Source organism: Vombatus ursinus, unplaced genomic scaffold (genome assembly GCF_900497805.2).
Source record: "Vombatus ursinus unplaced genomic scaffold, bare-nosed wombat genome assembly UNPS02011572.1, whole genome shotgun sequence".
Taxonomy (NCBI): Eukaryota; Metazoa; Chordata; class Mammalia; order Diprotodontia; family Vombatidae; genus Vombatus; species Vombatus ursinus.
In genome coordinates, this window is record NW_020951350.1 from 1,408,748 (window position 1) to 1,480,836 (window position 72,089).

Sequence of the window (72,089 nt, forward strand, 5' to 3'; positions counted from 1 at the left end):
ATTTACCATGTTTATTCAAGTCCTTGATTGTGGGATTTGAGATTGAAAGACAGGAAGTAATCTGAAAAGGGAAAAAAATGCCTCAGATCATTCTGAGTAAAGGTGGAATCAGTGAGAAAGCATGCCTTAAATTTTCATAATATCTAGCTCCTACCTTAGACTTTTCTTTTCCATCTGAGAAACAGAGAGAGAGAGAGAGAGAGAAAGAAAGAGAGAGAGAGAGAAAGAAAGAGAGAGAGAGAGAGAGAGAGAGAGATTGAGATTGAGATTTAGCAAGAAAATAAGCTCATACAAGGTGTTGAAGGGAGGGAATGAGTGCACATGCTCTTACTGTGGTCTAGCTGTGACTGTCCAACTATCCATGTCTGGTAATAGAAGATTCTTGGCACAACTCAGCCACCCCACCCCAAACTGGCTACTTAATATATAAAGGAATTTATTTATGATTTTATTTTTTTATTTCTTGTTTTTCATTTTCATTTAATTTTTAATTTTTAATTTTATTTTTATTGATGGCTATTACGTTTATAATATTTTTAAAATAAATTTTTATTGATATTTTCTGTTTCTTACATCACCATAGTATCTCATGTGTGCCTCCCTCTCTTCTTTCCAGAGAATCATCCCCTATGACAAAGAACATTTTTTGGAGAGGAGAAAATAATCATCAAAATGATTGATATATTGAAAAGATCTGAAAAATGTTTATAATACGTTGTACTGGCCGCGCCGACCTTCTGCCGGCCGCACGCCGTACCCTCTCCTCCTATAAGTAGCAGGCTACCAGAGTCGTACTCATTTCCGAGTCTTCGGTCCTCAACCGGATAAACACACAGAGATGAGCCATCGGGAGGCACCAACACCAGAGCTTTATTCAGAGGCCATCACAGCAAGCCCAAGCAGCAAGGCCAGAGCAACAGAACAGGAGCCAGGAGAGAGAGCGCGTGATCTGACCACGCTCGTTCCTAAATACCTACTTAGCCCCTCCTCCCCAGCCCGCTACTAGCCAATGATTGTAGGGTCAGATACCGGAAGGGGCTGTCTGAGTTTAGCACACCAAGGGGGAGGAAGTGACGTAGGAGGCTAAGACCGGATACAGGGAGGAGGCATCTGGGATTAGTGTATAGACAGAGTATGTGACCTAGGAAGTCAGACTCAGATACTGGGAGGAGGGGTCTGGGGTCAATGCTACGCAAAGGGACCCAGGAAGTCAGGAAGGTCACAAGAAGCATCTGGGGATGACGTTGCATATAGGGAGGGGACTAAGCAAAGGGAACTCAGTTCTCTGCAGTCCCACTCCCACATGGCACCGCCCCTTGCCTCAGGAGCACAAGCTCCACTACTTCCTTGTACCCAGCTTATCTCACATAGCACTGCCCACTGCCTCAGGGCTTCTCCGTATCCAGCCCATCCCAGTTCACCATGACTCTGCCTACCACATCCCCTGCCTCGACTTCCAAAATACCCAGATCTTACCCTACTCTTGCCACAGCACCCAACCTAGTAGCTGCCAACATCAGACAGTCCCTCACAATACATAACACCTATAAACCTCTTGTCTCCACAAAAGGGCAGGTTGGGGCTGTCTTCTTCTATTTCTTTATTTGAGACCCACTTGATCTTAATAATTTTGTTATATTTACTTTTGATTTTTGATGTGTTGTTGTTTTTTCCATTTACATTGTTGTAGTTACTGTATATATTGTATTCTTGGCTCTGCTTACTTCATTCTGCATCATTTCATAATATTCTTTTATATTCGTGTTCCACAGTTTGGTTAGCCATTCTCCAGTTGATGGGCATCTACTTTGTTTCCCATTCTTAGCTATCATAAAAAGTGCTGCTATAAATATTGTGGTGTATATGGGGACTATTTTTTATTAATGACTTCCTTGGGGAATAAGCTCAGTAATAGAGTCACTGATTGAAAGGGTATGGACAGTTTGTCACTTTATTTGCAGAATTCCAAACTGCTTTCCAAAACAATTGCACCATTTCACAACTCAACTAACAATCTATTAATGTATCTATCTTTCTACAACCCCTCCAACATTGACTGTTTCCAAATTTTTTTTGGTCATTTTTGTCAATTTGCAGGGTGTGAGGTAAAACCCCAGGACTATTCTAATTTGCATTCCTTTTATTATTAGTGATTTGGACCATTTTTTCATGTGGTTGTGAGTACTTTGCAATTTTTCTTTTGATAACTGTTCATATCTTTTGACCATTTATTTATTGGGGAATGGCTATCAGTTGTATGTATACACACACAGAATAAAGACAGAGTATGAAACTGAAAAGTTTCTGCATAGACAATATTAATTCATCTAAGATAAGAAGGGAAGTGGTTGAATAAAATATAGTTTATATATTTTGAATACTAAACTCTTTGAGAAATTTAACACAAAGATTTTTTTATTTCAGCTGTCAGAGAGGACAATTTCTTTTGGTAAAGCCTTTCCTCCATCACATATTCCTGATTATGTACCCTGTCACTTTTATATACCCTCTCTTGTTGAGTTTTTTTTTCTACATTTGCCTGGAAATCACCTTCCTATTTCCATGCTTTCCCACTCCTGCAGGTACTAGTTGCCCCCAGGGATTCCAACTTTCCCCCTCCCAGGACCAGTATACTTTTCAAGCACCAAATCTCCCAGACCTCACTCAGTAAAAGGTTCTCATCTCCCTTCACCATCTATCTTCACCCATAGGAGCATTTATCAGTGAAAAACCATCCCACCTCCAATGTAAGGTCTCTCATTTCTCCTCCTTTTCGATCTTTTTCCCCTACTTATCCACTCCCCTGTAGGCTCGTCTATTTCTGAGACTATGGGGGTCATCTTCTCCTAATTGCTAGCTCTTGATTTGACCTTGGCACATCACTCACTCCTCTTTATCTCTCTGCTCGCCTTCCTCCTTTTTATGTGCCTTTCCGTGTTGTAATGTAGTCCCACAAAAGAAGCATTCACCTGTAGGTAGGGTGTCACTTTGTCTGTCTTTTCACTGTCGTCTCTACCAGATTTCTACTTTCACCTCTCTCCTTGAGCATATTTAGAAGGAAACCTCTTCCTGGTCTCTTGGTTGTCGTTCTGTTGCTGTTACTGCCCTTACCACTCCTTCTACATTTTTATTGTTTGGGGTACTCAAGAGGCAAATATTTCTTCAATTCTGGGTTTTTTTCTAAAAATGTTTCAAACTCTTCTTTATTATTAACCATTCATCTTTTATCCTCTATAGTTAAGCTTAGATGTGCAAGATGGATCACTCTGGGTAGCATCCTGAGCTCCATTACTATTTGGAACACATTATTCTATTCCCTCCTCATTTTCTGGTGGATGTGGAATAGTCTTACATTATTTGAATGCCCCTTCCTTAGTATTTGAAGATCTTTCTCCAAATGATTTGCAAAATTTTTTTTCATTCAAATGTTAAATTTAACTACCATGTGCCTTGGGGTAAATAGCCTAGTTTGACATTGATATGGTAGTTTTAAAATCTCAACTATGATTTATGGTGTAAATTTTAAGGTATTTTAGACCCTAAATTAAATTAGACCCTATTTATTAAATAGGTCTTAATTAAATTATTAAATTAGGCACTCCTTATTAAATTGGCCCTATTTATTTGAGACTTGAAGATTAATAGTGTGTCTACATTGACAATGGTGGAAAAATTCTAAGAACTATAATCTCATAGAATAATAGACTCTTTGAATTGAAAGGGATTTCAGAGTTCACTTAGGCCTTCCCCAATAATAAATCCCTTCTATAGCATCACTGTCCACTGGTCATCCCGTATTCACTCAAACCCTGACATTTATAAGGAAGTCACAGTCCTTTGAGACAATGTTACATTTTAAAAAATAATTAATACTTTTTATTTTGACAGAACTCTTGCAGCTTCCCCCCCCCTTTTAACATGTTTTATTGATGCCTTTTGTCTTCAAATCACAATTTTTTTTGGACATCTGGCAAAGATGGTAACATGAAACGTCATACCTACTTCTCAGATGAACTCTAGCTAATATATGAAAAGGACCAAATAGACCAATGATAAAAACCAAAGAGAAACAGAAGTAAATTTTTCCATCTAGTGCAAAACTGCTCCCCCCAAAATAATTGCAAGTTGATCTAGATTGGCAGACGGTTCATACAAGGGAATTCTGCATGAACTCTAGAAAAGAAGGAAGAAGGCAAAGTCTGGGAAATGAGCCATTGTAGGGAAACAAAGTGAGGCTCTTTCCAACAAACCTGAAGTCAGTTGGTTCTTTGTACAGGATGGTAACAAGGCAGTCTGAGCCCCAGCAATGGGAAGCCTGGAGTCAGATCCTCCTCAAACCTAATAAAATAGAAGCAGGGAACAGACTTAGCCTTCATACATCACTGTGGTGCAGGGAGATAGGAGCTGGCCATGCACCTCTAAGAGCAATAGGAGCTTGGTTGTTGTCCTTTGTTCTCAAAGAGGACCAAAATGACATCACTATGTTGGGATCAAGGGACAGTGTGCCTGACTGTGACTGATCAGACCAATACTAGATGCGAAGGCTTAACCACAGGTCAGCCACAAATAGTCCATATGAACATTTAGAGTGGAGATGTCTCTAAATTTGTACATCTCACATTTCTTTTGAGCTACTACAATTCTGCTTCATTCATAGAGCAGTGTCTTCTTTGATGTGGGCACACCATGCTGGACAGTCCTTTGCCAGTGTCTCCCATGTCTCACAAATAATTCCCTTCATGTGAGTGCTTGCTTTGTGTGAGTTCTCCCTAAAATAGTCTTTTAGGCAAATGTACTTTTGGCATTCGAACGTGGCCAGTCCATCAGAATTATACTCTCCGTAGTACAGTTTGAATGCTTGGCAGTTCAGATTTAGAAAGGACCTCAATGTCTGTTACCTTTTCTTGCCAGAGGACCTTCAGAATCTTCCTAGGACAATTCAAATGTAATCAATTCAGTTTCCTGGCATGGTGGTGGTATACTGTCCAGGTTTCACAGGCATACAACAATGAGGTCAGCATAATGATTCTCTAGACCTTCAGTCGGCTAGGCAGTCTAATAAGTTGAACTAGTACTGGCAATGTGTGTGTCAACCTTATCATCTATATGTATGTCTGTAGAAAGTGTACTGCCAAGGTAAGTGAACTTATCCACAGCATTCAAAATTTCTCCATTTGCTATACCAAATGGTTCCATGTATGCTTAGTGTATGTGGAGGAGGGCTGTGCAGGAGATCTGACAATCTTGGAAACAATTTTTACAGTCAGTGTCTCCAATAAAGGCCTCATTTCTAAAATACGTAGAGAACTGAGTCAAATTTATAAGAATACAAGTCATTCCCCAATTGATCAAAGGATGTGAACAAGCAGTTTTCAGATGAAGAAATTAAAGCTATATATAGTCATATGAAAAAATGCTCTAAATCACTATTGATTAGAGAAATGCAAAGTAAAAAAACTCTGAGGTAATACATCATTTCTATCAGATTGGTTACCATGACAAAACAGGAAAATGATAAATGTTGGAGAAGATGTGGGAAAATTGGAATACTAATGCATTGTTGGTGGAGTTGTGAAATGATCTAACCATTTTGAAGAGCAATTTGGAACTATGCCCAAAGGGCTATAAAAATGTGCATACCCTTTGACCCAGCAATAGCATTTCTAGGGCTGTATCCCAAAGAGATCATAAAAATGGGAAAAGGACCCATATGTACAAAAATATTTATAGCAGCTCTTTTAGCAGTGGCAAAGAGTTGGAATTGAGGGGATGCCCATCAATTGGGGAATGGCTGAACAAGTTGTGGCATATGAATGTAATGAAATACTGTTGTTCAATAAGAAATGATGAGCAGGTGGACTTCAGAAAAACCTGGAAAGACTTATATGAACTGATGCTGAGTGAAGTGAGCAGAACCAGGAGAACATTGTACACAGTAACAGCAACATTGTGTGATAACTAACTTTGATAGACTTAGCTTTTCTCAGCAAAGCAAGGATCTAAGACATCTCCAAAAGACTCATGATGGAAAATGCTATACGAATCCAGAAAAAGAACTATGGAGTCTCAAAGCAGATTGAAGCATACTATTTGCTCTCTCTCTCTCTCTCTCTCTCTCTCTCTTTGTCTCTCTCTCTCTCTAGTTTCCTCTTTCTTGTGGTTCCTCCCATTGATTCTAATTCTTCTTTACAACATGACTAATGTGAAAATGTTTAATATGAATGTATATGTAGAGCCTATATTAGACTGCACACTATCTTGGGGAGGGGGGAGGGGATGGAGGGGGAGAAAGTTTAAAACTCAAAATCTTATGGAAGTGAATGTTGAAAACTAAACAATAATTAATTAAAAATAAAAATAAAATAATTCCCTTTTAACATAAAAAATAATTGGAAATTGAGGAGATGCCTGTCAATTGGGGAATGACTGAACAAGTTGTGGTATATGAAGGTAATGAAATACTATTGTGCTATAAGAAATGATGAGCAGGTGGACTTCAGAAAAACCTGGAAAGACTTATATAAACTGATACTGAGTGAAGTGAGCAGAACCAGGAGAACATTGTACACAGCAACATTGTATGATCACCAACTTGGATAGACTTAACTCTTCTGTGCAATGCAATGATCTAAGACAATTCCAATGGAGAATGCTATACATATCCATAGAAATAACTATGGAGTCTGAATGCAGATTGAAGCATACTATTCTCTCTCTCTCCAGACCTCATGGTTTTCTTGGGTAAAACTTATCTAAAACAGTGGCACTAGGGAAAAAGAGGATTGGTCGTAAGGAGGATGTCCATTAGACGCAGTTAGGCTAGGGCAGTTTTGTTCCCAATGTTATCTCAGGGCGATGAACATCCAACCCTAAAAGAGGGACAGAGAAGGAGTTGACTAAGGGAAAGTTGTGCCCAGGGGTACTGCTTAAGGGAGAAATTGGGAAAAAATAGTGGTAGTGGCTATCAGGGACACTAGTTTTTCTGCTAGCCTACACCTTCAACTCCAGACCAAAAACATCAACCAATACATAGTGGAGATTGGTTTCCTAAGCAGCCTTCTTTTTCTGTTGTTTTTTTTTTTGTAATGGAAAATGTTCATATTTGCTGATATGTCAAGTTTATAATAATAAAAAGTATGTTTTTTATAAATCACAATCCCCTTCTTCATATTGGAATTTTCCTTATGATAAAGACAATTAAATGAAGACTTCTAATATAATGACTACATCTTATAAAATATATACAATATCCTATACCAGTAATCCTTTGCCTCTATCATGAGAAGGGGAATACATATTTCTTTTATCAGTTTTCTGAGACCTGCATTGGTTTTTCAAATACTATTTTTCAAATATTAGAGTTCAACTTCATTTTAGTTTTTTTTTTCATTTTTATTGTCGTAGTCACAGTCTATATTGTTCTCTTGGTTTTGTTTATTTTACCCTATGTCAGTCCAAACAAATGACCATATCAGTATATCAGCCAGTTAGTTGAATATTTATTAAACGCCTGCTATATGCCAGGCTCTGTGAGAAATTCTTCAAATTACATGTAATAATAACTATTTCCCCATCTGGGTTCTAGGGGTACCTCTGAGAGAGTGAGGTATCTCTTCTCTAATTCTATTGGCTCAAGTCCCCATTTCAGGAGTGTTTTCCTTGCTGTTACATACCAGTGACTAATAACCTAGTTCCATTTAACCAATTAACAACAATTAGCTTTCATAAAGGGATATTTACTTTATTGATAGAGAAAGAACAGAAGTATATACATTCCCCCCCAAAAAACCTAGGGGACCCACTTTTCCTGATACCACCTCAGTCTGAGGAGAGTTCATTCAGACTTAATACAGTTTCCACATTGCATTGGTTTCACCAAGTTCATATCCAAAGGTGGTGTTGCTGCTACATGAGTCTTTTCAAATACTAGTGTGAGTCCTCCAAATCACTCCATGATCCTCAGCACATTGATGCTGAGCTGGTGGTAACAACAGCAACAACAAGAAGAAGAACAACAAAAAGGATTCCTCTCCCAGGTTCTTGGATTCTCAGACTCCTAGATTCCCTAGACTCCCGGACTCCTGATGACTCACTCTGCTGACCTTTCAAAACTCACAAGCTCATAATCTCCAATCCCTTCACCCCCAAAAAAGGATAAACACAAGGAAATAAATAATGACTACTCAGGGGGCTACTTGTTGGTTGTTGATAGGGAGAAGTGCCAAAGGCTTCTCCCTTTAGGGCATTGTTTCTCTGCACAATTGCAGCCCTCTCCTAATTGTATTCTCAGCCTCTAGTCTCCCTCTCCCTGAGAAAGTAAGCAATCATCTACAGGTTATACATGTGTAATTATGTAAAACATTTTCATATTAGTCATTTTGTACAAAACAGCTCGAATAAAAGGAAAAAATGAAAGAAAAAAGTGAAAAATAGCATGCTTTGGTCAGTATTCAATCAAATCAGTTCTTTCTCTGGTGGTGGATAGTACACTTCATCAATAATCCTTTGGGATTGTCTTGGATCATTACATTGCTGAGAATAGCTAAGTCATTCACAGCTTTTCATTGGACAATATTGCTGTTACTGTGTACAATGTTCTCCTGGTTCTGTTCACATCACAGTGTATCAGTTCATGTAAATCTTCCCAGGTTTTTTTCTGAAATCATCCTGCTTATCATTTCTTATAGCACAATAACATTCCATTACAATCATATACTACAGCTTGTTTAGCCATTCCTCAATTGATGGGCATCCCTTTGATTTCTAATTCTTAGCCACCACAAAAAGAGCTGCTATAAATATTTTTGTTCAAATAGGTCCTTTTCCTCTTTTTTGGATATCTTTGGCATGTAGACCTACCAGTGGTATTGCTGGATCAAATGGTATGCACAGTTTTATAGCCCTTTGGGCATAGTTCCAAATTGCTCTCCAGAATGATTGGATCAGTTCACAACTCTACCAATAATGCTTTAGCATCTCCATTTTCCAATATCCTCTCCAATATCCAATATTTTCCTTTTTTTGTCATTATGGCCACTCTGATAGGGGTAGGGTGGTACCTCAGAGTTGTTCTAATTTGCATTTCTCTGATTAATAGTGATTTAGAGAATTTTTATATGACTATAGATAGCTTTGATTTTTTTGTCTGAAAACCGTGTGCTCATAGCCTTTGACTTTTTATCAATTGGGGAATGACTCGTATTTTTATAAATTTGACTCACTTCTCTATATATTTGAGAAATCAGGCCTTTATCAGAGATACTTGTTGCAAAAATTTCCCCCAGTTTTCTACTTATAACTTTAGTTGCATTGGTTTTACTTGTGCAAAACCCTTTTAATTCTATATAATCAAAATTTTCTATTTTACATTTTGTAATGCTTTCTATATTTTTTTGGTCCTAAACTCTTCCCCCACCCATAAATCTGACAGATAAACTATTCTATGCTTTCTTAATTTGCTTGTGGTATCATCCTTTGTGTGTCAATCATGCACCCATTTTGACTTTATCTTGATACACAGTGTGAGATGTTGGTCTATATCTAGTTTCCGCCATATCATTTTCCAGTTTTCCCAGCAGTTTTTGTCAAATGATGAGTTTTTATTGGATCTTTGAGTTTATCAAATACATGATTGCTATGAGCATTTACTGTAATGTGATTTGTACCTAATCTATTCCACTGATTCACTGCTCTACTTCTTAGCCAGTACTAGATTGTTTTGATCGTTACAGCTTTATAATACAGTTTGAGATCTGGTATGACTAGACCACCTTCTTTCACATATTTTTCATTGATTCCTTTAATATCCTTAATCTTTTGTTTTTCCAGATGAATTTTATTTTTAGTTTTTCTAGCTCTATAAAATAATTTGGTATGGCACTGAATAAATAGATTAGGTAGAATTGTCATTTTTATTATATTGGCTCAGCATATCCATGAACAATTAATATTTTTCCAATAGTTTAGATCTGACTTTATTTGCGAGAAAAGCATTTTTGTAGTTGTGTTCAAATAGATTTATCTTGGCAGGTAGACACCAAGTATTTTATACTGTCTATTGATATTTTAAATGGAATTTCTCTCTTTTGCTGTTTAACTTTGTTGGTAATATGTAGAAATGCTGATGATTTATGTAGGTTTATTTTATATCCTACTATTTTGCTAAAGCTGTTAATAATTTTCACTCCTATCCTTCACCTTCCAAAATATTTTCCCTCTGTTAATCAACTTCTCTGCTTTGGTATTTAAAATCCTTCTAAGTCTAGCATCAGTCTACCTTTCTAGGATTATTGTACCTTATTCCCCTTCATTCTGGCTGAACTCTCCTATTTGTTCCCTGAACTGGTTATTCTACCTCTTGACTTTGCACAGGCTATCTTATTATGGCTAGAATGCTTTTTCCTCTTACCTTTTAATTCTTAAAATCCTTATTTTCCTTAAAGTCTCAGCTCATGTGCTGTCTCCTATAGTCATTCCTGATACCCTTAGTTGTAAATGCTTACTTAACAACTGAAATACCTACTCCTCAAATGGCTATATATATATATATATATATATATTTACACATTGCATCACTGCAATAGAAGATAAGCTTTTTGAGAATAGGGATAATTTTCAGTTTGTTTTTATATCTCTCTAGTGCCTAGCAGAGTGCCTTGAACATTGTAGATGCTTATTGGATCAGATTGGACTGCTTTGTGGATCTCTCAATTATTTTTCCAATTACACTATTTTTATATTATACTCTGAAACTTTTTCCATCTCTATATTTTATAATTCTTTTTTGGCTGTTTTTTTTTTTCAGAATGTTTATTACTTTATTAAGTGTAGTGCATGTTGTGGTACTACTCTTATAACCTCTAGTGGAATTGGCAGCTTGGGTCCCCAGAGGTCAGTTACTATATCCCATCAGGTCTCTAGGGTTAACCACGAAGGAATTGAGAGGTGTATTCCTAAAGCTAAAGCTTATGAGCCCCAGTATGTTTCCTCTAATGAATATCAGTTGATATTAGTCACCCCAAATTAGTGAGCCTTTTTCAAAGCCTTCCACACACTCTTCCTATACAGAGTTCATGAAAAAGTAGGCTTATGCTTAGAGTCTTATGTGACAAAATGGGATAACTCACAGATTCTGTAAATCCTTGAATCTCCAAATCCAACTAGCTCAATTTTTATTTTAAAATATGAGACCCAGAGAGTGTGACTGAGTCTCTCAGTCAATTTTGCATTCTTCTTATTGTACCTTGGGAGGTTCCCAGGACCAATTAACACCTAGTGAACAATCAAGATATGTTCCTCACCTGATAAATTTGTCAGAGCTAAGTAGGTAGGGTATTTACAACCTCACCCTTTATAATGTGCCCTGTCATCACTTTGAAATAGCTGATTCTCTTATTTGTCTTTCCCTAAAGGCTGATGGTGATCCATTAGTCAACATTTTTTGAAGGCAGTCAGTAAACAAATCCCAAAGCTACCAGACTGTATTACCATCCAGTCCAGATCTCTGTCAACTTGTCCATAACGATATTTTGAGAGCACTTGGCAGATAACTTGCTGAAATTCATATGTATTGCTGTGTTTCATCTGAACTATTAGCCTAGTAACTATTGGCAAAGGAAGTCAGTTTGGTCTGACATCACCTATTCTTAATGAACTCAAGTTGATTCATAGAGATTACTTCCTTAGTTTCTTAGGGCTCACAAACTATCCTGGAATAATCTACTCCAAGGGAGGGGAACATGCGGCCTCAAGGCCTTTGACTGAATCCAAACTTCATAGAACAAATCGAATTCAGTCAAAGGGCCTCACGTCAGGACGTAGAGGGTCACATGTGGCCTCAAGGCCACAGCTTCTCCACCATTGACTAAAATGTTATAAGAAATCAACACCTAAATTATTGACCTCTAGATTAAAGTATTCGCTTTCTGTCCCTTTTTGAAAGGGATAGTTGTCTGCTTCTAATCCCAAGGAATCACTCATATTTTCATTATTTTCCAAAAATCACTTATAACAGTTTATCAAGCTCATTTTCCATTTTTTTTTCAGTAGTTTACCTTCAGCTGGTGACTTGAATTCCTTTGTAGACAGTTAGGTACTTTTTAATCTTTTCATTAGTTATTTTGACTATTAACTCCATGTTAATCTTGATTTTAAAATTCTCCAAATTTTGAAATAATTTGGGATTTTAAAAATTGGGTATTCTTACTCTCAAGGTATACCCTTTTTAGACATGGCAATTTTACTGATTGAAAGCGGGCCAAGGCAAAGACAAAAGTGAGATCTGCATATGAAAAACAATAAGAAAGCAGCTCTCAGAGATTGTGAACTCATACAGAGTCAATACTACTTTCAATGCTGCTTGTTTATATATGACCAATAAGAGAACTTTGAAGTAAAAAATCAGGGAACCCAGAAACTCAGAATGATTTTCCGATTATTGGACAAATGTACATTGCCTGGTATATCTTAGCATGAAGTGATGAGGATTTCCTGAACTAGAAAGTGTTGATCTAAATATTTTTTTCTTAGAGGTATAGGGAAAAGAAGCAATACTTTGCACTGCAGTTTCTCGGACCAGCAGTACTGCCTGGAAAAGCTGGTTGCTTAAAAAGAGTCAATATCTCTCTGCCCTGCTATAAGTTGTCTGGGGAATAGAAATCCATCATCCAGTTGAATAAGCTGAACTGGAGAAACTTCTACAAATCTTAGACAAATAAGTATTTGCCTTTTCTGAAAGATCACAATGCTACCAAGGCAGGAAATATGTCTGGTCTGGCATAGGAGCAGCTTAGCCCATGAAAGGAGTAGATTGGCCTTGCAGTAGAGAGCAACCTGGCCCAGCAGCAGGGTGGGTAGGTTGTAAGGTCCTTGAAGGCAGTGACTGTCCTCAGTGCTTAGCTTAGTGCCTGACACATAGTAAGCACTTAAGTATCTCTTGATTGACTAAGCAGTCTGGAAGAATAGTGAAGCAGCCAGTCAAAAAGAAGATATGCCTAAACTAGCAGTAGAGCATCAACAGAGGAAACTTTCAATGGAACAATCCAGCACAGCTGAAGTGCAGCCCAGCTTAGCAATAGAGACACCTATCTAAGATGGATATCATGCACATCAGTGAAAATTGCCAAAGACAGTCCCCAAGAAAGAGAATGAACATTAAAATCTGCATTCTAGATTTGTTAGTTGCCCTGGCCATGTGTGATCACTACATGTATGGATCACTACCTTGTATTTTAAGTTTGTGCCCACTCTCCCTCTGGACACTTTGTATATTGGTGAGAGAGTATATCCCAGGTTTATGAATAGAATGTTGTATAATTATTATTCTTGCTTTACCTTTTGAATAGATGTTTTTGTTAAGAATTAATCAAATCAGTTGGCTGATTTGGCAATGGGAAGCACCCCACTGGAGGCTGAGAAGCAGTAATAGGAGTAGAACCCTTTTCTCCATGTTGTTTCCATTAGAACCTTGACAGAGGTCTTGTAGTGAGCACTTGTCTAAGACCCTACCCTGCTATCATGAATGCAGATGGATAGGAGAAGCAAGCCACAGAGATCCTTGAGATGAAGGATAATCATCAACACTACACCTCCAACAATACTGTTAGCAACCCACTGATACCTAACCCTCCTTCTTAAATTGAAGGTCATTCTCCTTCATGGATAAAGCAGAGCAAAGTAGGATTTGTGTAGCTGTCTCTCCTCCTCACAGTTGGGTTCCACCTTCTCATTTATACCAAGTAAAGGTCTAGATGCATGGAAATGTAGTTCTTTCCAAATTTAATCCTGCATAGAAGGACCCAGTTAATCAATTTTATTAAAAATTACAAATTTCAGCTGTACAAAACATGCACCCTCTATTGTATCAAAGGATACCAAAAGTGTGCCATCTTGGAATCTTAGAATATTGTGTTCAAAACTTTATAAAGGAGTTAATATTTCATAGAATCATAAAATATAAGCTGAATATGAACTTGCAAATAATCTAAACCAATATCTTCATTTAACAGAGGAAACTAAGACCCGAAGAGGTTAATTGACTTACCTAAAGCAACCATACCCTGGCAAAGCTGGGACCAGAATCTGTGACTGCTGAATCCCCAGATATTCCCATTCTATGAACCACAATTCTTCTGGCTCTTTATCCATATGTGTATGTGGATGTCTTTGTTATCTAACCTGTCTGTAATTCCATTCTTTTCCTCTAATGAGAACTAGGAATGTTTGACATGTATAAAGAAAGAAATAAGATAGAGAAGTATCCAGGATAACTCCTTGCGTATAGAGGCCTTGAGTACTTTTTTTAATGCCACAACACAGGCCTGAGGCTGTGGCCAACATACTGTGGATAAAACTATGTATACATATTCTTTCCAAATGCAGCTACACTTCCCCCATACACATACACACTTCTCCCAAGGGATCCTTAAGGGCAGCTCATGCCCCTACCTAAATTGAGCTGCATTTTAAACAAAGTATCAAACTTCTTCCCTGATGGCTAACTTGGGGAAAGAAGGGTTAGTCAGAAATCTCTTTTCCTAAAAAAAAAAACCTCTTTATTCTCCCTTTCACACATTGTCCCCTTTTCTTTCTTATTTTTATTTCTTCTTAAAATTCTCTATCATGCTCATGCTCCATGTAGTTTAAAAGTTAGATGACTGATTTTTCAGATAACAGACCAGATCTTATACTTCCAAATAAGTGTCTAGTGATAGGATCACTAGAGTGAGAAAGCCAGAGTTCCAGTCCTGCTGCTGACTCTCTCCAGCTGTGTAAGTCTAGAAAAATAATTTAGTGTCTTTGAACTTCTACTTTTTCATTTGTAAAAAGAAAGAAAGCTATCTACTTTACTGGGTTGTTCTGAAGAAAACACTTTTTAAATTGTAAAACACTTTGGAAATGAAAGCTGCCATGAGGATCAGATGAGATAATGTCTTTAAAGTGATTTACAAACCTTAAATCACCCATGAGATCAGTATTTTGTCGTGGATAGAAAACGGGCCTAGGAGTAAGGGAGGAACCTAGATTTAAGTCTGGATTATGACACATAAATGCTGTGTGACCCACAAAGCCACTTATAAGGCCGCTTAGTGTTTCAGACAGCTTTCTGTATTTCACAACAGTGAACGGTCAGCAATGGTAGAGGGAGTTAAGAGGCCGCTCTTTCTTGGCCCATTGGATTCAGAGTCATAGGACCTTGGTTTGAATCCCAGTCTGATACTTGCTACCATTAGGCAAGTCATTTCACCTGTTTGTGCCTCTGTTTCCCCATTTGTGAAACAAGTGAGTTGGACCAAATGTCCTCCAAGTTCCCTCAGGGTTCTGAAGCTATGTTTTTGTGCTTATAACCTGGGAGTTCTTTATAGCAATGAAATCACAGGGCCAGATCCTCTACAATCCCCTTCCCCTAGCCATTCACTATATAAATACCAATTGTTATTATTAATTATTATTATTTCTAACAGTAACAACCTTGGAAGGCCAGCAAGTCTGCCACTGATCACAGCGTTTCTGGGTTCCTTTCAGAGACTGGCCCTCAGGTCCAGCAGCACATCCCAGTGTTCTCAGTGATGAGAAACTTTCATTCTTTAAGGCTTGACTTGATTATTGGAAACCACTGAAAATCTTTCAGAGCCAAATCTAGTGAATGAGATAGAGGAACTTACCAGTGAAGCTATGGGAGTGTAGTTTTTAATTAAAAATGAGGAGTGATATATTGTGATATAAGAAATGATGAGGAGGATAGTTTCAGAAAAACCTGGGAAGACCTATGTGAACTGATGCAGAATGAAGGGAGCAGCACCAGATCATTGTACGTAGCAACAACAATGTTGTAATTGTGACCAACTGTGAAAGATTTAGCTACATTGATCAATACAATGATTCAACACAATTTGGAAGGACTCATGATGAAAATCACTATCCACCTCCAGAGAGAGAACTGATGAACTCTAAATGCAAATTGAAGTATAATTTTCTTGTTTTCTTTATTTTTCTTGCATTTTTGGGTGACAAGATATGCTTTTCATCATTTCACATGTGTAATGAGTATCATTGTTTGCCTTCTGGATGGATGGGGCTGGAGGGAGGAAAAGAATTTGGAACTCAAAATTTAAATTAAAAAAACTTACAAAATTCTTACAAAATTAAAATTTAAAAAGTATTAAAAATCAGTGTTTAAAAATCAACATTTTTAAATGTTAAAAATAAATAATATATATTTTAAATAAGGAGCGATAATAATGCAAATGCATTATTTCTTGTTGGGCTCTTAAACTGACAAACCTCAAAGAGCACATTTCAGACACATTTGAAGCAGGGGCAACATTGATGGAATAAGTGTGTTGGCTCTCAAAGAACTCATTGGAGTGACAACATTCTTTAGGATCTGTAAGTTCTGGGTTGTTCAACAGAGATCCTATCTTATTATTCTATAACATATTATATATCTTTCCTCTTCTAAAATTTCTGTATGACCCTCAATTGAATTCCATTTCATTCCATTCAACAAGCATTTATTTTGTTCTATTTTTCAATTTTGGGCATCAAATGTCATTGCAAAATTTTTTTCTGACATCTTTTGGTTTGGCATTATTTACATTTTCAAATATATCCATTCCCTTCCTCCTATCTGGCAAGGCTTTGCTTGTTACAAAAAAAAAATTTTTCGAAAAAAGCAGAAAGCAGGTCAGCAAATCCAACCAAATCATCACTTCACAAGAATTTATCCAGAACTCATTCTGTGCATGGATGACATTGTGCTCAGCCTTAGGGATAAATGATAAAAGGCTCCTTTGTACTCAGAGAGCTTGCAGGCTAATGTAGGAGATAAGATGTATAGAAATAACTACAAGGTAGAAGGTTATCCTCTTCTTTTTCTGGCCATGTTTCTCTAGCCATTTTTCACTTTCTTTTCCCTCCATTGTAGAAATCCCATGAGTTTTCCTTCTATAAATTGTTCTCTTTATCTTTCCTCTACAGTGTTCAATCTTCACTCACTTAGGGTTCCTTGAGTACATAAGATGTATCTGGCCATGTGAAGATCTAGCTAAATCAGTCAAAAGATATAACCATACCTCTCCAGGAGCTCACAACTCATTCTTTTTATTTTTTCCCTCCCTTCTCAATAGGTCATCTATTGGAGTCCGTAGCTGAAACTTTTAAAGGAGCTCTGCAGAAGAACCAGATGGATCAGTCAATGCTGAAAACAACAGCCTTTTTCATGTGGTACATTTAGAAGAAAGCCAAGTGGCTTCAGTTGAGACAAAGGAATGATGATGGGTAGGTGGGGAGAATGGGAAGGAACTAATACTTGCAAAGGTGGACATGGAAAGGCAGGAAAGAAATACGACCTGTGAGGTCCCCAGACAGCCCGAGTTCTTCAGTCTACGGCCTCATAACAGAATCCTTGTGATCTAGCAATGGAGAAAATGCTGAACCTGGAATCAAGAAGAACTGAATTCCATTGCCACCTCAAGTACTTATTAGCTATGTGACCCTAGCCAAGTCATGTTACCTCCATTTCCCTCAGTTTCCTCAACTGTAAAATGAAGATAATAACAGCACCTACTTCCTTGAATAGTCATATGGATCAAGTGAGATACTATTTGTAAAGTGCTTAAAATAGTGCGTGGAACATAGTAGGTGCTATATAAGTGCCTATTCTCTCCCTCCCTCTTATGAGAGGCTTGTCTCGAGAATTAGTAGAGGCGTACCTCAGAGATATTGTGGGTTCAATTTCAGACCACTGTAATAAAGAGAATATCACAATAAAGTGAGTCACACAAATGTTTTAGTTATATAAAAGTTATGTTTAATGGGGCAGCTGGGTGGTGCAGTAGATAGAACACAGGCCCTGAAGTCAGGAGGACCTAAGTTCAAATCCGACCTCAGACACTGGACACTAGCCATGTGACCCTAGGCAAGTCACTTAACCCCAATTGCCTAAAAAACAAACAAACAAACAAAAAGTTTACACTACACTGTAGGCTATTAAGTATACAATAGTATTATGTCTGAAAAAAATAGATACCTTAATTAAAATATTTTATTGCTAAAAAGTGCTAACCATCATCTGAGCCTTCAGCTAATCATAATTATTTTGCTGGTGAAGGGTCTTGCCTTGATGTTGTGGCCACCGACTGATCAGGGTGGTGATTTTTGAGGGTTGGAGTGGCTGTGGCAATTTCTTAAAATAAGGCAACAATGAAATTTGCCCCATCAGTTGACTCTTCCTTTCACTTGAACACTTAGATGCCATTGTAAGGTTATTAATGGCCCTAATTTCAATGTTGTCAAATTGAGAGGCCTGAGGAGAAAGAGAAAGAGACAAGAATGACTGGTGGGTATATCAGTCAACACATACATTTATTGATTAAGGTCATCATTTATATGGGTGTGGTTTGTGGTACCCTATAACAATTATAAGAGTAACATCAAATATCACTGATCACAAATAATCATAACAGATATAATAATAATAAAAAAGTTTGAAATATCCCAAGAATTACCAAAATGTGACACAGAGACATGATGTGAGCACATGCTATTGAAAAAATGGCATCAATAGACTTACTCAATGCAGGTATGCCACAAAACCTCCGTATCTGCGAAGCACAATAAAGTAAGATTTGCTTGTATGTCTCTTCAATAAGCTCTCACCAATTCCTTGAGTTTTTCTTCAAGTTGCATCTTCACTCAGTGCATCAAGGAAGTGTAGGGAAACTGAAGAGGCTTTGTTTATATTATAGAGAAGAGCCCAGACTTGCTCAGCCTATCTGATTTGTTTCTCCTATCTGGTGTCATAGACAGAGGTGGAGGGGTGCCAATGAGCTAGGAAGATAAGAAGCTACTAGGTTGGAAGGTTGCAGGGACAGAAAATTCCAGAAAGGGGGGAAGGTGGGAGAGAGTGCATACCAGGCAGGGAGAAAGGGGGTACCTGGGACTGAAAGAGGCAAGAAAAAGATTAGGCTTATGAAACCAAAGGTTTTTCTGTACTAGTACAACCTAATTATTTCTTTTTAAAGCTTTCTAATTGGTGCTCCTCTCTCCAGGCTATTTTCCCTACTTTAACTGTCCATACATTTCTTTTCACCTTGGATCATTGCACTTTTCTACTCAAAAGCTTTCTGTAGCTACCTATTGATTTTGTAGGATTTGGGCTGAAAGAGACCTTATAGTTTATCTAATCACAGATTTTGAGAATTTCAAATTGGGGAAGAACCTCAAAGGGCATTTAATCCAACTCGTTTCTGATCAGGAACCTTCCCCACAGTCTCTTCATTTTACTGATGAGGAAATTGGGGACTTAACTTTAACCACTTGCCCAAGATCATGTAGGGTCTTCTAAGCTTAGATCCAAAACTATTCCCATTTACACCACACTGGTAAAGGTAAGGTAAAAAGGTAAAGGTAAGAAAAAAGAGGGAGAGAAGGTAAAGGTAAAGAGAAGTTAAAGCACTCCTTATCTTCAAATTCAAGATTCTTCAAAATCTAACCCCAGTCTACATATCCCACTACATGTGCCCATTTCCATGTCTTTACCTGTGCTGTCTCCATGTTTGGAATGGGGTCTACCCCAATTTCTACCTGTTGAAGTCTCTCTCTTCTTTCAATGTTCAATTTAGATGCTACCTTCATGTTCTCTCCATCCGTCACTGCAATCTTTACTTCCTCTAATTTCTCATGGAGCAATATATGGACCTTTCCTTAGCACTTATTATATTTTTTTCTATCATGATTACTTTGGCATTTGTATCTCCCTCCCATTAAATTGTAAACTACTTGAGAGCAGGTTACATGTTATAGGACCTAGCACAGGGCTTTATACATACTTTTAATGGATGACAGATATGCGATCTCACTGGTGAAGGCATAGATGATACTTGTTTGATACGTGTTCCTTGGATTGAATTGAACAAGGCTTGTATTTCTTTTTCCTCTGTAGACCATATAGAAAGTTTATGTCCTGAATCAGAGGAAACTGGAAAGCTTAATATAAGTATTCTTATTGTTTTTTTGAGAACTTTTGTTTTCTTCAGTATATTTTTTGATTAGCACCTAGTTTGGCGGTATTTTGCTTCTTAAAAAGAGTCTAACTGTTCTTTCTTCTGTTTGTTCTGTGTTGCCAATTTGCGGCCATTATGGGAATGCAGAATCTGGGTGACTTTTTTGACTTTCCGGATTATATAGAAGGGCATTTGTAAGTCACAGCTGTTGACCATATGATGAGTCTTTGTTTGGAGAAACCATATTTAGTTTCACTGTATAATGTGCACTCAACCAAACCCTGCCCACATGTTGTTATGGATTCTTATAAAAATGAGGGGGTTGTTTTCAAGCATAGGTGAGGACAAGGGAAAAGGAAAAAAAATCAGAGACTAAAATGAAGCCTTTTAAGGAAAGCCCAGCCTTCCTTTTGATACAAATCTCAGGGAGATTTTAATAAGTCCTTTAGATTTTATTAAATCTAAGGGATTTAATGAAATGGGAAGATAATATAAGAATTAAATAAGACTGAGCTGGCAGTTTGAACTCTTGAAGATTTCATGCACATTGACTTTCTCTTTGCCTAGTTCCCTCTAAACCACTATGACCAAGTTGGAGTTTTAAATGAAACTTGAAGAAGTTTAGTTTGGCTCTATTCTTCTTCCTGGAGGGGGATGAAGGCTTCCCAGGGCTCTATGTAAACACTGAATCCCAGACCTCCAGGAGGTTTTCAGATGCCACAACTTCTTAGACCATGAAGACAGAAGGCTTGTCACACTGGTGGCACAATGCTTTCAACTACATTCCTTAGATCTGAATCTACCATCATCATACCCATCTCCCTCCATAAGTTTGTGAAGCCCACCCTAAGGATAAGGAATTGATATCAAAGATGAAAAATTCTAAAGAAGTAAAATCATAGGGGTGATATTGTGAAGACTCTTAAGGAATGTCTCCCAGCAACCTGAATTTGAAGGAGCTTGTGAACATGGGAGGAGGTTAGCACGTCAGTGGAAAAACCTCTTAGGGGAGATACTGAGAAAGTTGGTACCCATCAATTGGGGAATGGCTGAACAAATTATGGTATATTAATGTGCAACAGACATCACTCAGTTGGACTCATTCTGACTTCTTTTATTTCTTCATCATGCCTCCAGCAAACTCACCTTGGGAAATCTCATCATCTTACAAGATCTCATTATCCTTATTAATCACACATCATCAATACCCCTTGCCCCTTTGACGTCAGAGCCATAAAGTCATCCATTTAAGGAGAGGAACGGGCTGATATCTCAGATAACTCCTAATTCCCTCCCCTCCCCTGCCAGTCACCTGAAGTTGTACTCATTTTTGCTTTTTTTAAACTTCTCTGCCATGCTGCTCCCCCCCCCCCATGTGGGATGCTTCACATCCCTTCCCACTACTTTTTAGCTTTCTTTTGTATGTTTTCTTCCTCCATTAGATTGTAAGCTCCTTCTGAGTAGGGTTTGTCTATCTTTTACACATTTGTATCCCCAGTACTTAGCACAGAGCCTGGTACATAGTAGGTGCTTAATAAATATTTATTCAACATTATTGATTATTATTGACACTGGGTTATCATTCTCTTCACTCCTAGCCATTGTTCTCTTCCTATAGGATCCTAAGGAATCTGTTTGAAGAGAATAATGCAGGCCATTATTCTTGGAATGAGGATCTTCAGGGATTTAACTAAAATACTATTTCCTTTAATAATACATTTTTGATTCATATATAAAAATGATGACAGTAGACTAGATACCCTTCCCATTATAAATCTATGAAGCTAAAAATACTTTTTCTCAAAGAAGTCTTCCAAATTGAGAATCTCTCTCCAAATCCTAGATCTTCTAGACAAAGTTCTTTGCAGAACACCCTGAAGAGGAATTTACTTTTAGAGACAAAATTAACCTCTCAGACCTGTCCCTGAAATTATCTTACAAGGTTTCTGAGATCTTATTATTAATAATGATGATAGTGATTATTCTTTCATTCGTGGAGGTTCCATACTCAGATGCCATCTTCAACCTTTTACTCTCTCTCACACCATATATATCCAATCATTTGGTAAGTCTTGCTTCTAACTTTACAATTTCTCTCCTTTCCATCCCTTTCTTCTACTCACATGGTCACTGTCTGAGTTAATTCTATTCAATAAACATTTATTAAGTGCTTACTATATTCCAGACACTGTGCTAAGCACTGGGGATACAAAAAGAGGCAAAAGACAGTCCTTGCCCTCATGGAGCTTACAATCTAATGGTAAAGTTTCTCATCACCATATGCCTCAACTATTTCAATAGCTGCCTAATTGGTTTTACAGCCTCAAACCTTTCCCTTCCTCTCTCTAATTCATCCTCTGCCCCGCTGCTGAAGTGATTTTTGTTATGTGCATATTTGACCAAGTTATTTCTCTACTCAAGATACTCCAATGACTCCACATTATATTTGTGATCAAATACAACTTTCTCTTTTTGTCATTTAAAGCCCTTCAGAGCCTGACTCCAACCTACATTTAAACTTTATTACTCATTATTTCTTTACATAAAGTCGATGATTCAGCTTAATTGACCTCCTTACTGCTCCTCACAAATGACACTCCATCTCTCATTTTTGAATTTTTTCATTGGTTGCTCCCCATAACTGAAATACACTTCTTCACCTCTGTATCTTAGAATTTCTAGTTTTCTTCAAAACTAGGCTAAACTATCATCACCTTTTGTTCAAGTTATATATATATATATATATATATATATACATACATACATATAAAAAACCTCCTATTGAAGAAGTATAGAGGTTTTGGGGTGCTCCTAGATGCACAGAGGCACCCCAAGATCGTGGTACTGAGCCCTGCCTGAAAGAATTCAACTCAAATCTTCTTCCAGTCAGAGAAAAAGTTTATTAGAGATAAAGCATACAGGCCAGACTCCCAAGGAACCCAAACATCAGTAACGCCCTTAGGGTCGAGTGGGCATGAGACAGTCTCAACCTTTTGAGCATGAGAAAAGCTCAGTGTCTAAATGGGGGTTAGAGTGGATCTTTTATACATTTAAAGTAACTTTGAGTGGCCAGAGGAAGGGGGGGATGGTTGAAAAAAGGGTCTAGGTGGGAATTCCGTTTGGAAGGTCTGAGAGATTGAACAGATGATGGGAATAGATAAAGAAGGGAACTGGAAGGAGGAAGTTTGCTTTCAAAGGGAGATAAAGAGAGTAGATAAGAAACCTAAAAGTTTAAGGGTTTTCTGGGACCTATAGACAGAGTTCTTTTTAGGGCTAGGGGCAGAGGTGCATCTGAACAAGATCAAAAGGCGAGGCTAAGGCTTTGGAAGGGAGATAAGGGGAATGTATAAGGAATCTAAAAGTTTAAGGGTTTTCAGCAAATGGTAGCCAAATTCCTTTTGGAGAAAAGGGGCAAAGGTCTCGGCTTCTGAAACTGAATGATGGGTGCATAACCCTGTCACTATGGCACCTTCTTCCCACATGTCTCTTTTCCCCAGAAAAGCTACTCAGCTTTAAGGAACTCTGTGAGTCCACATCCACTCAAAATAATAGCTCACAAACCGCTACTGATTTTTCCAATTTTTTTTCTAGTCAGCCAAAGGACACAATTAATTTGAAGCAAAAGCATTTAACAAAATGGCATGGTAAGAAAATTTATAATAGAATATTCCTCCCAGAAATCTAGGGCACACTCCTCCTCTCCCAATTCCTCCAGCTACTAGTGCCCTCTTACTCTAACTATTCAGTTCAATAAACATTTATTAAGCACCTTCTATGTATCTAGGTACTGTGCTCAGTGCTGGGGATACAAAAAGACACACAAAAAATAGTTCCTGCCCTCAAGGAGCTTACAATCTAATGAGGGGGACAGTATGTAAACAAATATATACAAAGCAATATATATACAAGATAGATAGGAAATAGTTAAGAGAAGGAAAGCATGGAATTGAGGGGTTAAAAAAGGCTTCTGGTAGGAAGGTGGGATTTTAGTTGGAACTTAAAGGAAGCCAAAGAGGTCAGTAGTCCAAGAAGAAGAGGGAGAGCATTCCAGGCATAGGGGACAGCCTCTTTATATTTCTTCTGCATATTCTCACATAGGTACTTGCCATGTCTTGTATTAAAACATGAGCTAATGGTTTCATTCTTTATACTTGTTATCTCTAATGTGTAGCATGCTACCTTGCATGGAATAATCATTTAATAAATGTTTCTTAAATTAAATTCTTATCCTGTGCTCTTCAGGTCCTACCATTTGGCCACCAGTGATCCCCAAAAGGTCTATTGGAAAATATTTTAAGATGAGCTCCTCACCTGAAGCAGGTGAATTCTCAATAGGGAGATTGTTAATCTGGGAAATCCTTAATTAAGAGATGCAAACATTTTAGTCCTTATTTTACAGATAAGATTGATGCTCAGAAAAGTGAAATATTTTATCTAAGTTCACACAGCTGGTAGGTATTAGAGCTGGGAGGTGAACCTAGTCTTCTGCCTCTAATTCCAAGGCTATTTCTCCTATGGCACCTCTCTATGGACGAATTAGGTTGCTCTGTAAGGTTGTGAGTTCCTTGTCCTTTAAGATGTTCAAGATGAACTTGTGTTAGTGATGTACATGTAATCATCAGGTGTCACTGTGGAGCAAAGTTAAGACAGGCCTTTGGCTTTTCTTTTTTTACTTCCCTTTCCAATGTGGAAAGGGGAGGAGCAGATTTTTCTCAGAAGCTCCTTTCACATCTGACTAGGTGACCCAGAGATATGGCCTCATTTTTTGTCCTTGCTTCTACCCTATCCCTGATTAGAGATGGGAGATTTTCCTGAGGCACCTGAAGTCAAAGACACCTGGTTCATTATGCAATGACTCATTCTTTAGTCTAGCAGTGAAGTGTTCCAAGTCTGTCTGTCTATCTGTCTTTCTTGCTTTCTCTGGAGCTTATAACAGTTGTTAATAAGAATCATAAACTAAAGTGGATAGAGCAGTGGATAGAGCACCGGCCCTGGAGTCAGGATGACCTGAGTTCAAATCCAGTCTCAGACCAAACACTTGTCACTTACTAGCTGTGTGACCCTGGGCAAGTCACTTAACCCAGATTGCCTAAAAAACAAAAAAATAAAGAATCATAAACTAAGACTTTCACCTATATCTAGTACTAGGAAAATACAACCTAATATTTTGGATATAGATTTAAATCTCTGACCTGGCTAAATATTATGTATTTCTAGCTAGCTACTGACATCATCCATTTGCCCTTCTCTGGCACAAAAGAAATGTACAGAAATGTAACACAAAACAGTTATGATTAATAAGAAGCATTTTTAAAAAATGAAACAAAAGCAGAAAACAAATTAAATAGCAAAAAAGTCATATAAACACCTTTATATTTCTCTGAGGATAGCCTTGGAGAGAGTTATATTTCTATAGTCATGTTTTTCTCATTAGGAAAGATGAGTTTTTTCTTCTTTCTATAGGTAATTTTCTGATCTGTATTTCTTTTTTCCTCTATTTTTTTTTAAGGAAAAGCAAGATGAACTACATCATGGGATTCTGCAACAAGATCCAAATGCTATAAAGGGTAATAGGTATATAAGAATTACAACCTGACTAGAGGTACTATGAGATCACCTGCTCATCTCTTGAAGAGCAAAAAGATAAATGTGAATGAAATCAATAAATTCATAAATGTCATGGATGATGATAATAATGGGGTATGGGCCCACACTGAGACCTTTGCCCCTTATTCTAAAAAGAATTTGGGTCCCATTTGTCTACAGGCCCCAGAAAACCTTTGAATGCTATTTAAACCTTTACCTGGTCAAGGAAGTCTAGTAGTCCCCTGAAGTTATTCTTATTTTTATTCCAAATCACTGGTTCTTCCTTATGGCCAACCCCTATCTCCCAGTTCTTTGATACCCTAATTAAGCCTAATCTTCTATTGTCTATTAAAGGCCTAATAGTCCTGGGTTCCCAACCTTGATCTTATCCAGACCCCTTTCATCTTCCTTATCTTCTAGGCCCTATCTTCCAGTTCTTTGTTACCCTAATAAAGATTAGCCCTCCATTGGGATGGCCCCATTCACCCTCCCAGACACTTCCATCAGGATTCTCCCAGAATCCTTCCCCTCCCCCCCCATCACCTCAGCTTCAAGATCTTCCTCCCAGCCCCTCCTCCAGTCACCCCAAACTACTTGGCTGCATATAAGATCCATCCTGGCCACCACTTAGGTGCTGAGACTTCCTCATACCTGCTCATCCTTCCGAGCGAGAGTCACAGATGGTCAGATTCCTTAAGAGTCTGTCCTCTCTGACTTATCTTTAATAAACTTTGTCTTTGGCTGAAAGAAGACTTGGGTCGAATTCTTTTGGGCAGGACCCAGGTGTTGTGATTTCCCAGTACCCCTAGCATCTACACCTCAATAGATAAGAAGATTGGTTAACCAAAACCTGAAATTCTAGGATAATGAAACTTGAATAGAGCAAAAAATACTATTCATATTTATATAGCACTTTAAAGTTCATAAAGCACTTTTCATACAATTACTCTATGAGGTGGACAATCAATCAACAAACATTTAAAATTATCTATGATGTGCCAGGTACTTAGTGTTAGCATTGCAGATATAAAGAAGCCAGCCCTCAAGGAGTTTGCATGCTATAGTGAGAGACAACTTGCAGAGATTGGTCAGGTCAGGAGATGTCTATCAATTAAGTCCCCCAACCCACTCAATGAAATTACGGTATGCAAAATACAGGTATCAGAGACCAGGAGATGTAAAAGTTCATTCATTTTAGACATTGAAGTGGCCCATTTGTACAGTGGAAAGGATGTACCCCTTCTGAATTTTGATTGGCCAATGTAAAGGAAGCATAAGGAAGTATTTACACTTCTTTCCTCTTTAGGAGGTATGAAGAAGTTCCTCAAACAGTCCACTGGAATTGTAGTCAGGACATAAGGTTGATGGCTTTAAAAAGCAAGAGCAAGCTCCGAGGAGTTATTCATCTCTGGTAGCTGAGAGGAGAGATGACTCTAGAAAGACAATCACCTCCATTAAATTGTGAGCTTCTTGAAAGCTGGAACTGGTGGGTTTTTTTTTTCTTCTTTGTATCCTCAGTGTATAGCACACTATATTTAGCATAAAGTAAGTTTTTAATAAATGTTTGCTAATTTGACTTTCCCTTGCACCTCTTCCATTGAGCAGCATGGTTAGGAGGGAATTTCTCTCTCTTCCCTCCAGAAACAAAAAAAATCAAAACCCCAAATGAAAAAACAACAACCTAATGACATCTTGTGACAGAGTGACTTGTCTAATGAAGAGCAGACTCAGAAAGTCTAACTACAGAGCTGAATTGAGGTGTGAAGAAGGGTAGCATGAGCGAGGTTCCTTATTAACCAGGGACGGGGCAGAGGTCTTAGGTCAGTACAAAAGCACAGAGTCATGCTGCAGGCTGGATCTCAAATGAGTCAGAGGCTGAAACGGTAGAGACCTCAGGTGAGCATCTGGAGTGATATGCACAAGAATGTTGCTTTCAGAATGTAACATGAGGGATTCCCCATGAAGAGTAAGAGAATAGACTCAAGGTTAACTTGGAGGAATGTTTATTGGGATTTTTCACAGAAGTCTTCATGCTTCTGCAAGTTCGTGCTACCCTGGGCTTTTCACACTGGAAATGACTCACGCTCAAGTCAAGATATCACCTGTGATGTAACATGTGAAAATGAAGGACAAACAACAACATGGGAATATACTCTGCCCCTGTGGTTCCTGCCTCTCATTGTCTGGTTCTTTGCAGATCCTCCATCCTAAGGAAAACACCGGGATCAGCCATGTTTTCATTCCTCTCCTGGATCCAGACTTTCTCTGCCATGTCATCCCCTTTACCCTTGTACTTTTACATATTGTACTCCCCTGTTAGAATTTAAGCTTCTTGAGGGCAGGGGCTGCCTCTCTCTTCTGCTTGTATTTATATTCCTAGTGGTTATCATAGTACCTGGCACGTAGTAAGTGCTTTGTGAATGCTTGTTGACTTGACCTCATGTTAGGCCTTGCCATTTTGTCTTTGCTTTGAGTTCATTGTGTCCCTCGGTGGAGTCTGTAGGGCCTTGTGAACTATAGTTCTAGGAGCAAAGGCCCAAGGAATACCAGATCTCATTACCCTGGGAGACCCAACTTGTGAATGTGAGTTGCGGAAATTGACCCGAGAGGGGCATGTGTTATTGTTCAATTATTTCAGTCATATCTTCATAACCCCATTTGGGGTTTTCTTGGCAAAGATAACGAAGTGATTTGCCATTTCCTTCTCTAGCTCATTTTACAGATGAGAAACTGAAGCAAACAGGGTTAAGTGACTTGCCCATAGTCATACAGCTAGTAAGTGTCTGAGGCCAGATTTGAACTCTGGAAGACGAGTCTTCCTGACTCCAGGCCTGGTGCTCTATCCACTGCAAGAGGAACATGACACAAGCAAATGCTAGGGAGATCAGAAGAGATTTCATGTAGGAAGCTGCACCAAAGCTGTGCTTTTGGGGAAACTAGAGATTATAAGAGGCAGAGGAGCAGAGGGAGCATGGGAGACAGTTTATGAAAAGGGACTTGGTGGTAGAGGGAACGTCACAAGTGAGGAGCAGCAAGCAGGACAGTGTGGCAAAACATGAAGAGGAGTTACCTTTAATAAGAATGGAAAGGTAGACTGGGGCTAGTGTGTGAAGTGCACGCAGTAATCATGAGGTGAGTGTTTTGTAAGCCCTAAATCCCTTCTGAAATAGGAATTCTACTAAAAAAAAGAAGCCAGACTGAGTTACTATAATGACAAATCTTGGTGCTAGAGAACAGATAATGAAACATCCCTTCCTCTTTTCTTGTCATGGAGGTGGGGGGACTATCAGATGAGGTCATTGATGTTAGTTGTTTTCTTAACTGTTTTTCTGTGTTACAAGGGAAGATTCATCGCAGTTGGGAATGGAGTGAGGCAAGGGTTAATATTGGGAAGGTCTCATATAAAATCAAAAGTCATTTAGTAAAACTTATTTTAAAAAAAAGTTTCAGGTGGTTGTCATCCCATTGGTGTGGTTCATCCATTTATCCAACACACAGCTACTGAACACCTACTGTGTGCAAAATTCCATGATGTTGTAGGGGATTCAAAAATGAATAAAATGTGATGCCTGCCCTTAATAAACTTATAGTCTAGCAGGTAGCATGGTCAATAGAATGTCTGACTTCAAATCTGGCCTCTCGCTTACTAGCTGTGTGACCCTGGGCAAGTCACTTAACCACTGTTTGTCTTAGCCACTTTATCAATCAGATGAGTATAAGAATAGCACCTACCTCTGAGGATTGTTGTGAGGATCAAAGGAAATAATAACTATAAAGTGTTTAGCATAGTGCCTGGCACATAGTAAGTGCTATATAAATGCTACCTATTATTATCATTACATTATGAAAGTAATTGGAGTGCAAAAATAGAATATGACAATTGGACAAGAAGTATGACAAGGTGCACTGAGAAGGAGAGAGAGATCATTTCAAACTGGGGAGATGAGGAAAGGCTTTGTAAAGATAGCATTTAAACTGAATTGTGAAGGATGTATGAGATTTCAATTATCTGGGAGAAGACAGAATTCCAGTCATAGAGATAGAAGCTGGAAAGCATAGGCAGTATATGGGGTATGATGACTAGTATAGTTTATCTTCCTACAATACATGAAAAGGAGTAAAGGAAGATAAAGCTGGAAAGGAATATTGGAGGCAGGACTGTCAAAATAAAAAAAGCATTTATTAAGCAATTACTGTATGCCAGGCATTGTGCTAAGTTCTGGGGATACAAATAGTAGCAAAAAAATAGTCACTAACCTTAAAAAACTTACATACTAATGGGAAAGAGAGCATATACAAAGGAGCTGAAAAGGGAGCAGGTCAGAGGGAAAAGCTACCCTAGAAGGGTCATGGAGGCAGGGCCTGGAGAATGAAGTATGGTTGATCTGGGCCCTTCCACAAAATGGAGATTCCAGCAGGGAGAAGGAAGAAGGCCACGGGGACTGATGGGGAAGGCAACTGGTGTGGTGGCCAAGTCCAAGAGTAAAACATGGCAAGTCCAGGCCTTTCCTCAAATGGCACCATGTGATTAAAAAAAAAATAAAGATGCAAAAAAATAATATAAGTAAAGGTCATATCTAATTGATTCATTTGAGATCGCTTAAAGGGGAAGCAGAATAGAATTATGAAAAGCCTCAGTTAACAGTCTTAGAAAACTTCGTTATTTTTTAGCAACATTGTGCCATGACCTACTTTATAAGACTTAGCTCTTCTGAGCAATGGACGATTTAAGACAATTCTAAAAGACACATGATGGAAAATGCTAGCCACATCCAGAGAAAGAACTATGGAGTCTGAATGCAGATCGAAGCATACTATTTTCTCTTTCTTTTGTTGTTTTTTTGTTTTTTCTTTCTTTCCCTTTTGTTCTGATTCTTCTTTCACAACATGACTAATGTAGAAATATGTTTACTATTGTACCGGCCGTGCCGACCTTCTGCCAGCCGCACGCCGTACCCTCTCCTCCTATAAGGAGCAGGCTACCAGAGTCATACTCATTTCCGAGTCTTCGGTCCTCAGCCGGATAAACACACAGAGACGAGCCATCGGGAGGTGCCAACACCAGAGCTTTATTCAGAGGCCATCACAGCAAGCCATCATAGCAAGCCCAAGCGGCAAGGCCAGAGCAACAGAGCAGGAGCCAGGAGAGAGAGCGCGTGATCTGACCACTCTCGTTCCTAAATACCTACTTAGCCCCTCCTCCCCAGCCCGCTACTAGCCAATGATTGTAGGGTCAGATACCGGAAGGGGCTGTCTGAGTTTAGCACACCAAGGGGGAGGGAGTGACGTAGGAGGCTAAGACCGGATACAGGGAGGAGGCATCTGGGATTAGTGTATAGACAGAGTATGTGACCTAGGAAGTCAGACTCAGATACTGGGAGGAGGGGTCTGGGGTCAATGCTACGCAAAGGGACCCAGGAAGTCAGGAAGGTCACAAGAAGCATCTGGGGATGACGTTGCATATAGGGAGGGGACTAAGCAAAGGGAACTCAGTTCTCTGCAGTCCCACTCCCACGTGGCACCGCCCCTTGCCTCAGGAGCACAAGCTCCACTACTTCCTTGTACCCAGCTTATCTCACATAGCACTGCCCACTGCCTCAGGACTTCTCCGTACCCAGCCCATCCCAGTTCACCACGACTCCGCCTACCACAGCCCCTGCCTCGACTTCCAAAATACCCAGATTCTACCCTACTCTTGCCACAGTGCCCAACTGGCAACTGCCAACATCAGACAGTCCCTCACAACTATGATCACACATGTATAGCCTATAGCAGATTGCATGCCGTCTTGGGGAGAAGAGAGTGGAGGGAAGAGGTGAAAATTTAGAACTCAAAATCTTATGAAAGCGAATGTTGAAAACTAAAAATAAATACAATTTTAAAAAAAGAAAAGAAAGCTTTATTACTTTTTACTAACTCATTGACTAAAACATTGGCAAATAGGACTTGGTTTTAATTAAATTCTATAGAAAAACAGGGTTTCATCCAAAGACTCCTGGATTTGAAATCAGAGAACCTGGGTACTGATTCTGCTATTTACTACCTGTGTGAATTTGGGCAAATCACTCCATTATTCCGTATTCCTTCATCTGTGAAATGAAGGAGTTAGATTTTTAAAATCCCTTCCAGGTCTAAATCTATGATCCTGTAAAGAAGCATATTATTAAATGTCTACTATATGACAGACCCTTCAGGCCCTGACCTGAAAGAACTTACACTCTATTGGTGGGAAATGTGTACACAGATAAATAAATACAGAATAATGTTATGGGGTTAGGAGAGCACTAATAACTTGGGGGGTGGGGCTGGAGGGTTGGATCAGGAAAGCTCTTGTAGAAGGTTTTACATAAGTTGAGTTTTGTAGGGACTTTATTGACTAAATATGCATAATTTGTAATGAGATGGATGATCTCATATAAATAATAGTTGTTAATTGTAGTTGTTAATAATAGTTGTTCTATTAATGTTTTCATGGTGCTCAAGAACCCATGAAAATAATTTGTATGTTCCCTCTAAAAATATTCATTCATTCATTTATTCATTCAATAAACATTTATTAGGCACCTACTATGTGCTAGGCATTATTCTAAACACTATGGATACAAAAAGAGGCATCAAACAGTCCCTTCTCTCAAGAAGAAATATTGTATGTTCTCTTTTCAAGGAGTGGTTCACTAAACAGACAGGAAACTACAGTTTAGCCTTGAGGCTGTGCGGTTTGTCACTAATTGAGAATTAATGACATTTTTAATCCACACAAAACTGACAATTAAAAATCAGCTCATCTTGAATCTCAATTATATGTGAGTTGTTCAAACATAAATGAACTTAGATAGATACATATAGTGTTACAGTAGTTTAAGAAAAAAGTCCTAGTATAAGAGTCAAGAGGATTGATTTCTAGCTCTGGTTCTGTCCCCATTCATGTGATCTTGGCTAAGTCATTTTATTTTATTGGGTTTCATTTTCTTCATCTGTGAAATGAAGGGAAATTTGCCTAAATGTTCTCTATGGTCCCTTCTAGCCATGACTTTCCCCAATTCTAGCATCTTATGGTCAGACATTCTATGATTCTAAGATACCTAATATTTTATTTTCTAGGTTCACAAGTTCTATATTTTAAGACCGTTCAAGTTTTAACATTCCATGATCTTTCATCGATAAAATACTCCAATTATACTTTTCCTACCTAACTCTTGGGGCTCTTTAGAGAATCAACCGAGATAATGGGTGTGAATATGCTTTGTAATGTGCACATATTGAAATCAATCAACAACATTTATTAAGCATTTACTTTGTACCAGACACTAAGTACTAAGTGCTGGGGACACAAAAGGCAAAAACAATATCTGTCCTCAAGGAGCCTCTAGATTATTGAGAGAGGCCCCAGCAGAAAAATTAAAATGCAGGGTAATTTGTAAGAGAGGCACTAACACCTAGGGTCAGGAAGAATTAGGAAAAAAAAGTTATTTCAAGCAAATTGGGAATTGTAAGAGGTAGAAGTAAGGAGGGAGAGAATGAATTAAAAAGCATTTATTAAAAACTTGCTGTGTACTAAGCTCTGGGGTTGTGAATACAAAAGCAAGATTATCCTTTCTCTCAAGGAACTCCTGTTCTAATAAGGGGAGATTTCATATAAAGGAGATTTCAGCTGCAAGTCAGATGGAAAGGCCCCACAGTCTTTAGGATACAGCACAAAAGTAGCTGGTAATGCATCTTCCTTACTGTCATTTTCACTGATAAAACCATAGCCAATTCTGATGTTGAAACATTTGACAGGGCAAAGGATTCTGGTGATGAGAACTTTCTTTCCTGGGGCCTTCAGTAGCTGTGAGGGTTGAAGAGGCAGGGGAAAGAGCACCTGCAGAAGCAGTTATCAGGTCTCATTTCCTCAAGGGCTGCTTGCCTGGATGATAGCTGCATTCCAGGATTGGGGGAGAGAGCACGCAAAGGCAGAGACACCGGAGATAGAGTGCTGTGTAGGAGGAATAGCAAGACAGCCAGTTTGACTGGACAGCAAAGTTAGTGCAGGGGGAAAAATGAGCACAAATAGACACACATGTATAACTGTACACACACATATACGTACATGTGTGTATAATGCATATTATGTGCAGACTTGTATACATATATGATGTAAATATATATTTATTTCAGGATATAAGTTATAAGCTATAGATATCTGTAAGTATGTATGTGTGTGTATGTGTGTATATGTGTGCGAACTGAGTTCACATTCCTAGAGCTTAGTATACGCTAGGTGTTTAATAAATGCCATTTGAAAGCTCTGGGAATAAAAATAGCAAAGTAAGACTGAGGGGAGTGAGGAGAGAAGGTTTGTGCTTTATTACTATGGTAAGTGCTTAAGAATTGTTTGTCAAATGAATGAATGAATGAATGAACAAGTAACTATGCATGAAGAAAGCAGCATTCCATTATAAAGGAGAACTAGAAAAATATTGTGGAGTGGATAGGAAGCAAATGAGTCCAGGCCCTTCCCATGGGCCCAAACAAACAGATCTGTTAATGAGAGGGTTTGTGCCAACAGCCCAGAGTTTCACTGTTACCCGGAGAAGGCCCAACTCTAAGGGAAATACGTGGAAAGAACATCAGATACAAAACCCTGAGAAGTCTGAGGTTTGACGCAAGGCGGAATTGTCAAGGAATGACAGAGGTGGATATCACATTTAAAAATCAAAGGGCAGGCAGGCAGATCAGGGCTCAATTACATCTGGGCTGATTGTGGTTTAGTAATCTTGAATTGGTCCAATGACTGAGCTCTGGTCACGGCTGACTTGACCATAGCTCAGAGTATTTGATAGGGTTTGCATATCTCTCTCTTTCTCTTGAATCATGACAAAAGGAAAGTATTTATTACGAGGCAGACTGAGCCCCCAGGCTAGAACCAGTCATCTTTGATTTGCCTGTTAACTAAAGTTGTTGAATTAAATTCAGTTTTGTTTTTATCTATTTGCATGGAAGGTTTCCAGATAAAACAACAGTTTTACTGACCTGGGCACTTTGTATTATGTTAATTAGGTTTGAAAACGCATATATTGTTTTCATAAGGCTATTGCATTTTCTGTAATTAAATTAAGTAAAAAATAAGGATGCATGGCAATCATATTTATTATTAATACCAGACTCTAAGGGTTTGCAAAAAGTTACACTGAAGGTAAGAGCCTTGAAGACAGACTGAACTTCAGAACAATGCAGCCAATTCCACACTTCCAGTTAAGGGACAAGCTGCAGAGAAGTGCCATTACTGACCATGTTTTAGGAAGAATATATAAAGTGTAAAATGGAATCATTGAAACAAGCAGGCTTGTCTTCTCTTAGTCTGAGCAATTTTTTTTTAAGGCAATTTAAGTGATTTGCCCAGAGTCACACAGTTAGTGGCAAGTGTTTGGTCTGAGGCTGGATTTGAACTCAGGTCCTTCTGACTTCAGGGCCAGTGCTCTATCCACTGTGCCACCTAGCTGCCCCTGAGCAATTTTTAATAATATTTTAATAGATGAATTCATTACTTGTGTATGAGAGAGGCATGATACTAGTCAGATTTATCTGTTTTGTATTTACTTCTCAGCCTACGTGCTATTTCCTATCAATAGAATGTAAGCTCCTTGAGGGCAAGGGCTATTTGATTTTTGTCTTTGTATATACCTTGTGCTTAGTATGGTACCTAATAAATGCATATCATAATCTTTAAATCTGGAAGGAGTTTTAGAGACCATCCAGCCCAATCATCTCATTTTAGAGATGAGGAAACTTCTGTATTTCTTTGGGGAGGCAGTACATAGAGCCCTCCCAGTCACCCAGATTTACAGCCTCAGTGTCATCTTCATCTCTCTCCTTTTCCATATACCTTATCAGTGGACAAATCTTGGCATTTCTACTTCCACAACATCTCTGACATGTCACTTTTCTACTCACACTACCACCATTCTAGGTCCTGAACTAACCTCTTCCCTAACCTATTACAAGAGTTTGCTAATTGGCATCCCTGCCTCAGAACTCTCCCTACTCCAATCTATCATGCACATAGCCACTGAAATGATTTTCCTACAGTGCACGACTAACCTCTTATTCAATAAACCCCCTCACTGTTAGCCACCAACAATTAACTAACTCCCCAGTGCCATTTAATTAATTAACATCAATCAGGGAAGTTAGGTGGCACAGTGAATATAGGTTGGCTGTGGAATCAGGACGATATGAGTTCAAATCTGTCCGCAGACACTGACTAGTTGTGTGACCTTGGGCAAGTCACAACCCTCTTTGCCTCAGTTTCCTCATCTGTAAAATGAGCTGGAGAAGAAAATGACAAACTACTCCAGTATCTTTGCAAATAAAACCCCAAATGGTATCACAAAGAGTCAGACATGACTGAAAATAATTCAACAACAAAGATTTTTCCCAAAGGGATATTTGCTGCTCTCCACCCCAACCGCACCCCCACATTTAATAAACTCAACGGCTCCCTATTTCCTCCAGGATCATACATAAACTCCTTTGTTAGGCATCTAAATCCCTTCATGGGATGGCTTCAACCTACCTTTCTGGCTTTACCTGCACATTTCTCTCCTCCATGCACACTGCAGTTCAGACAAACTGGCTCCCTTGCTTTTCCTCATACACATCACTTCATCTTCTAACCTTTTTGTTGACTGTCTCTCATGATCAGAATGCAATCCTTTGTCACCTCCATCTATCAGAAACTTTGGCTTCCTTCAAGGCTCAGAGGTTCAAGTGCCATCTTGTAAATGAAGACTTTTCTTGATGTCCTTAGCTGCTCATGTCTTCTCCTTAAAGTCATAATGTATCTATTTGGTATCTATATTTTTTACATCTTTATGTCTATGTAGGGCAGTTGGGTGGCACAGGTGGATAGAGTGCTGGCCCTGGAGTCAGGAGGATCTGAGTTCAAATCCAGCCTCAGATACTTAGTAGCTATGTGACCCTGGGCAAGTCACTTAACCCTATTTTCCTCAGTTTCTTCATCTGTAAAATGAGCTGGAGAAGGAAATGGCAAACCACCCCAGTATCTTTGCCAGGAAAATCCCAAATGAGTCATGAAGAGTCAAATGTGACTGAAATGACTGAACAAAAACAAATATTTATATGCACATGCTTTCTTTCCCAACTATAATATAAGCTCTTTGAGAGCAGGGCTTGCTTTTGCTTCTGTATTTGTACCCTCAGCACCTAACACAAGGGCATGTTGCAGTTGCCTAATATGTATTTGTTGATGGAAAATTGGAATGGAAACCACATAACTTGACAAAACATATACAGTCAGTATGAGGCAGGATTTGAACCCAAGTTCTTTGATTTGAAAACTAGTGCTATTTCTGCTATACTACTGTCCTTTCCTCTCATTCCTCTCCAGACCGCACCCCGGATTTCCTCTTCCATGCCGTACCTCTCCATCTTGAAGCCCCACTCCAATCCTAGCATTCATATTGGAAGTACCTTCCACCCCTGCAATTTCTCCCTCTGATTAGATGGCTCCTTCCAAAACCTCTATTTAAAGAGAGTGCCCAAACCACTCATGTCTCATTTCTCTCAAAGCTGCACTTCAAACTACCTCTGCCATGCCCCCAAAATGGGTACTTTTATTTCTCCCACACACATCTTTTCAGCTTCCTTTTATGCATTATCTTCCTCCATTAGAAAGTAAGCTGTTTGAGGGCAGGGACTGACTTTCTTTCTACTTGTATTTGTACACCCAGGACCTGGCACAGTGCCTCACATATAATATGAAATTAATAAATTGCTGTTGACTGACTGACTTTCCCAATTTTTACTGAATTGAATTGAAAAACCAAGCCTAGGTTAATTGAATTGAAAAACCAAGTAGGAATAGGTAGATGGGAGGTTGGGGAGATATTTTTAAATATGACTCTTTGTCAATAGACATATGACAGAAAAGCCAACTCCTTAAGACATGTAGGTATTTATTTTGTGATAATTCTAGTCCTATGTATTATAATGCAGGATGGTTATGCAGTAGAAGGAATCAGAAAAAATTGGGTGTCAATCTGGCCTCTACCTCTTCCTATTTCTGTGACCATTACAAGGTATTTCATTTCTCTGGGCCTCAGTTTATTCACTTGCAAAATGAGAACTATCTAATGTATATATCAGCTCTAAATCTTGCTTTTATAAAAAGCAGTTTAGCTTCACTCTCCAAGAGAAACTAAGTTAAAACATGCAAGCAAAAACTCTCTTAAAATCAAAATGCTACACAAGTCAGAATTTGTAAAAGTCTTCTAAGCAATTCTATTTGCTCTGTTTTAATTTTGCAATGGTCCAACATTTTATTTTAACTGCTTTTCTATCTTCTTAAGATATTTGGAAGTTTTATTGTCTCCCACTTCGAAAGCATAGTAACAAATTCCTGTTGCTTGCTAAGCTACACTATGACTTTATTCTTCTATTCTGAAAAACCTTGATTTGTTTGAGCCTATAAAACATATGTAAAGGGAGTCTTAATGGGTTTGTTTTCATAACTTCATATTTTTTGTATTTGCTCTTGTATAATTGTTTTTAACTGAAAGCATTACAGAAATGGGGGTGGAATATTTAGAACCAAAGTTATACTTAATTGAAATCTACTATATGTTTGAATTATATATAAATAAAAAGAAACTGTGTATGTCTCCCAGCTTTCAAAGAATATTCCTGAGAAAGTAGAGTATCTCTTCTCAAATTCCATTGGCTTGAGCGCCCATTCCAGGTATGTTTTACCCACTGTTAGCCAATAACTAACTTCCTAGTTCAATTTGACATCAGTTAGATTTTTCAAAGAGATATATATTTTGAAACTATACCAAAAAGAGAAATATAATCCTCTCCCCCTTCCCCTAACACTTAGGACATATACTCTTCCTTATGCCACCTTGTTCTCTGGAGAGATTTGACTCAGACTTAACACATTTTCTACATACCACTAATTTTATATCCACATCCAAACGCTGTGTTGATGCCGGATGAGTCCTCATCTTAATTGCTGTTGGGCCGGGTTCCAAAGGTCACTTTTTTCTCCCCTACATCTCAAAGCTGAACTGACTGACTCAAAACGCAGCATGGATTTTGCTCCCAGACCTTTTAAGCGGCTCACTCTTTGACTTCTTGAAACTCACAATTTCTGAACTCTATTTCCTGCATACAAAATGAAAGAACAAACACTGAGGTAAGGAAGTGAAGTTTATATTCATAGGATACAAGTCAGCTTCAGTGGGGAGGGCCTGACACTTCTCCACTGTATAGCCTTGTCTCTCTCCTCTCACTGGATACCATTAGATATGAAGAAGTTCCCTGAAGAGAAGGAATAAGACTCTGGCTGACCAGTGTCTTTTGAATGTACCCTCAGTTTTGGCTATATAACCATAGCCAATCAGAAGCACTCCTACTTATCATGTGTTTAAAAGACTGGAACCCATTACAGAATGTCGGCACATACTCCAAATCACAAGACATTTCCATTAATGAATGAATGAATGAATGAACGAGCAGCATTCCCCCTAGGGAGAAAAATTAAGTTCATACTAAGATACAAAGTTTTCATGGGCTGTCTATTCAGTCCAATTGTGAATGAATTCCTTTGAGAGGACCCTACTATAGTCCTTTCAGCCAAATCATATCCTCTAGGTCAGGGAAAGAAAGTTCGTGGATTATTGGAACTAAAAGGACCTTAGAGACCATTGAGTCTGATTTTAAGAAAGAGGGGGAGGGGATCTTTATCCTCTCCCTCCACTCCATGAGAATAATAATAATGACATGAACAAGGCAGTAAGTAAATGGACTTACCCTGATGAGTCAGAGACTGAATCTCAAGTCCCTGGCTGGCTTTTCTGCTTTGTATTTCTTTCCTTGAGTATAGATGACTGAACATCAGTCTTGAGATAGGTACTTCTGGCCTTGGAAGCTACCTTGTGAATTCAAGAGGTCAGGAGGGGGCAGCTAGATGGCAAAGTGAATAGAGCACCGGCTCTGAAGTCAGGAGGACCTGAGCTCAAATCCGGCCTGCAACCAAACACTTGACACTTACTAGCTGTGTGGCCCTGGGCAAGTCACTTAACCTTAATTGCCTAAAAAGAAAAAAAAAAAAAAGAAGTCAGGACGTCCTATCATTGGGAGGTGCTTTCTGTAGTTGTATTCTTTCCAGAGGAGAGCTTGACTATTTCTAGGAAGAAGAGCCATGCTTTCATGGATGAACAGAGGATACAGACCTAGAGTGAGTTATTTGGATTGTCCACATCAGAAGTGAAAAGTGTGGGAAAAAATGCTGACATAATCCCAGGAAGTGTTTCATGTTTTAAGTATCAACCTCTTGGGAGTTCTGGGTTATTCTGTAATGTTTCAAATATTTGTCAGTGTATGTTTATGGGTCTTTTGAATTTCAAGCATTTCTTGTGGTAGAATAAACAAATAGTTGCCCCATTCCTGTTTTGTTTTGTATGCTGTTATTGTTCGTCCTTCATTCTTTTTTTCTTTTTAAGGCAATTGGGGTTAAGTGACTTGCCCGGGGTCACAAAGCTAGTAAGTGTCAAGTGTTTGATCTGAGGCCGGATTCGAACTCAGGTCCTCCTGACTTCAGGGCCACCTAGCTGCCCTCATGCTTCAATCTTGAAGAGGGCCAATGACATCAGGAGGGTGATGTCTCGACTTGTAAGTGAATTGAATTTAAGCGAGGCAGGGCTGTGCAAAGTCATGAGCCTCACTCTCTCCTCCAGAATCATTTGGAGTCCAGTGGCAAGGCAAAGGTCAAGATGATTAGAAAAGGCCCTGGGTGCAGTGGATAACCTTGACATGTTTAAGCTAAGGTCTTTCCCAGATCTCGTTTTGTCTGAGGCAACACCCATTCAGTGATTTAAAGTTAGGTAAGAAATGAGGCAAAAGATGGCCTAGTTTGTCTTCTCAGAAAAACCTAGAAGAGATCCTGTTAAACCATTTTGGGGAAACCATAGCCATTAGTCAAACCTAAGCCCTGAGAAGTGTAACAAGACAGTGTGAAAAGAGGCTGATTCCCTTTCTTAACTCTCAGGTTCCTCTAGGAGATAGACTCAGTCCCCATGAGGTAAGAGTTAAGAACCCTTGATAGGAAGAGGAAATTCTCACCTGGGCCACAGGGTTTTTACATATATAAAATGAGAGGTTTGAGTTACCCAATTTTGAAAGGCTCTTCTAGATCTAACATTCCAATCCTATGATAAGTTTTTCAGTTACATAAGAGTCAACTGGAAATACGGTGAAAATACATATGCAGATATTAATGAGTTCAAACCACATAGAAAATAAAATAGAATGTGATACCAAATGTCACCTTCCACAACAAACAGGGGCAGGATCTAATATGACTGCCCCTGGGTAGTTGAGGTTGTGTTTACCTCTGTGGCACATCTATTCAATAACTGTCCAACTTGGTTGACATAATTAATCAAATATTCAATGAGTAGGTTAACTAGGTGGCTCAGAGGATAGAGCACTAGACCTGGAGTCAGGAAGATCTGAGTTCAAATCCAGTCTCAAATACTTGCTAGCTGTGTGATTTTGGGCAAGTCACTTAACCTCTGTTTGCCTTAATCCACTGGGGAAAGAAATAGCAAACCACTCCAGTATCTTTGCCAAGAAAACCCCAAAAGGGGTCATGAAGATATGACTGAAAATGACTGAACAACAATTCGATGAGCACTTACTTGATGTACCTAACATTGTGCTAGGTGTTTGAGATTAAGTGTGGATGGAAAGCAAAGTGTAAGACACTATTATTACTACCACGGAACTAATCCAGAGATTACTACCATGAAATAATAAGAAATAACAGAAGATGGCCTAAATACGTTAAATGTTGAGATGCAAACTACAAGATCATGAAAGAAGAAGACCACTCAGGGAAAGTTTCATGAAGAAGAAAGAATTCAATTTTTGCCTGAAAGAATGAGCATTATTTGAATAGATGGAGAAGAGGAGGGAGAGTATTCTAGAAGAGGGAAACCAGTTGATTAAAGGTGGAAATAACTAGGTTGGTGTGTAGTGTTATGTTCTACATCACCTGGGCTGGAGTGAGGGAGAATCAAATCTTCCTTTCTTTACACTAACACTCTTAGGTTCCTTCCACCTCCAACATTCTATAAGCTAATTATTTCCTGACTGGGAATAGCATTTGAAACAGCATCTATGATCACTGATTAGTCAATTCCTTGGATGAAGAAACTCCTACTAATGTATGCCAGCCCCTTATCTGTAATTTAGTCATAGAGAGTCATCTGGGGTCACTAAAAAGTCCAGTGACTTTGCCAGGAGTATGTGTCAGATTTGAACAAAAGTTTTCCTGATTCTGTGGCAAACTCTCTATCCACTACATTAGGTTGTGTTCCATGACTTTAACTGCCTAATAACTAATAAAAGAATATTTACATGTAACAGAGACCAACTTAAATAAATTCTGAAGAATACTTAAAGCAGAGAATCCTTTCATAATGTTGATTCCATTGATTTCTTCCAAATGCATTTTTCCCACCAACCTGGTAGCACTAAGTAAGTTTTGGCCTCATTCATAGATAATAACAATAATCTAACATTTAGATAGTACTTACTATGTAGTGGGCACTGTGCCTAAGTGCTTTATGATTATTGTATCATTTTATCCTTACAACAACCTTGGGAAGCAGGTGCTATTATTATCCCCATTTTATAGATGAGCAGACTGAGGCAAACAGAGATTAAGTGACTTGCCCAGGGTCACAGAGCTACTAAGAGTCTGAGGTGGGATTTGGGAATGGAAAATGTGATCCAGCTGGGCACATATCAACAGTAATCCCAATGATCAAAAGAGCACTAGACTTGGAGCAAGGACATCTAGGGTGAAGTCTCGGTTCTGATCCCTCCTGGCTATGTGAGAGACAGCCCTAGTACTGCATAGAGAGCTGGCCATGGAGCCAGAGACACCTGCTTCTGACTCATAATGGCTGTGTGCTCTGGGAACATCTTTTAACCTCTCAGTGCTCTGGTAGCACACAAGCTGTTTCAGAGATGGAGCTGATCTGCATTGATAGAGCGAGTTTTCTCATCCAGAAGGGTCATTGTTCCCTATATTAACGAAATCACAGGAGGTCTGGTATCCATTCCTATCCATACTACCAATGTGATCCTGGACAAGTCGCTAAACCTCCAAGACTCAGTTTCCTCAGATGCGGATAACAATGTTGGTATTATCTACCTCATGGGTTTGATGTGAGGACACTTAATACATTCTTAAGCTCCATAGGAATGTGAGCTACAAATGTTAGCTTCCTTTAAATATTACTTGCACAGTAGGCAAGGGAATTTGCTAGTTTAAATTACTAAAACTTTCTGAGGTTAAAAATATAAACTTACTTTTTTGTTTTCTCACTAAAATAAAATTCACTGAATAATTTTGGTGGATTGAGCACCACTATAATATGAAAAAGGTTGTCTGGGTTTCCAAAGAGAATATTCTGAACAAATCTTACATAAACCCACCCATCCATCAATCAGTCAGAATTAATCTCATGGTAAACATATACTGTAAAAGGAAAGTCACCACCAAGATCCTCTTAACTTTAATTAGAAACCTATGATAGATTTTTAAACATTAAATAAGACTCATCATATGATGTATTTCATATCTGAAACCATATTGTTCATATTTCTGGTTTGCTGCAGGCCCTTTATGATGATGCCACGTATGGATGCGGGGCAAAGCATTTGTGTAAGTCTTTGCAATTCTCTTCCAAGGTTTTTCTGTGAAGTTCATTTAAGGGACAGGTTTTTATTTTAGTAGAGCTCCTAAAAAGAGCTTCTAAAAAGAAGTCACTAGCTTTCTATGGATATTTTGAAAGTAAATTTTCAGCTAGATATTCCTTACCTACAAAATGAAGACAATGGATTAGATCATCTCTAAGGTCCCTTCCAGCTATGGTTATGTGATTCTGAGGTCTCCTCAAGCTCTGCCCCACTAGGAGGCAATGATTATTTAAATCCAATTCTGATTACAGAACACCTGTAATCACAGTTAGCGTTGTGTTGTTGTTGTTCAGTTGTTTCAGTTGTGTCTGACTCTTTGTGACCCCATTTGGAGTTTTCTTGGTAAAGAGTAGTTTGCCATTTCCTTCTCCAGCTCATTTTACCAATGAGGGTTAAGTGACTTGCTCAGAGTCATACAGGTAGAGTTTGAGGCCAAATTTGAACTAAGAAAAAATGAGTCTTCCTGACTCCAGGCCAGGCACCCTATCTACTGCACCACCTGGCTGCCCAGTTAGACTTGTACCATCATATAAATTTGATTTACATTTATTTTCATACACACTGGAAAGATCTGCCTTTTCCCCTTGCCAAGGTGCTGTTGATGCTACAATAATGTAAAAAGAAGGGGGGAAAAACTCCTAAAACAAAATTCTGTGAAATCATAATAAGCAAAACTGGCTTAAGAACTGAGTTAAAAAAAAATGTGCCTTTCTCTCCTCTTTACAGATGTGTGTGTGAGGATGTCGGGGTGGGGTTCTAGGTATGGAATATTGCATGTAGTGTCAGCCACAGTTGGTATATTGGTTGTCTTTGAACTACATTTTTTTCTTTCTTTAAAAAAAATTTGCTCAGAAGTCACGGATTGCTGGAGGCAGAACATTTTCAAGATATGAAAGTGATATAAAAATGAGGCATCAATAGAAATAAGAATAAAAAGGAGAAAAAAAGAAACAAAGGTTGCCACTGATGCTTGTGTGGCTTATTCTCATTGAAATTTTGTGTATATGGGAAAATAGAAACATTGGTTCTTGTCTATCAATGATCTTTGTCCATCTTCATAATCAGTTTAGAGATAATTTCAAAGATTTGGCATCTTTCTCTACTTTAGATACCATGAGGATAGATCCCTTAATGAGCATGGAACTTTTGTATAAATATTTAGTCTTTTCCAACTATTTTAAGCCACCTTAATTTCATTCAGATTCAATCCCATCTATTTTAGAAGTATAATCTAGACTGTGATATTAGAATCAAAGTATGATGGCTCCATTGTCCTTTATAATGAAGAAATTACTACAAAAATCTTTGCATATCTTTTCTTTCTTTCATCTGTTGTTCTCTTAGTTTCATCCATTAAATGCCTATAGAGCTAATCTACCAGTACAGCTGTGTACTTCATTTACACACTTAACCATCTACCCACTGACCCGTCATCCATCTCTCTCTCTCTCCCTCTCTCTTCCTTTCCTCTTTCCTTCCTTTCTTCCTCCCTCTCTCCTTCCCTCCTTTTTATCTTTCCTTCCTTCCTTCCTTTTTTTCTTTCTTTCTTTTTTCTCATATATTACAAATAGACAATGAGTGGACCCAGAATTGAATAGAAGAAGAGTGGACTGTATTTCCTTTGGGAATGTGCAAAGTTCTTTTAATGACACAAAGATTCCCCCTGAAACATTAGTCAATTTAAAAATAACAATATTTTTCTTCAAGTAGTGTATGGCTGCAAGTCATGGAGTCTGCAAAGAATAGAAATTGTAGATGACCTAACCCAAGGGACAATAAAGAAGTACACAGGCATGTGGAAAGGTTGCAATAGATTACAAATAAGGAACTATGAGGGAGAATAGTAGAAAAGATGACATCAAATAAGTGTATGAGCAAAAACAAATATAGGCTGGTCATTCGGCAAGAGCAAAAGGTAACTAATAGAGAGCCTGCATGGTCTATTGATATCTTTTCAATGTCAAGAGAAAGCAAGGACAGGCTCTAGCATATTGGGTGAACCTCCTGTGTCCAATTTTTGGGAGCCATGCACAGGATAGTCAGGTTATGACTATTGGTTGTGATTGGTTGTGATTTATATCTTTGGAGAAAATGTCCACATTGATGAGATCAGAGATCCATTTGAGTATTTGAATTGAATCTTCAATGAAGCAAAATAGTTTTTGACTCAAAGTATCAAGTATTTCATAGAATCATACATAGATTGTTGGAGTCAAAAGAGAGCTTTGAGAACATCTAGTAAAAAAACCCTCATTTTATAGATAATGAAACTGAGATTCAGAAAAGCGAAGGGATTTGCTCCAGGCCCCAGTAAGTGAAGGCAAAGTTATCTAACAAGGAGAGTAATTCTCCAGACTAAGTACTCTTCTAATACACCACACTGCCTGTGTGTGTTTATAGAGTGGTGCCATTGTGGTGGAGTGTACTTAAGAGTGGGACCTTTTTTCTGGTGCATCCTTTGGAGCTGAGTTTTTTCTCTATATGACACCTGCAAACTGAGTTGATTTGGTCAATTCAGCTAAATGCCCAGTCAATACTACTCATAATTATTATTACTAATAACAATAGACAATTACTAGTAATAATAATATCTGACTATGACTGAATTGATACTTTGACTAACTGTCTCAATGTTGAAAAGACACAAATTATGTGAGCTGTTAGTCCTCTTACCTGTTGCCCCTTCATGACTGTGCCAGGGTGTTCAATCCAACTATTTGCAGATTTCAAATTGAAGGATGTGGGAATACAGGGAGTTTCCTAAAGTGGATCATAGAATCACAGGATATTAGTTTGAAGATAAAATGATAATAGTTAACATTTATATAGCACTTACTCTGTGCCAGGCACAATGCTAAGTGCTTACAGTTATTATCTAATTTGATCCTCACAACAACCCCAGGAGGTAGGTGTTATTATCCCCATTTTGTAGATGACAAAACTGAGGCAAATAGAGGTTAAGTGACTTGCTCAGGGTCACACATAGTAAGGTTATGAGGTCAGATATGAACTTAGGTCTTTCTGACTCTAGGCTCAGAGCTCTAGCCACTGAGCCACCAGCTACTAGTTGAATATGAACCTTAACAGAAATTCCCTTTAAAATATCTCTGACAAGTAGTCACCCATCCTCCCCTTGAAGACTCTAATGATAGGGAACTCCTTCTATACTAAGACAGCTGATTCTACTCTTCTTGCTAGAAAGTTTTTCTTATATCAAGCCAATGTTTGCCTTTTTTAAATTTCCATTCATTGTTCTTAATTCTGTTCTCTTGGACCAAATAGAATTGGACCATACCTCTTTTGAATACTTGAGAATGGCCAACAGTTTGAAAAATCCATCCTCTTATCTCCCTTTTAAAAAAAAATAATTGGGATAACATTTCTCCATCCCTAGTCCTATAGTCTTCTCCAGTTCTCTGTGCTTTATCAAAGATAGTGGGTTCAAAGGGTTTGGCTACTTACTCTCTGTGTGACCTTGATTAAATCACTTAACCTCCCTGATTCTCAGTTTTCACATCAATAAAATGGGGAAATCAGACTAGAAGATTTTTAAAGCTTCTTTGAGCTATAATTGCAAGGTAGAGTAACTAGGGATATGCCTATTCATATCTTTCCTCTTCCTGTCTCTTTCCATATCCTTTTACTTTCTTCCCTACCCTCTTTTTCTTATGTTATTTCCTTCTTTTCAATCTCTTTTCTTTTCTTAATCTTTTTGTACTTCATCCCTGTCCTTGGTCCCATACAGTGCCTTTCTGCTTCTTCAGTGATGGTAGCAGAATGACAGAAAGAAAACAAATAATGCTAACAATTATCACTTTTAAACTATTTTATAAATACTCTAAATGTGAATTTCAATGACCAATGAGTCAACATATTCGTGGAGGAATTAAATCACATTTTCACCATGAATGAAATGATAAATAAAAGCTATAAAGAAGTTGGGGCAACTAGGTGGAGCAATAGATAGAGTGCCAGCCCTGGAGTCAGGAAGACCTGAGTTCAAATCTGGCCTCAGTCACTTACTAGCTATGTGACCCTGGGCAAGTCACTTAATTCTGTTTGCCTCGGTTTCCTTATCTGTAAAATAAGCTGGAGAAGGGAATGGTAAAACACTCCAGTATCTCTGCCAAGAAAACACCAAATGGGGTCGCCAAGAGTCAGACATGACTGAAAATGGCTAAACAACAAATAAAAAAGTCGCTATTAAAAGGGAGGGTGGCTCACAGACTCTCCTCAGAGAGGTAAAGTGGCTACTTTAGCTGGATGAATCATCTCTCTAGCGGCAGCAAGAAACATTATTTAATGGGATACTCAGTCATTTCTCTTTCTAATAAACCTCCAGCTCATTTTACAGATGAGAAACTGAGACAAACAGGATTAGGTGACTTGTCCAGGATCACATAGCTAGTGAGCATCTGAGGCCAGATTTAACTCAGAAATATGAGTCTTCCTCACTCCAGGCCCAATACTCTATTCACTATACCACCTAGCTGCCCTCAGAAGAAAGGTAGTAACATTAAAGGGACTGGAGAAGGCTTCTTATGGAAAGTAATATTTGATCTGAAACCTTAAGGAGGTAAGGGAAGCTGGTAGGTAGTGTTGAGGGACAGAATTCTAGGCGTAGGGGACAGTTAAGAAAAATATACAGAGTCAGTAGATGGAGGGTATTGTTTGAGGAACAGCAAGGTAGCCCATGTCACTGGATTGCAAAGAATGTGGAGAGGAGTAAGATGTTAGAAAACTGAAAAAGTCAGAAGGGGTCAGGTTCTGAATGGCTTTAAAAGCTAACAAAACGTAGGATTTTGTATTTGATCCTGGAATGACTCTATTAGAAAGTCAATGGATTTTATTGAATAGGAGAATGACATGGTCAGACCTGCACTTTAGGAAGCTCATTTTGATAGATTAGGAGAGGATGAACTGAGGTGGAGTGAGACTTAAGGACCACCAGTCAGAATTCTATTTCAATAGTTCAGGCGCGAGGTGATAGGGCTGTGGTAGTGGCAGAGGAGAGGAATAGGTAGATATGAGAGATGTTACAAAGGTAAAATTGACAGGCCTTGGCAACTGATTGGATATGGGGATGAGAGTGAGAAGTCTAGGATGACATCTAGGTTTTGAGCCTGGTAACTGGGAGGATGATGGTGTCCTTGACAGCAATAAAGAAGTTGGAAAGAGGGGAGGGTTTAATGAAAATATAGTGAGTTCCATTTTGTAAATGCTGAGTTTAAGATATCCAGTTCGATATGTCCAACAGTGATTTGGAGATGCAAGAGTGGTGATGTTAGGTGGGAAGTTAGAATGACATCAATAGATGTGAGAACCATTTGCGTAGAGATGATCCATGGGAGTGGTTGAGATCTCCAAGCAACACTGTAGAGAGGGAGAAAAGAAAGGTCCAGGACAAAGCTTGGGGAATATCCATGATTATTAGTGGGTGTGCGACTCAGATGAAGATCCAGTAAAGGAGAACTGACCAGATAAGTAAGAGGATGTAGTTGACAAAAAAGATACACACAATGTATGATTCTGTGATGCTTCTTTTTGTTGGGTTAACTGCAGCTTGCATAGCCACTCTCATAGAGACTTTGGATACTGCTAATATAGTCTTAAAAGAAAGGTAATAGATTGATGGGGACTGACAGTTAATTGTCATGACTGAATGAGTTTGTGTGAGGCATTTAGAGAAGACTACCAGAACTTCTCCCCTGAGGAGACTTGGAGAGTTAACGGTTATCTTTGAGAGAATCTGAACAGAGTTTTTGAGAGAACTGAGTTTAATTCATTTTGTGAAGATACTTAAAAAGAATTCTTGGGAAAACAGTTGTTGGGCAGTTATTCTAATGTTTTGGAAGTCAGATGTTGGTAGTGTTGACATTTATACAGTGGATGCATTGTTGAAATATTATTCTCTCTTTCTGTATCTCTGGTTACTGTTAATAATTAAATTAAGTAGCTAATAATATTAAAATTTGCCTAAGCCTCAGAATTCAAGTTTGAGACTGAGAAGAGAAAGCTTACAGGAAAGGGAAGTTTCTCTAGTTTTTACAAACCCAATGGGAGCTTGTTTCAATGATCGCTGGCTTTCCCCTGAAACAAACAAACAACAAAACAGTCTTTTTAATACGAGTATTCCCATGGTAGGGTTATATTATTAAATATTATTGAATCCCACAGTCTCTGAGGAATTAAAATTGCAGATCGTCCATTGGACAATGGAGAGAAACATGATGAATACAAATAGACATCAACATTATACTAAAGAGTTTATGCTCAGAAAGAGATCTGGGACTGGAAAAGGGAGGGCCAGTCATTTAGTGAGTCTCAGGTGCAACAGATGTACAGCTTGTGTTCTGTATTTATACCCATGCAATGTCAAAAGTCTTTGACAAAGGTTTCTAGTTTGTTGATTGGAATGCCTGTGGAGAATTTCTGGAGGATGTAGGCAAGAGTCATAGGATAAGAAGACATGGATGGGTGGAGATGTATGCCATTGTAGGGAGTACCCACATCATGAGATCACAGCCCCATTGAAATATAAATATTGAATCATCAAAATGATTTAGGGATTGATTTAAAAAAAATAAACTTCTAACCATAACAAGTTCTTGGTGAAATTTAAACATTTTTTCTCTCTCAATATATGTGTATCTAATATTGATGAAAAAAAGATGATAGCAACTTCTTGCTTGATATTGGATAGCTATTTTTTCCTTGTGCTATATTTATCATTATGGGTCTTAGGGTATTCTGGTCTTATATTTCATAACATACTCTATGTAGTCACATATTTCTCACTGGCCCCTTTCCCTAGCTTTTTCTGCAAAAGAAATGATGAAGGGGTCGAGATTACAAGAATACTTTGGGGCCCCCTCTGCCAGCTCCTCCTTGGCAATCTCCTTCATCTTTGAGATTCATTCCCATTTACTAAGCAATAGTAATTCAAATAGAGTTGAATGACAATCAGTAGTAAAATGAACTGGGATCTAGCTCTCCCAAAATTCTTCCTTTTCATTGGCTTAGAGTAAAAGACTACTTTAAGTGGGTACATGTGTGTATGTTTCTGGAAGAGAAAATCTACATGCAGGAGGGAGAAGACTTACAAATAATGGTAATTCAGGGTTTAAATTGCTTTGGCTTTTGGGTCTCAGATTTGTGACTCCTCTCATGTATATCTTGTGGGTGTGAGCAGGATATATAGAGTTGTGCCCTAAGCACTGGACCTGCAGTCCAAAGACCTCTTTTAAGTCCCAATTTCATCACTTAAATTAACTGTGTGACTTGTGTCTCAGGAAAATCACTTCATCTCTACCAGCCTTATTTTCTTCTTCTTTAAAATGGGGCTAGTAATAATCATATGCTTTCTTTCTTAGGTTTGCTGTGAGGAAAACATTTTGTAAACTGTGTAGAGCTTTATAAAAAGTAAGCTACAAGTATCAATAGAAAACACAGGGGCAATATTGAACTGTCTGATGTATGGCACATTGTTTGGGAATTACGGGGCTGTTTCTAAGGTAAATTCAGGACATACGACTTCCAAGTGTAGAAACTCTCAAGAGTACCATGTTGCACACAATTTGAGAAATGAATACATTGAATATAATATACATTCATTTTGTGTATATAGATAATTATGTAGGTAAGTTCTCAATGTATAGAGTGTGCCTTCATGGTTGGCTAAACCACATTCTTAAGGAAGAAAAATCAAATCATAAAGAAATAGATCAAGAATTTACTTAAAACAAACAAACGAACAAACAAAAGGCTTCCCTGCTTATATACAAACTTTTTATATCTCTAGTCCTGGACTCTCAAAACCAGTGATTCCTACAAAATTCTCATTTATTAAAGATTAGGTAAAGATCTTAATATATCCCAAGATCAAATTAGCTTTTTTTATTGCTACATCACACTACTGACTCATATTGAACATGCAGCCCACTTAAACCTCCCAGATATTTTTCAGAACAACTGTCATCTAACCATTCAACTCTCTCCTCTTCAGATAATGGTCTCTTGGCCATGTCAGAAATACAAACATTATACTCTTGATGTGAATCACATAACTTCCACTACTTTTCAGAATGGATGAGATTTTCAGTCTTGTTTGACTTCTAAACTGGATCCAAAGGAAGTTTCCAAGGCAGACTCCAAAAATATTCTGAGCAAAGGCACTTTCATTGGAATATATGTCTAGTCTCCTAATGTGACTACTTTGAAGAATACTCATGAGGGCAGCTAGGTGGCACAGTGGATAGAACATGGGCCCTGAAGTCAGGAGGACCTGAGTTCAAATCCAGCCTCAGACCAAACATTTGACACTTACTAGCTGTATGACCCTGGGCAAGTCACTTAACCCCCCAAAAAGAATACTCATTAATGAAAGTGTAATATCCAGAAAGAAGGAGTGAACATTCAGCCTTTGCTGTTGGCCACATCTACAGTATTTCATCTGGTTTTGAGAATCAAATTTTAGAAAATACATTATAAGCTATTGGGCATCTAGAGAAAATTTAACTTATATGGTAAAGCAATGTAAGACCATACCTGATGACAATCAGTTAAAAAGTTGTAGATTTGGGTAGTGAAAAGAGGATTGGGCATAAAGTTATAATACCTTGTTCTGAATATTATTTCTGTCACTGTGAGATCATAGGCAAGGTATCATCTCTCAGATCCTCAGTTTTCTCTGTTATTAAGTGAGGGGGTCAGAACAGATGACCTTTAAGTAACTTCCAGCTTTACATTTATGATTCTATGAATTGGATTGGTGTTGGGCTAAAAAATCAGAAGACTTGTGGGTTAGAGGGAAGGAAAGGATTTCCTTGTTTTTCCAAGTCAACTAAGGCCTGTCTTGGGGAAGAGAGACGATCTTTATTCAGGTTGCCTTCTGACAGCATATCTAGAACAAATGGGGGAAAAAATACTTGGTGACAAGTTTCAGCTCAATAAAATAAACTTCCTAACAATTGAAGCTATCAAAAAAAATAGAAAACTCTACAAATTAGTGAGCTTCTCATCATTGAAATGCTCAAGCAAAGGCTAAAAGTCATAGAGGGAATCAAAATTTAAGGTGATAGTTGGACTAAGTGATCTCTGAGGTATTTCCCAACTCAAATATTCTATGATTTATCCTAGCATGTGAGCTCTGGGTTATTTGCCAAACTCTGTCTCATTATTTTGCAATTATACTTCTTTTCTCTAGCCCAAGGACCTCCCAGTTTATTTTTAGTTTGAATCTCCCAAATACCAGCTGGGGAAAAGTAGGTTAAAAATCATCCCTTCTTTGTGAGATGGAGCAGCCTGTATCCCCAGTGAGGGGAATAACCAAGGCATTACTCATTGATGCTGACTTCATTGGTTTCTTTCACTAAATGAAGATTTATACCTAGTCCAGCAGTGACTGAGAAGGGGGAAGTCAAAGGAACAGCACAACATGTCTTCGACCCTCTCATTAAGTCTTGATGCCACATTTCATGACGAAAAATAACCAACTACACATCCAATTTATTATTTTTTTTGTCAATTTGTGTCTGAAATGACTCATTCCAGAGAGTCTTTTAAATGGCACCTCCTTCCCTCCCCTACTCTTACCCATTTTTTTTTTTTGCCAGAGCTCCTGAACTCTCCTGAGGTAGCAAAAATGATTGCCACAGTTTCTTTAATTGCTGTTTTCTGTAAGTTAGTGCAGTGGAAAAACACTTGACTTTGTGGTCTGAATGATCTGGGTTCTCAGACACTTAATAGGTGGGTAATCTCAAGCAAGGGACTTAGCCTCTTCTGTGCTACAAGTTTTCTTGTATGTAAAAGAAAGGATTTGGATTAGTGGGTTTCCAAAGGCTCTTCTGGCTTTAAAATCCATGAAATGCCATTTTAAAAAAATCTTTAAAAGTCAAACATTTTGCTCCTGGAAGCTTTTTCTCCTTTAAAACATGAAAATTTATAGAATGTTTCTTAATGTATCCATAAATCTGACCATCTTTTTTGTCAGGTGGAAAGAGTCTGTGTCTAGTCCTGTATAGCACCTTGGTGGAATTGACTAAGGAGAAGCTAGATGGTGCAATGGATAGAGTGCAAGGTCTGACGTCAGGAAGACTCATCCACCTCAGTTCAAATCTGGTCTCAGATATTTATGAGCCTTGTGACCCTGGGCAAGTCACTTGATCTTGTTTGCCTCCATTCTTCATCTATAAAATGAGCTGGAGAAGGAAACAGCAAACCACTCCACTGTTTTTGCCAAGAAAGCCCAAATGGGGTCACAAAAAGTCAAACACAACTGAAAAATGAATGAACAACAACTGGAATTGACTAAATCCTTCCTGTTCTAACAATGTATTGTGGGGACAGAGGCTATAACTGAGAAAAGCCAACCAGCTTCATTTATTGATCATCAGGGGAGAACAAGAAATTCTACTTACCCAGTTTTGCTAGACATTTTTGATGAAGAACAGACTTTTTTTTTTTAGTTAATTGTATACATGGCATACAATTTAATTCAGGGCTTGGCCACTGTTGATGATCTAAATGTGATAGGTCCAATTGCATCAAAGAGGAAATGGTAATTCTTAAGACTAATTTATCTATGCATTAAGGATTCTTCTTTCTGACTCTGAGGATTTTTTTTGTGTGTGAGGGAGGTAGAGGACTAGATAGCTAATCTCTGCTTTCCCAATAACATGTAGATTAATATTTGGGCTGGGGGTTACAACTAGAGTGGAAGGGGTTAATGAAAAAAAAAGCAAACTCTGATGGTTTTTCTTAAGCACATTCTTCTCATAAAATCAAATAATCTATTTCTTAAGACTTGTTACCAAAAGACTTAAATACTCATTTTGGAAGGAGTGGGGAAGCTGTCGTAGATTTCTATAGTCTATGACTTCGTTTGACCTACTTCAGAGCATTCATCTCCCTGAAGTTTGATTTCCTTTGACTATTGTCAAGTTAAATTAGTTTTTAAAAGGAGAATACTTTGCTCAAAACAAAAAGGGGGGCACTGTATTAGAAACATAAGTAGGTACCCCAGCTCATCCATCAGTCTTGGCATCATTTTATTTATACATTTTCAAAAGGATTAAGGGTAATCAGTTCCAGAAGATATGTTTGGGAACATTGGCAGGGTCTACTTTCTTGGCAATCACTTGGAATATTTTATACAGTTATTAGAGTTCAGCAGAGTCCCAAATACTGGCAAGTTAGAAGTAAACAATGGTACCATTTTTTAATTCTTCAGTCACTTTTTTTTTCAATACTGCCTCCTCAATATAAGCTATGGTTGTCCCCCAAAAGACTGACTGAACATCTACATGGGAAAAGTCAAGTGGATGAAGAATGACTAGATTAAAAACTATAAATATAGTTAAATAAGCAAGTAACCCGTTGAATTGTGCTTCCCCCCATTATCAGTCCATATTAATTAGCTAGCTAGACTTAATTAGCTTTTAAAAAGGGATATTGGCTAAGACAGTCTAGTAAACACAGGTGGTACAAACATTCTTCCAAAAGTCTGTGACACTCTCCCCCCAGTACCTGCAGAGTTCAGTGGAAAAGTAAGCTTGAGTTTAGAGCACAGGGGATAACTCACAGATACTCATTGCTAGAGAGAAGTCCTTTTCTCCACTTTATGTGGTAATTCCTCTTAGGCATAATGAAGTTTCTTTTCTTTGGTTCTTTGTAGATTCCCAAAATCATCTTCTTTCAGATTGTCTAGTTTGTCATTGGCTCCCATTTCAGAGACAGGTAAGTTTAAAAGATTCTCTTTTGGTTTGGGGGGTTTGAGGGACCAAGACAAAAGCTAAGGAGGTTATTTTCCTCCTCTCTCCCCTAAAGTATTTCTTCTTTGGAGGTTGCTTAGATTGTCACTCCTTTATCCTGGTAGATGCTCATTTCCTTCCCAATCCTGTTCCTAATGAGGCAGCTAGATTGCTCAATGGATAGAGTGCTGGGCCTTAGAGTTAGGAAGACCTGAGTTCAAATCTAGCCTGAGACATTCACTAGTTATATGACTGGACAGGTCACTTAACCTCTATTTGCCTAATCTACTGGAGAAGGGAATGGCAAACCTCTCCAGTATCTTTGCCAAGAAAACCCCATATGGGGTCGCAAAGAGTTGGACATGACTGAACAACTGAACAATAACCTGTTCTTGACATGCTGGACTTCAAAATCATGTCTCTACTTTTGTCTTATCCTGGAACTTCCCTCAGAGCCTGGGCTCTCCTCACTCTGGAATATCCCATCACCTTGAGGCCTACTCATCAAAGAATATCCCACCTGAAGGCCTGCCTCACCTCTTTTCCCACTGGTGAATTCCTCCTGGAGCCTCCACTTTGTGAAGGAGCCCAGGCCGTTCCTCTCTTGGCACTGTTGTTGACTTTCTGGACTTTATTATTATGATCACTCATTGGGTATTTTTGTCCCTCTCAATGCCCCTTACCACTTTTAAGCAACCTTTTGTGTATTGTTTCCCCTCATTAAATATAATCTCTTTGAATTACAGGCCCTTTATTTTGCTTGTTTTTATGTCTCCAGCACTTATCATGGTGCCTGGCTCATATCAAGTGCTTAATAAATGTGTATTTCCTTCCTTTCTCAAATCCTAACTGCAAACTAGATTGATAATTTTCTAAAAACCCCACAAGGGGTCCCTCAAGTCCCTCAACCTATCTGAACAGGCTTTTTGTTGTGCAGAGTCAGAAGGCCTTTGATCAATTAATTTAATGGAGACTTCTCAACTGATAAAAGCAGGGCTAAGTGAGATAGGGTGGCTAATTGATTGACTCAATCAAGTTTTCACCCTATACTACCTATACCTTGACATAAAAACTCATCTTGAAAAAATTGATATCGTCCTAGTGATTCCATATATGATGAGCAAGCATGGAATACCATAGCATTCAAAGAATTATAAGTACAAGGAATCTAAAATGGAAATATACATGAGTGGTGATGGTGGTGGTGGAGGTAGACCACAACATGCTACTGATGATGGGTTTTGTGAAGCGATATAAAAGATATCTTCCAAGAAATTTGCAGTAGGAAAAGAAGATGGATTGGCCATATAGGAATCATGAGAGACAACAGATGGACAGCTCCCCTGGTACCCAAGGAATGGTAAAACAAAACAAAACAAAACAATAACATCAAAAAGACATAGAACCTCTATCATGATAGGTAGGTCCTCTGTAGAGGATTTATAGATAAGAATTGATAGGATAAGAAAACATGGAAAGGTTGTTCCAGTGTTGTGTTCATAAATATTTAACAACTAGCTCCCCAAAGGGGAGGACAGGGAAGAACACCTGATACACTTTCAAGTTTAATCTGCATTAGTAATGTTTTCTTCAATACAATGTTTTCTTCAATGCTTCAATACTTTCTAAAATCTAGAAATCAACAAAATAATTTGTATCATTTGCAGATTTCTGAAGTGTAGATGCTCACACTGAAAATTTGACAATTAGCACTTGTGAGTTGATTCAAGATGCCTCTAGGACATCTTGCTCCAGTAGAAGAAGCACCTATTTTACTGATTTCACAGATACAGCTAAGTAAATAGTTCCCTTTTTGTTTGTTTGTTTGAAGGGGAATTAAGTCACAAAGATGTCTTCTCTTTGGGAGTATTAATCTTGAAGATTTAAAGCACATTGAAGTAAATTCACCTCATAACCTTTGATGCTGCTCTGTGCTGTCCAATAGTTTAAAATATCAACATTTCAAGCTTGTTTTCACAAACTGCATATGTCAAAGGGAAAGAAATTTTATTTCTGTCAATGGTGCCACCATCCTTCCAGTTTCCCAGACTCATAACATTGGAGTCATTTTTGTGTCATCACCCTCTCTAACTGCATTTACCCAAATCAATTGTCAAATCCCATTATTTCTATTTCAGCAATATCTCTTGCATTTTGCCTTACTTATCTACTCCCATTGCAATCACCTCAGCTCAGGTGTTTAGCTCCATTTGCTTAGACTTTTAAATTATATCCTTATCTCATGTTGCTGCTTAACTTCTTGCAGTCTCCCTGTGACTTACGTGATCTCACTCTTAAATAGGACTTTTCATCCCCACCCACTACCCCTGGCCTTGCCTTCTGATTGGGGAGCTTTTTGCCTTATCTAGCTGGGAACCAGGCCATCATGCCACTTCCTGCACTTTTAATACTGCATCATGCCCCCAAGTGGGTATTGTTCTCCTACACACTACTTTCACTCATTCATGTGTTATCTTCCTCCATTAGAATTCAAGGTGCTTGAGGGTCCTTGAAGTTTTTATATGCATCCTCAACCCTTAGCACAGTGCTTGGCATATAGTAAACACTTAATAAATGTTCTATTCCTCCTTCCCTCCCTCTCTTTTTCTATCTCCCTCCCTCTCTTTCTGTCCCTCTCCTGTCCTTCCTCTCTCTCTCCCTTTCCTTTCCTTTGTCTCCTTCCCTATTTTCCTCCCCCTCTCTTTTTTGTTCTCCATTGTATCCCTTCTTCTATTTCATTTCCTGATTTTTAAAAATTCACTCTCATTATGTCACTCCTCTATTTAACATTCTTCTATAACTTTAGTAATCCCTTATTCTGGTATCCAAAGCCCTTTACAATCTGGATCCAACCTACCTCAATTATGTCTTTATCTTGTACTACTCTCATTCACATATATTGTTTCGGCCAAATTGGACCATTATCCAGCCTCAGTTCTTGTAATGATCTCCCACCTCAATGCCTCTGACCATTCTGTCCACCAATACCTGAGGCTATTGTGCTATATGGGGGTAAAATGTTGTTATAATCTAGCCAAACTTCTTTCCATTTCCCCAGAAGCTGTATTTTCACTCTATTAGTTTGTATTCTTGAGGTTGTCAAAGACTGGGCTATGATTTCCAGTCCCTTCTGTTTCTTACTTATCTATTCTGTTCCACCAATCAATCTTTCTGATCTATTAGGCGGTACCAAAGAATGTGATGATTACTTTACTACAACATAATTTGAAGTCTGGTAATACTATGTTAATTTTTCACTTTTACTCATTATTTCTCTTGAGAAGCTAGATCTTTTTTTTCCCTCTAAATGAATTTTCCTATTATTTTCTCTAGTTTCAAAAAAGTAGCCTGCCAGGAATTTGATTAGCATAGCACTAAATTTGTAAATAAATTTAGGTAGCATTGTCATTTTTATTGTTTTGAAATGATCCAATCATGAGCAATGAATATTTCTTCAATTATTATCATGCTTTATTTCTATAAGGAATGTTTTTAGTTGCATTTATATAAATTTTGTGCGTGTATTGGTAAGTGAAGTTCTAGATATTTTGTGTTCTTTTGAAAGGAATTTCTTTTATTATAATTTCTTATTGGTTTTTATTAGTATTGTATAGAAATGCCAATTGTTTTCATTGATTTATTTTGTTTAATCTTTGGTAAAGCTATTCATTATCTCAATATGTTTCTTTGCTGATTCTCTGGAGTTTTCTCAGTATGCCATCATGTCATCTGCCAATAGGGCTAGCTTTGTCTCCTTTCTGCTGATATTTATTTATCTTACTCAACTAAAATATCCTTTTTAATGAAGCATTTCTGATCTTACTCCATTTCCCATTCCTTCCTATACCCACACACCCACACGTTATGCATACAGAACTCTCAGCATTTTCTAGCTCATATACACTTTCACATTCTCTCTTGCATTATTGTCATTATCTATTCTACTAGACCAGGGGTAGGGAACCTGCAGCCTTGAGGCCATAACCTTCTAGGTCCATGGGTGTGGCTTTTTGACTGAGTCAAAATCCTTTTATTAAGGCAATTTATTCTGTGAAGTTTGAATTCAGTCAAAGGCTCACACTTGAGGACATAGAGAGCCACATCCATGTATTAGACAGTGAGTTCTTTGGGAACAGGTATTGAACCTTGTTCATTTTGGTATCTTCCACAGTGGACAATATTAAGCTTTATATATAATGTGTTCTTAATATTTGTTGGATTAAATGTCATTAAACCCTAGGTTTTGGAAAATGGTGATTTATAAGAAAAAAAGTGTAACACAAGGCTTTGTATATCATAAGCAATACATAAATTGTTGAAAGAATGAGTGTCTTTCTTTAAAATCTTAACAGCTTTGGGGCAGCTAGGTGACACAGTGGATAGAGCACTGGCCCTGAAGTTAGGAGGACCTGAATTCAAATCCAGCCTCAGACATATAATACTTACTAGCTGTGTGACCCTAAACAAGTCACTTATCCCTGATTGCCTCACCAAAAGAAATAAAACAAAATCTTAACAGCTTAGAGGAGACATTGAAATGTAAAATCTACCCAAGGAATGTTAAGCATTCCCTGTTCTTCACCAACATTTTACTGTCAATTCATTTATATGCATACATTTTCTTGCCTAGGAAGAGAGTGGGAAAGTTTTGGGGAGACAACGATTTCATCTACTAATTTCTGCATGTCCATACAAGGACCCACACGCATATAGTTTAGTACTAAACATTTCTAAAATATTTTATTTATTGCATCAATTTTCCTCAGTCAATATATGAGGGAAGTGGTATGATATAAAGACAAAACCAAGATGTATAGAAGGCACATTTAACAACCACCTAGTGTTAATTCACATTTTTATATCACTTCAAGATTTACAAATCATTTTCCTCATAACGATCCTGTGAGGCAAGGCTATAACTAGCACAGAACAAATGGGGTTTGCCTCTAGGCATGTACTTATGAAAAACAAACCCCTTTCCCAGAGGGGATGTGCTCCTTACCTTCCTTGACCACTATACCCAGGCAGTCCTCTGTGAGAATCTTTCCTTGAGCAGCCACATTTAAGGTATCATTCTGTGGAGACCGAATTTTGAGTAATAATCTCATCATTTGCTTGCTCTGTGACCTTGTTCAAATTCCTTCCCCTTCTGGGTCTTGGTCTTCTCTTCTTTGAATGGCTACAATAATACTTTCACTGTCTATCTCAAAAGGCTACTGTAAAGTTCAAATGAAATAATGCATGCAAAGAGTTTTGCAAAGCCATATTAAAATAAATGCTGTTATTCAGTAGAACCATTTCACATGGTTTCTAGAAAGCCAATAATAAGCTGATGATAACTTTCATTAATTCTAGACAATATGTGTTCCTTTTGTTTTCATACATGTAATTGTTCTTAACATGGCTTTTTACCCAAGTAACCTAATGTTGACTGAAATAATGTAATTTTCATACAGAAAATGCCAAAGAGAGGAGTATGTCTCCCTCACTTAATGTTTGTTGAAACTTAATCTACAGGAAAAGATTGTGTAACAGAATTAGAGGTTAAATTTCATTTGCTGATTTAATAAAAACTAACAGGATGGATTTGGGGATATTTCATTAATCTTTCTTTCCTTTCAGTAAAAAGGAAATTAAGTTCAATATAGTTCAAACTTTGTTTCACTATTATACAATAGGCTGCCAATGTCCGTTTTCTTTCTGGCAAGTTAAAACCTAATTAGTCACAGAAATTTCTTCCCAGATCCTGTCACTGCTATATATGAAAACATTGAATTGTAGATGGAAAAAAAATAGATGTGTCTCTCAAGACTTTTTTTTTTGTCAGTGGCTCTTAGATTTAGGTGTGATGACATTTCCAAAAACATGTTGAAATGACACAAGTTTCGTTAATTTCTCTTGTCAAAAGGAAATCACAAAAGTGTCAGAGCTGTCCTAAAAGCAGCAAAGGCCAATTGCAGCTTTTAACCAGAGCAAGAAACTTTCAGAACAGAGACAATGTCATTTCTCAGAATCTGGGGTCATCCTATTCAGTTACGGAATTTCAAATTCAACTACTATACATGTTGCTATGTGGTTGCAAAATGCCAGTTTCAAACAGTTTACTTATTTTCAAATAAAACATACAGAACTATTTAAAAAAAAAACCCTTGGTTTTTGCACTAAATAGTGCCAAACCTTACCTCTGGTATGTAAAACTTTTAATATGTCATCCTAAGAATAAGTCATACTTCTAATAGTTCACTATAAAATTCCGGAACATAAGCCAAGTAATAGCTGTTTCAGATGGCTTTTTAATTTTCTTCTACCATAATGTGGTACAGTGAAAAGAGAAATCGAAAGACCTGGGTTCTAATTCTGGCTCTGCCACTGACTAGCTCTAAGTCACAATCTCTTTGTTCCTCAGTTTCCCTACATTCCTAATTTAACTTCCAGGGCTTCAGGAAGAATCAAACAAGAAAAGGTACGTGAAAATGATTTGTAAAGTATAAAATCTTAAACAGATGTGAGGAGTCATTTTTAGTACATGATCATCAATGTAAAGAATTCCAGGTCCTCTAAGAAGAAAAGGTGAAATCTCTCCAACCCTTATTATTTCTCTCTGTCCTCCCAATCTGTCAAGGCCAAGCTCAAATTCCAATTCTTTTATGAAGATTTCCCTGATGCCACAGCTAGAAGTGATCTCTTGCTCTTCCAATCTCTTAGTACTACATAATCGATCAATAAGTATTAATCAAGTACCTATTATGTTCTGTCAGGAGTGGGGAACCTGCAGTCTCAAGGCCACATGTGGTCTTCTAGGTCTTTGGGTACAGCCTTTGACTGAGTCCAAGTTTTACAGAACAAATCTTTTTATTAAGGGGATTTGTTCTGTGAAGTTTGGATTTAGATCTAGATATTGTTTAGAGTCCAGATATTGTCCTGGGACCTGGGGACAAAAAAAGAGATAGTTCCTGCTCTCAAAGACCAAGTATACTATGCATCCTGGGATTGGGGGCCAGGAAATGAAGCTTTGCTCTAGGGCTAGGCAGCCATCGGAATTGTGAATAAAAATATTTTGCTATTGCTATTGTTCAGGCATTTCAGTCATGTCTGATTCTTTATGATACTATTTGATATGATACTATATTTCTTAGCCAAGATACTAGAGTGGCTTGCCATTTCCTTCTCCAGCTCATTTTACAGAGGAAGAAACTGAGGCAAACAGGGTTAAGCAACTTGCTCAGGGCCACACAGCTGGTAAGCATCTGATGCCATATATGAACTCAGGTCTTCCTGACTCCAGGCCTGGCAGACCTAGCTGTCTGGAAAAAAGACATAAGACAGTTAATTTTCATGTTCTTTTCACTAGCAAAGGCCATATTAATTTGATTATTGTTCCCTGAGCAAGATGTAAAAAGTGAAATGACAGCTTATTCATGCAGAGGCATAGCAGATCGCACGAAAAGATCAAAGATGGAAGGAAAGGACTCATATGTACAAAAATGTTTATAGCTGTACTTTTTGTGACATCAAAGATTAGAAGGGGGTTCAAATTATTTGAGGAATAGCTAAAAAATGAATATAATGGGTTATTATTGTACCATTAAAAATTACCTAAAGGATAGATTCAGATAAACCTGGGAACACTTCTATGATTTGATGCAGAAAGAAATGAGTAAAACATGAAGAACATGTAGTATGGTAACTGCAATGATTTAAAGAAAAAAACTTGTAAGAATTCTGATCAATGAAGTGGTCTGGAGGACTGATCGGGAAGCATGTCATACATGATATATAAGAGATATGGTATCTAGACCCTGTGGTCCTAGTAAGATGAAACTGAATAGGATGAATGAAGTGGTCTCTAGGTGGGGCTGGGGCCCACTTGTAACAATCACAACTCCTCCCTGTACTTTAAGAGTACTTCAAGGTTTTCAAAGTGCTTTTTCTCACAACCCCATGATAGGTAGAAAAACATTATTCTCATCACTTTACAGAGAAGGAAATCAAGGCCCTGAAAGGTTAGTTGATTTGGACATATAACTGGTAAGTGATAGAATTGGTGTTGGCATAGAGGAATGTCATACATGATATGTAAAAGATGTGAGGAGCTCAAGAGGAAGATTGAGGGGATAGCTAGGTGGTGCAGTGGAGAGAGCACCGGCCCTGGAGTCAGGAGGAACTGAGTTCAAATCTGGCTTCAGACACATAACATTCATTAGCTGTGTGGCTCTGGAGAAGTCACTTAACCCCAATTGCCTCACAAAAAGAAAAGAAAAAAAGAGAAGAAGCAGATTGAGAAAGGACTTATACTAAAATGACAATGGGATAAGAAAGGAGGGGACTGATTCAAGAGATTTTGTGGAGATAAAATCCATAATACTTGCCTAAACAGAATGGGAATGGTAAAGGAGAGGAAAGAGTCAATGGTAACAAAGTTTCTGTTTTTGTTTTTAGCAGGAAGGACTGTATTGTAAAGATGATGAGGAATCAGTGGAGACAGGGAGGGAAAAAAACAATCAGAGAAAGAAACAGGAGAATGAGAATGATATGTGATGTCTCTGAAGCTAGTAAGATGAGAGAGTATGCAGACGAGGAGGTGCCCAACAGTAGTGTGATCAATACATAGAAGGAAAGGACGATGAACACTGAGAAAAAGCCCTCAGATTTGTCAGTTACATCACTGATAGGTTTAAAGAATGCGATTACAAGAGAACGGTAGAAACAAACCATATTGCAAGGGGTTAAGGAGAGTGGGCAGTGAGAAAATGGAAGCATCAGATATAAGCGACTATCTCCAGAAGTTTAAACATGAATGAGAAAAGGAAAATAGGATGGTAGCTGGACCCATGTTAACAAGCATTTATTAAGCATATACTATGTGTCAGGCACTGCTAATACAAATACAGGCAGAAAGAAGGATAGTTCCTACCCTCATGGAACTTATATTCTAATGGGAGAAGATAGCACATAAAAGGAAGCTGAAATGGGGAGGTGGGAAAGATGAAGATACCCAGAGCAGAGGTGTTATGGAGAAAAGAATGAAATTGGACAGAAAACAAGGATCAGAAGAAGGTTTTTTTAGTATTGGGTAGAAATAAGCATGCTTGTTGGCATATTGGAAGGAGCCAATGGAGAATGAAAGACTGACGAGGCAAGAATGTAATCTCCTCAAGGGAAGAGACTGTTTCACTTAATTTTTGTCTTTGTATTCCCAGTGATAGTACATAGTAGGTGCTTAATAAATCTTTGTTGATTGATGTATCAGTGAGGGACAGGGAAGTGATTGAGGTCCTAATGGAGGTTGGAATATAAGTGCAGGAGAGAGACACAGTGAGATATACCGAAAAGAGCACCAAACTCAGAGTCAGAAATACCTTCTATGTATTGATCACACTACTGTTGGGCACCTCCTCGTCTGCATACTCTCTCATCTTACTAGCTTCAGAGACATCACATATCATTCTCATTCTCCTGTTTCTTTCTCTGATTGTTTTTTTCCCTCCCTGTCTCCACTGATTCCTCATCATCTTTACAATACAGTCCTTCCTGCTAAAAACAAAAACAGAAACTTTGTTACCATTGACTCTTTCCTCTCCTTTACCATTCCCATTCTGTTTAGGCAAGTATTATGGATTTTATCTCCACAAAATCTCTTGAATCAGTCCCCTCCTTTCTTATCCCATTGTCATTTTAGTATAAGTCCTTTCTCAATCTGCTTCTTCTCTTTTTTTTCTTTTCTTTTTGTGAGGCAATTGGGGTTAAGTGACTTCTCCAGAGCCACACAGCTAATGAATGTTATGTGTCTGAAGCCAGATTTGAACTCAGTTCCTCCTGACTCCAGGGCCGGTGCTCTCTCCACTGCACCACCTAGCTATCCCCTCAATCTTCCTCTTGAGCTCCTCACATCTTTTACATATCATGTATGACATGCTTCCCGATCAGTCCTCTGGACCACTGCATTGATCAGAATTCTTACAACTTTCAAAATATTTTTCTTTAAATCATTGTAGTTACTGTACTAAATGTTCTTCATGTTCTACTCATTTCCCTCTGCATCAGATCACAGAAGTGTTCCCAAGTTTCTCTGAATCCATCCCGTAGGTAATTTTTTATGGTGCAATAATATCCCATTATATTCATTTTTTTCAGCTCTTCCTCAAATAACTTGAACCCTCTTCTAATCTTTGATACCATAAAAAGTACTGCTATACAAACTTTTGTACATATGGATCCTTTCCTTCTATCTTTGATCTTTTTGAGATATATATTTTATAATTGTATGTCTGGGTCAAAAGGTATATATAGTTTAGTGACTTTTAAGGGTATAGTTCCAAATTGCTTTCCAGAATAGCTGAACTAGTTCCCAGTGCCACCAATAGTGCATACTACTAGTATGCCTGTCCGTCTCCCACAGCCCTTCCAACAATCGCCAGTTTGCTTTTTTTTCTCATCTTTACCAATCTGAAAGGCATTTCCATTATGTAAAACTTCAGAGGTTTACATTTTTGTTTCTCCAATTACTAGTAATTTGGACCACATTTAAAAATATATCACTGTTGATAGCTTGAACTTATTTATTTGAGAACTACCTATTATTTTCTTTAAACCATAATCCATTGAGGAACAGCTTTTGTTATTATATATTTAAATCATTTTGTTACAGCTCTTGCGTATAAAACCTTTGTCACAGAAATTTACTGCAAAGATTTTTTTCTCCTTATCAACTGTCCCTGACTATTTTAACGTCATTGATTTTACTATTTTGTCTGTATTGAAGCTTTTTATTACCAGTAATCAAAATTGTCTATTTCATCTTCTGTGATCCTCTATCCCTTCTTTGTACATGCACTCTTCCTTTCTCCATAGTTTTGAAACATTTCATTTTCCCTGGCCCTTGAGTTAGTCTATACTGTGATATTTTATATTGTGAGGTATTAGTCTAGTTAGCTAAATTTAATTTCTACCAGATTGCCTTCCAGTTTTTCCCAAAGCTTTTATTAAATACTGAGTTCTTGCCCCAATATTTGGGGTCTTTGGGTTTATTGAAAACTATGCTACTATGGCCATTTGCTTCCTTGTGTTGCATACCTAATCTGTTCCACTGATTGACTTTTCTATTTTCAAACCTGCACCAAATAGTTTTAATGATTATTGCTTTTTATGTAATTTCAGGTCAGGTACTACTAGGCCCCCTTTCTACTTTGTTTTATGAGTTGCTTGAGAGTCTAGAACTTTTATTCCTCCATATGAATTTTGTTATTATTTTTTCTATTTTGGGGGGTTTATTGGCATAGCACTAAAACATGTAGATTAATTTAGGCAATATAGTAATTTTATATTGGTATTTTTCAACCGCAAGTAATTAATATTGCTCTAATGATTTGGGTCTTCTTTATTTTTGTAAAAAGTGCTTTGTAGTTGTATTTATATAGTACCTATATGTATCTTTTTTTTTTTTAGGTAGACACCCAAATTATTTAAGGTCTCTTAAACATTTTGTATTTATTTGGAATGGAATTTGTCTCTTCCTGATGGGTTTTTAGGAAATATTTAGAAATGTGGGTGATTTATGTGGATTCATTTTAAATCCTACTTTGTTGAAGTTTGCATTGTTTCTACTAATTTTTAGTAGACTCTCTAGGGTCATTTTAATAGACCACAATATTGGGGAAAAAATTGTTTTCCCTTCATCTATGCTTATTCACTCAATTTCTTTTTCTTTTCTAACTGCTATAGCTAGCATTTCTAAGACTACATCTAATATGAGTGGTGATATTAGATGTCTTTGCCTTAGCAGAAAAGATGTCTATCATTTCTCAATGAAATATAATGCTGGCTCTTGCTTTTGAATAGATACTACTTCCTGTATTAAGGAAAGACTAATTTATTACTATGATACTTAGTGTTTTTAATTGAAATGGGTATCATTATTTCAAAAAGTTTTCTACATTTATTGAGGTAATTTTAAGATTTTTAGTGTTTTTGTTATTAACATGGTATATTATGTTTAAAGATTTCCTAATATTGAACCAATCCTGAATTCCTGGTATAAATCCAACCTGGATCATAGCATATTCAATATCTATGAGCTGATGCTCCTTAGGAATATTAGTTGATAGTTTTCTTTCTCACCTTTGTCTGTTCCTGGTTTAGGTATTAAGGCCATATTTATGTAGTTGCCAGAATTTGGTGGTATCCCATCTTTTCCTATTTTAGAAAATATTTTATGTCATATTGGTATTAATTATTTGAATGTTTGACAGAATTCACCTGCAAATACATTTGGTTCTGATGTTTTCTGACTTTGGAAGTTACTTATGTATTGTTTAATTTCTATTTTCTGAAATTGAGTTGTTTAAATTTTCTTCTTATTCTATTAATCTGGGTTTTTCATATTTACATAAATATTCATCCATTTCATTTAACTTTTCAGTTTTGTTGGTTTATGCTTGGGCAAAACAGTTTTTAATAATTTCTTTTATTTCTTCTTTATATGTTGTGAATTTTCCTTTTTAATTTTATAATATAGTGAGTTTTTTCTTTCCTTATTTAAAATTCAGACTAACTAATGGTTCATCCATTTTTCAAAACACCACTTCCTGGTTTCATTTATCAATTCAATGTTTATACTGCTTTCAATTACACTAATCTTTTCTTTGACTTTAAATTATTTCTATTTAAGTCTTTAATTGGGTGTTAAAATTTTATTAGTTTTCTAGGTTTTTTTTTTAACTTGCCTGCCTAATTCATTGATCTGATCTTTCTTTTGTTGATGAAAATTTTTAGAGAGTTATATATAGTTCTTCAAAGGATTTTTTTGACTTTATTCCAAAAGATTTAGCATATTGTTATGCTGTTGCAATTTTCTTTGAGGAAATTATCAACTGTTTCTACGATTTGTTCTTTGACTCACTAACTCTTTAGGATAAAATTATTCAATTTCCTATAAGTTTGTATCATTTTTTCTTTTCCTTTTCCATTGATTATAATTTGTGTTGTGGTCAATAAAGGATATGTTTAATATTTCTGCTTTTTTAAATGTATTTATGATGTTTATGCTCCATCACATGATTTTTTTTTTGGGAAATGTGTTATACAAACTAAGAAATACACACACACACACACACACACACACAATCCTTTAGATTCTCCTCACCCTTGTGATATCTTTGAATCTCTTTGAAAATAAAGGATAAACAATAACATTAGTTATCACCAGAGATCTATCTAATAATTTATGTCTCTCAAATTCTATTCAGGACCTTAACTTCTTTCCTATTTTTTTGTTAGATTTGTCTAGATCTGAAAGAAATACATTAAGGATCCCAACTATTATGATTATACTGTTTATTTCTCTTAATAATTTCATCAAGTTTTCCATTAAGTTTTTAGATGCTGTACTATTCAGTAAACACACACACACACACCACACACAGAATATTATTTCATTATCTGAAAACTTTTAGCATAATGTAATTTCCATGATTATCTCATATAATTTCAATGATTATCTTATTTTTACTATTACCCTGTCTGAAATCATGATTACTTTTTTGAGTTCCCCCAAGACACAATAAATTCTGCTCTAGCCCCTTAGATTAACTCTGTGTGAAGCTCTATGTTTTACATATACTTCTTACAAGCAGCATGTTGTTGCGTTATGCTTTCTAATCCATTCTGCTATCCTCTTCCATTTTATAAGTGAGCCAAGTTTTAGAGCATTAGCAGAGATAAAAAGAGGAATTATATCATGCATAAAGGCATGGCAGGCAGTGGAACAGATGGCATATCAAGTAAGTACCTAAAAGAAAATTTAACTGAAAAGCAAAAATACCTAGACAATGAGACATTCATAATAAATGTTAAGTCTTTATCAGAACTAGACAAGTCACCAAAAGACAAACAAGAAGGAAGTTATGACTTGATCACAATATTAAAAACAATAAGATATGATAAAGTAGAATGGAAATATTAAAAAGTTCACTTTCTTCTTTAACATGACTTTATAAAAATTGTTCATGCTACAGGGGCATAATGAACTCATAAATAAACATAGAAAGGCAACAATTTTAAATACTTCTTTTATAAAGCATCATCAAATCATAGAGTAAGGACCCTGTAATTGTATGTGTGTGTGTAAGTAAATTGTGCACATTTAAATCTATTTCTAATTTTTTTTAGCAAGTTACCTGAGGCTCACAAATTAAATAAATGACTTACCCATGGCCACACAGCTAGTAAGTATAAAAACCAGGTTAAAAACATAAGTAGTTAATTCTACCTAATTAATCTATTTATTCAGTGCCATACCAATCAAATTATCAAAAAAAAGTTATTATAGAGAGCTAGAAAAAATAATAACAAAATTCATCTGGAAGAACAAAAGCTCAAGGATATCAAGGGAATCAATGAAAAAAAAAATTCGAAAGAACGTGATTTAGTTGTACCAGATCTCAAACTGTACTGTAAAGTAGCAGTGATCAAAACATTCTGGTACTGGCTAAGAAATAGAGTGGTGGACCAGTGGAGTAGATTAGTTACAAATTACATTATAGTAAATGACCATAATAATCTAGTGTATGATAAGCCCAAAGATCCAAGCTTTTAGAACAAAAACTCATTATTTGATAAAAACTGCTGGGGAAAACTAGAAAACAGCATGGCAGAAACTAGGTATAGACTAATATCTCACACAGTATACCAAGATAAGGTCAAAATGGGCACATGACTTGCACATAAAGGGTGATACTATAAGCAAATTAAGAAAGCATGGAATAGTTTATCTGTCAGATTTATGAATAAGGGAATAATTTAGGACCAAATAAGATATAGGGAGCATTACAAAAAGTAAAATAGATAATTTTGATTATATGAAATTACCAAGGTTTTGCTCATACAAAACCAATACAACCAAAATTATAAGGAAAGCAGAAAACTAGGGGGAAATTTTGCAACAAGTATCTCTGATAAAGGTCTCATTTCTCAAATATATAGAGAACTGAGTCAAATTTATAAAAATACAAGTCATTCACCAATTGATAAACGGTCAAATGATATGAGCAGGTAGGTAAAGAAGTCAAAACTATCTATAATCATATGAAAAATGATCTAAATTACTATTGATTAGATAAATGCAAATTAAAATAACTCTGAGGTACCACCTCACACCTATCAGAGTGACTAATATGACAAAAAGGGAAAATGTTGGATGTTGGAGGGTATGTGAAAAAACTGGGGCACTAATGAACTGTTGGTGGAGTTGTGAACTGATTCAACCATTCTGGTGAGCAATTTGGAACTATGCCCAAAGGGCTATAAAACTGTGCACACCCTTTGATCGAGCAATACTGGATTGATGGATATAGACCTATCACTGCTAGGTCTATATGCCAAAGACATTCAAAAAAAAAGGGAAAAATACCTATTTGTACAAAAATATTAATGCCAGCTTTTTTTGTTGGGGCTAAGAACTGGAACTCAAAAAGATGTCCATTAATTGGGGAATGGCTAAAGAAGCTGTGACATATGATTGTAATGGAAAATTATTGTACTATAAGAAATGACAAGCAGGATGAGTTTTAAAAATCCAGGAAAGAATTACATGAGCTTACACATAATGAAGTAAACAGAACCAGGAGAACTTAGTACACAGTAACAGTAATATTGTCTGAAGAAGAAATGTGAATGACTTAGCTATTCTCAGCAAAACAATAATCCAAGACAATTCCAAAGGACTGATGATGAAGCATACTATTCACTTCCAGAGAAAGAACTGATAACAGTTTGAGTACAGACTGAAGCACACTATTTTTCACTTTGTTTCATTTTTTCTTTTATTTGAATCTTCTTGTACAAAATGACTACTATGAAGATATTTTATGTAAAAAATATAAGTAGATTAGATAAATTATTTCTACATCTATTGGAGCATTTGAATATCAGTTTCTACTGCCAGAAATTAAGTCACCAGTGCTTTTTTAATGAAGTCTTGAAAGTTTCACCATCCAGAGAAAAGCCAGTTCATTCTTCCCTTAAAGAGAAAATGGCAGAAATATTACAAGGATCAAAAACTGGGCAAGGATGTGGTGATTTGGATAGAGTTCCTCCATGGCCCAGGAGGAGAGTCTTGACATTTGATGTGAGTAAGAAGAAAGGACAGATGACAGGCAAGTCTAGGGAACAGCACCATTGCTATTGTCACTATTCCTACAACGATTAGGAGGGCTACACCAAGCAGAAGCTATCGATAACTGGATGGAGAGAGACACTATATGGCTGTAGTGATGATTCCTTTCTCATCCTTTCTCCCTCTCCTGGGGAGAGTGACTGTTCTAAAGTATATCTTTGTCTTCTAAAGTGTTTTTTTACTTTGTTGTTTAATTCCTATTGATAGCCTGCTTAAGATAAAATATGATCAATTTTATCAAAACAATTTGTTGTTGGTATTTTTCCCTCTTTAGAGTGAGAAATCAGAGGTAGCTGGGTGGCGCAGTGGATAGAGCACTAGCCCTGAAGTCAGGAGGACCTGAGTTCAAATCTGGCCTCGGACCAAACACTAGACACTTTCTAGTTGTGTGACCCTGGGCAAGTCACAACCCCAATTGCCTGAAAAAAAAAAAAGAAATGTTAACGGGGCAGCTAGGTGGCACAGTGGATAGAGCACTGATCCTGGATTCAGGAGGACCTGAGTTCAAATCCGGCCTCAGACACATAACACTTACTAGCTGTATGACCCTGAGCAAGTCACTTAACCCCACTGCCTAGCCCCCCCAAAAAAAAATAGAGTGAGAAATCAGAGAGAAAGGTAGTGGAAGTACTCAGAGAAGGAAGAGACAGAAAAAAATAGATCCTTGGTGAAGTTTTTGGAACCTTTCCTGTAGCTAACGACCCTGGAACTAAATGAAAAATAGTTTGACTGATTTGTTCAAATATTTTTTATAAACTTCTCGAGAAAGGGCTAAAAAAAATCTGAATCCAGGATTTTCCATTAAGG

General features: G+C 37.6%; 1 long non-coding RNA gene across 1 annotated transcript; it reads right to left on the bottom strand.

Moving 5' to 3' along the window:
• Positions 1 to 18,037: 18,037 nt before the first annotated feature.
• Positions 18,038 to 39,603, bottom strand: LOC114038971. Its single transcript, XR_003568610.1, has 3 exons — positions 39,402 to 39,603; positions 38,540 to 38,753; positions 18,038 to 18,304 (listed from the first exon to the last, which is right to left on the bottom strand). It is a non-coding gene; the product is annotated as an uncharacterized LOC114038971 (long non-coding RNA).
• Positions 39,604 to 72,089: the final 32,486 nt, after the last annotated feature.